At 40.1% G+C, this 72,089-nt stretch overlaps 1 protein-coding gene across 1 annotated transcript; it reads left to right on the forward strand.

Moving 5' to 3' along the window:
* The first annotated feature begins 40,677 nt into the window (after positions 1–40,677).
* On the forward strand, positions 40,678–42,570 carry PSRP4 (plastid-specific ribosomal protein 4). The gene is made up of 3 exons (XM_086494280.1): positions 40,678–40,915; positions 41,006–41,070; positions 42,049–42,570. The coding sequence occupies exons 1-3, from the start codon at positions 40,762–40,764 to the stop codon at positions 42,187–42,189; spliced, it is 360 nt and encodes a 119-aa protein (XP_086350406.1). The 5' UTR covers positions 40,678–40,761; the 3' UTR covers positions 42,190–42,570.
* Positions 42,571–72,089: the final 29,519 nt, after the last annotated feature.

Consider the following 72,089-nt stretch of genomic DNA (forward strand, 5'->3'; position numbering starts at 1 on the left):
TGTCATAGAACCCTTGGATATCTTCCACATGTTCTGTCCAAAAATGGTGACGTAGCCAGCATCATCAAGTTGAAGGAGTACGAGCGGAAGTGCGACGCGAGAGAGAGTGCGAGAAGAAGAGCACGACGATATGGTGAACTCGCTCTACTGTAATGTGTAGAGCATAGTGAGTTCTTATTAGATTTTTACAAAAGAATATGTGTACATACCTGGCGGCCCGCCCACTTACCTGGGCGACCACATTGGGCTTTATACCCCAACAGTTTCATTATAAGTATATGGGTTTTTTCTACTTAGTTTTGCATCATCTCTCATGGGTATGGTATGTTGACAAATTTATGGATCAACACCCTTGAGATCTTTATAAGACCAAGCAAAGATATCTCGATATTCTTTTAGTGAGCTTAGCAAAAGCTCTTCTTCTTCTTCAGTCAAGTCATTAACAATGTCATCAAACTCGTAATAAGACTCCTTGAAAAAATGCAATTTTCTTATGGAATCCTAATGCAGGTCGGCCTTTTAGAATTCGAATGTGCCTAATAGATTCTCCTAAGTGCCGAGAATCATGTGCAATTGATAGAATCTCAAAACGACACTCGGATAGAGAGAAATGTCACCTGGAAGGTCATAGATGTAGTTGCTCGATTTTCATGCGACGCTTGCAATGTAGATATGTGCACAGAGAGCTTGACAAGACAAACACAGTGGTTCCCTCGATGCGACAACCTTGGGGTGTGGTGTAAGAAATTCAAAAAAATAGTAGAAGAGAAGACACATGATGTATAGTGCTCCGGGTTGCCTTTTATACCCTAGCTCCGGGTTTCATGGTACAAAAGCAAGATTTGTCATAATCTCATCAATAATTACATTCTCGGCTTCCCATTACATTCGGGTTCATATACAGATTGTGGGAGAAGTAAACATCATTTGAGATTACAATTACATTTACATGAGAGGTAGAATAAACGGGAATCTGTGTTGGAATCTTCCAACATCAATTTTTAAAAAAACAAAGAGGAGCTAATCTTGTAGAACATTGGTTATATAATATGATTTTCCCATTTGGCATCCACATACCTCTCAAACGACCTTCGAGACAACCACTCTCAATCCTCACCAATGCTTTTTTAAAATTGGAAGTGTTACAACACCAAGTCCATAATATCAACATTTTTTTGCCACAGATGTCTAGCCTAGGCAAGTAGATTGTAAGAAAAGTACTTATTTTTAAACTTGAAATACCTTAGGTCTTCCATTTTCTCAATGCCAGAGGTATAAAAGTGAGTTTTAGCTTATTCTTAAGGGTTGGAAGCTTAAGCTATGAAACACTTTGTCCATGACGAAGTCTAATCAAGATGGCTTGCGTCTATTGTGTCCTTTGCAATTTTGACTCCACGATGGTAATTGCTACAACTAGAAGCATGGCTGCCCTGCACACTTTGGAAAATAGCACATAACAAGACATAAATGACTAAATCTACGTACCTGCCGACTCGCATAGCACATAACCATGACGTATGCAAATAGAGAGAGATAGAGAGCGAGAGAGAACGTGCAAGCGCACCTCCTAGAGCGGAGTGCTACGTCTGGCATGATGAGAAAGGAAAGAAGAGAGGAGAGAAGGATGAGACAGACACTGGGTGCAATCTCCCCCCCGTGCAAGAGTGACCATGTCCCTCTTGGACGTATTTAATTTATAGAAACGTTCATTCTCAAAATTGAGTTACATCCATTTCACACTTGGGCATAAAATAGTTATGGCTCATAAAGAGCTCAATGTAACAATTAATAGCTGTCTACATCTCAACTTATAACTAAACCATAAATACTAAGGCTTGCCACAGAGAATACAATGGTGGCAGTTTTATTCCGAATAAATGCTATCGCCTTATTGTCCAGCACGTGCCAATCACTGATCTGCTCACACAACACCCAACAAGTGATCATATTCCACAATTCAAATCAACATTGCAATACTTCATCAAAATATCAAATATTTCACAAATATCATCAAAGTATCAATTCCATTACATACCCCGGGGTTGAAAAGACAATTGTCCTCAATTGTTACCAAAACCAAACTATCGACAGTGGTGGCCAGCCACTGGTAGAGTGGTCTAGTAATTTGGTGTTGCCTAGATAGGTGGATCTACACCAATGGTCATGCTGCCTAAATCGACGGATCTGCACTAATGCTACCTAAATCGGCGGATCTGCATTTTGAATTCGTGTTGCCTAAATCGGCGAATCTACACTAGTGCTGCCTAAATCGGCGGATCTGCACTTTTAAAATTCGTGTTTCTTAAATCGGCAAATCTACACTAGAAGAGAGGCACTGCCGAAATCAACGAATTGTGTCTCTAGGTGTGTGGTATGCAAGTATCAAGTGATGGTAGTGCGGACTTCGCGATTGTTCAGAAATCCATTGACACTCTTCCAAAGAATGGTTTTTGTATTTTACCAAATATCTTCTGTACTGGTTTCCTCTGCGGGTAGTGGTCATGTCATGATCTAAAATTATTTCGGGAGTCAGAATTTCTTCATCGTCCTCAATGAAGGGGGGGTCAGCTGTGGTAGGGGTCTCGGGAATAGGTCCCTTGTGTGGTCTCAACAAACTGACATGCAAGGAGTTGTGTATTTTCCAATGTGAGGGAATGCCCAAGCGGACGCATTGTCATTTATCTTATGAAGAATTTTGAATGGGCCGTAAAATCTAGGGGCCAATTTCACTTTAGGATGTTTTTCTACACTTTTTAAGCGTCGTTTTTCTATTCTAAGCCAAACAAGGTCGTTTTCTTTAAAAGGTGCAGGTCTTCGTTTCTTATTGGCTTGTGCAGTGTATCGTTGTTGTGCTCGTTTAATGCAAGTTGTGGCTTCTTGTAAAATGTGTGTGTGATCTCTTGCTAAAGTGTCAGCCGGTAGGGATATCAGTGCTAATAGTGGATACAGGGACAGGGAGTTTCTTGCCATAGACAATTTCAAAGGGTGCACGGTTTGTGGAGGAGTGAGGGGTGTTATTGTAAGCAAATTGAAGCATAGGGAGGTGTTGGTCCTAGTTTGCAGTATTTTCAGTGGTATAAGATCGAAGAAGGTCCATAATAGTATTGTTTGTGGCTTCTGTTTGACCATTACTTTCAGGGTGAAATGCAGATGTGAAATCCATTTTAGAGCCTAAGTTTTTGGCTAGGGTGACCCAAAAATGATTGCAAAAGCGTCCATCACGGTCGGAGAGAATGACCTTGGGAAAGCCGTGATAAGGAAAGATGGTTTGGAGGAAAAGCTTTACAGCCTATGGTGTAGACAATGTCTTTTTGCAGGGTACAAAGTATGCTTGTTTGCTAAAACGGTCAACTATGGTCCATATCATGTCATTGTGTGAGGATGTTGTAGGAAGTCCCGTGATGAAATCCATGGAGATTTGTTCCCAAGGGCCAGTAGGGATGGGGAGAGGCATTAAAAGACCATAAGACTTACCATGATGATGTTTAACTCTTTGACATATCAAACATTCTGAAACAAATTTTGTGATATCGTGCTTCATTCTAGGCCAAAAAAAATGATCTTGAAATGTAGTGAGTGTGGATTGAATTCCTCGATGACCCATATATGGTGGTGCATGCATTTCAGTCATTGCTAGTTCCTTGAAGGGTGTTGTGATGCATAGCTTTTGCTGAAAATAAAGATAACCATTTGCCAATGTGTAGTGTTCATAGGGAAGACCATTATTGTGAGTTATTTCAAACCAAGCACGTGAAAAATGTGGATCGTGAGCATATGTATTAGGCATGGAATGAACAGATTGCACATCACTCACAGAAATGTGATTCAAATAAGCATGCTTGATTTTATCGAAGACACATGAACGAGTAACAGAGAGTACATTCACTTCAGGTTTTCTACTTAATGCGTCTGCTACTACATTCGCTTTACCTGGTTGGTATTGTATCATAGGATGAAAATTTTGAATAAAACCGGCCCATTGGATATGACGGTCAGAAATGGTAGATTGAGTCAGAAGATGTTTAATGGCCTGTTGGTCAGTCTTGATTAGAACTTCGGAGCCCATAAGATAGTGTTTCCACATGTCCAGAGCATGGACCACGGCTAGCAATTCTTTATCGTATGTGCTGTATTTGGTTTTAGATGGTTTGAGTTTTTGGCTTTCGTAGGCAAGTGGGTGATCATTTTGCATTAAGACTGCGCCTATGCCTGAGCCACTCGCGTCTGTAACAACTACAAAGAAGGGTTGTGTGAAGTCGGGTAATTGTAGGATGGGGGTATGTGTAAGGAGATACTTGAGAGTGTCAAATGATTTTTGTTGTGTGGGGCCCCAATGGAATGGTACTTTTTGACGAAGTAGAGTGGTCATTGGTGATGCAATGTGTGAGAAGTTTTTGACAAATTTTCGATAAAAGCCTGCTAAAGGATTTTATGTCATGCACGGATTTGGGGGTAGGCCATGTTTTAATAGTGTCAATCTTTTGATGGTCAATAGATATACCTTTTTTTGAGACTATGTGGCCTAAATAGTAACTGTGTTTGAAAAAATGTACTTTTGTCTGGGTTTGCAAACAACTGGTGGTCACGCAATAACTCAAAGACAATATGCAGGTGATTTTTGTGTTCGTGCTCATCACGACTAAAAATCAAAATGTCATCAAAGAACACAATAACAAAGTCCTGATAATCAAGAAATATTTTGTTCATCATCCTAGCAAAAGTGGCAGGTGCATTTGTGAGACCAAACGGTAAGACAATAAACTCATAATGACCAGACTGGGTACGAAATGCAGTTTTAAAAATATCGTTAGGGTGCATACGGATTTGATGGTATCCTGATTTCAAGTCAATTTTGCTAAACAGTTTCGCTCCGCATAAGCGATCTAGGAAGTCGTCTATACGTGGGATGGGATAGCGGTTTTTCACAGTGACCTTGTTTAATGCATAGTAGTCTATGCACATGCGAAAAGTGTTGTTTTTCTTTTGGACTAGGAGAACCGGGGCACCAAAAGGGGATGCACGAGGACGGATGAGGCCCTTATCTAGGAGTTCAATGATTTGTTTTTGGATTTCTTGTTGGTGCAAGGGACTATGTCTATATGGTGCTCTGTGTGGAGGTTGTGAGCCTGGAAAAATTTCAATTTTATGATCTAATTCACCACGAGAGGGTGGGAGGTGAGGGGTGTAATCATCCACAAAGCAATAATTATACTGTGAGAGGAAATCATTATTTGTGTGAGAGAGAGATGATTGTGTGTGCTCCACTTCAGTAACAAATATCATGTATGCTTTGTCATCCTTTCGTAGTGCACGCTTTGCTTGTGTGTGTGATATCAAGGGAAACATAGCAAGTGATGCATCAACAGAAAGTGAAATAGATTTGCCATTGAAAGTGAAATTCATTGTGTGTGTGCGATAGTCAATTTGTGGATTATGTTGGTGTCAAAAAGGCATGCCCAAAATGATATCGGTGGATTGCAATGGTGCAATTAAAAAATCATGTTGTTCTGTGTGATCACCAATGGTAATTGTGAGAGATTTTATTTCACATGTGCCATTGTACCTAGTACCTTGAAAAGCACATTTAACTTTGTATGCAGATGGTGTGGTGGTTAAATTCAATTTTCGTACCAATTTTTCAGAAATAAAATCGTGTGAACTATTATCATCATGTAAAATAGACACACTTGAATTTTGAATTTTGCCTTTCTGACGGAGCAAAGCATGAATTGAAATTGGCGTGCCTAGTACGTGATGAGGGGTTGCGGCTGTCCAATTAGCCATGGCGTCTAGGGATTCTGATTCATCTTCGATGTTGTGTAGGCGAGCTGTGTGTTGGCAAGGACCGGGTGGACGGTTGTTGGTGCAGTTGGCCTCAACATGACCGTATTGGCGGCACTTGAAGCACCAAACACCATTACGACGTGCAAGGGGTTGGGGATGATAATGTGTGTTTGAATTTTGAGGTGCAGTGTGTGTCGGTGGAATGGTTGGATTGTGTTGTGGGCGATGATTATTTTGGTGACGACGAGGAAATGGGGGTGGACGGTTTTGTGTGTAATTATTTGTACGAGGGTTTGAAGTATACCTGTTGAAATTATTACCGTTGCGATTGTGGTTGCGGTTGTTGTTACTCCATTGATTGCGAGGTTGAAAATTGGGACGGTTGGGGTTGCACGTGTTGCGCACTTCATGGACAATAGAGTTGATTTCTTTCTCAGCATCGTAGGCCAAGGATATAGCTTCATAAAGAGATGTCAGTTTAAGAGAATTGAGTTTTGACTGTATACCATTGGGAAGACCGTCTTCATATTTGCGTTGGAGAGACTCTGTAGGCACTTCTTCTACCATACGGAGGAGTAGAAGACGTTCCCAGAAGCGGTCAGTGTAATGAGAGATGGTGTCTTCTTGCATCCAGGAGAATTTGGCCCAAGCACGACGAGCGTCAAGGCCAAATTGAGGGGGTAGGAAGGAATCTTTGACCCGTTGTTGAAAGCTGTCCCAAGTTGATGGTCGTTCTGCTATTTTACTAAGCACGCTCCACCAGAGTGAAGCTTGACCAGAAAGGTGATTAGTAGCAGATTTAATTTTATCTTTTTCAGTGAAAGATTCGCCAGCAAAATAATCGTCAAATTGAGTTAACCAAGATAGCACCGTTTTACCAATTTTGCGACCATTAAACTTGAAAAACGTGAAAGATTTTTTACTTATCTTTGCCTCTTTGCTGGATTGTTGTGCCTCGAATGTAGCCTTCAAAATTTTGATCATACGTTCATCTTCGTTGTCGTCTTCGCGTGCTCGTTTTTTATCATTTGCGGCGAGGCGTTGATTCGCAATGTCTAATTCCTGTTGCAGCAAGAATACTTGTTGCTCCAAGGTCGGTGCCGGGAGAGGTGAATCACTGGTCCAATCGGAGGGGGAACTGGCGCCATTTGTCTCCATGATGATTGGGGAAATTGGTAATTACGTTGATTTGCTGCAAATCCCTATTTGGGGTAGAAGGTTTGCGGCGAATAAATTCGACTAACCTGATTCCATGCTACTGAATAGAGTAAAAGAGTTCATAAGCCCAATGCCAGGTAGTGCGAAGCTCACGATGGTGCAGAGCGGTTGCAAGGTTTTTGATGTAGAAGAGAAGCAAACGAGTGGGTTGCTGATGATGTAGCGGTGCGCAATCAACGTGTCGCTGGTTGTGAATGTGGCATAGCAGAGGAGGCATATGATTTGAGAAGAATGACGAGGATTACCAACCTGTTGGATAGGTATGACAAGCACGGTCTAGGAGAAAACGGCGATGGTTATCGCTGCGGCTCACTTTGCAAGAAAGATTGGCACGCCCCAAATGTATCTACTTGGGTATGATAGTGCGGTATGCTCCATCGCGATGTCGACAATGATGTGTGTGTGTGTGTGTGTGTTAATAGCGTGCTTTGTAATTCTCCATGAATGAATAGGGTCCAAGTTTTCTTTGTGTGTTAACCAAAGAAAAAAGTGTGTGTGTGGGGCTGAGCGACGCCATGCACATCACAAAAAAAAAAAAGTGGCCTGTGGTTGGCGAGAGAGAGAGAGAGAGAGAGAGAGAGAGAGAGAGAGAGAGAGAGAGAGAGAGAGAGAGAGAGAGAGAGAGAGAGAGATTCAACTGCGTCTGAGTGTTAGAGCCGCCACAGCTAAAGGTGAGGGTGAGGGCGAAGTGAACTAGGAGGGAGATTCAGAGCCACAGCATGTAGGGGAGAGCGTGGTTGGTAGAAAGCATTGTTGAAAGGCTGAGAGAGAGAGATGTAGTTGGACAGCTGAGGGAAAAACCGTGTGCCGCTTGTGTGTGTGGCATAAAAGAAAACGGCACCAACTGCAAGTCGGCAAGAGCTCCATGAGTCGTGATTAGGGTTGGCGAACTGCATGCACCAAGACTCCAAGAGTCTGAGAGCGGCTGCAGTTGAGAGATAGAGAGAGACGTGTAGTTGGTAGCTTGGGTGGCCACCGTTTGGGGTCATAATGTGCGGAAGTGGTTGGCAGCTCGAGTTGATGGCGACGCCATTGGTTGGCAGGGGGAGATAGAAACTCTGCATGGAGAGTGGGTGGTGTGGGTGCCACGAGGTGAGAGAGCGCGAGAGAGATATTGTGGGCGCCCGTTATGAGCCTCGGGATGGCAGTGGCGGCTACCTTTGAGCACATGCGTCCAAAAAGGTGTGGATAGGAACGATTTATAGCATATTGGCTCCGCCATGAAAAAGAGAGAGAGAGTTTGCGTTGTTGCAGGTGCGTCGCTAGTTAGTGGTAGAGAGAGAGACAATCTCAGAAAGTCCCCTGCACACAAGCTGCACCCGTCCCTCCGACATGCTGGCAAAAAATAAAAAATTATACCATTCCTCCATCCAAAAGACTTGCTCTGCACAGTGCCTTCAGCCAATCTCGCTCCAACTGATGCGTGAGGATGACCATAGACTGTCAAGTCTCTCGTTTGTACATGCTTCAGCGACAAGCCACAGGGAGCGCGCTTGGGATTGGTTCCCACAAAGAGAATAAGAAGGTGTTTTGAACTCAAAATTAGACAGATAGTTCTTGTTCTTCGGGGATTTTTCTACACGAGAACCCACTCCGGTTTCTCCAATTGGTTCTTCGCTCTTTGGGTTGTCAGTCTATAACATTATATATATACATATATATAATACGCTTTTCAATATTCTCTTTCTTCTACAATCTCTATATGTGCTTCATTCTAATTTACCTTAATTGAGATCTTAATTGAACTAAACATGTTCTAATTTTACATTACATCACAATCTAAGTACTTGTAATATCCTATCTAATGCTATGCACTATTCCTGTTTTTAGTAATTGAGTATCCCCATATGATTTAATTCAATTAATTTTATTATTATTATGTTTAATTAACATAATATTTACACTAACAATCATTGTACTATGACAATAAAGAAGAGACTCTCTTTTAATTTCAAAAATTCACTAATTAGATCATACAATCAACATTAATCAGTACAAAGTGAAGCAATTCATGGAATCTACAAACACAAGAAAGAAAAATACTTAGCTGTTGCTTATCGATCATAATCATTAATCTTGGAGCCTAGCCTACGCTCTGATACCACTGCTACAACCAGAAGCATAGCTGCCCTGCAACACACTAGAAAACAGCACATAACAAGACATAAACAACTAAATCTACGTACCTGTCGACTCGCATAGCACATAACAACGACGGATGCAAACAGAGAGAGATAGAGAGCGAGATAGAGCGAGAGAGAACGTGCAAGCGCACCTCCTAGAGCAGAGTGCTATGCCTGGCACGGCGAGAAAGGAAAGAAGAGAGGAGAGAAGGATGAGACAGACACTGGGTGCAATCTCCCCCCCGTGCAAGAGTGACCATGTCCCTCTTGCACGTATTTAATTTATAGAAACGTTCATGCTCAAAATTGAGTTACATCCATTTCACACTTGGGTATAAAATAGTTATGGCTCATAAAGAGCTCAATGTAACAATTAATAGTTGTCTACATCTCAACTTATAACTAAACCATAAATACTAAGGCTTGCCACAGAGAATACAATGGTGGCAGTTTTATTCCGAATAAATGCTATCGCCTTATTGTCCAGCACGCGCCAATCACTGATCTGCTCAAGGTGGTGGTAAACTTTATAATGCATGCATGTATGGTGGATGTGTGTGTGTGTGTGTGTGTGTCATGTGTTTGTTTGTTTGTTTGTTTATGTTTGTCTTTGTATGTATATGCCAATTGAGAAGTTTCAATATTTTGTGGGATTTTCTCACCTTTAACTTGAATGATTGCCTATGTGGGTTGCAACCATTCCTTTGCTCTTTACCTATGGAGACCTCTTGATACACCCTTGAGTGACGGGCCATTATGTGTTGACATTTTCATCTTATATGATTCCAAATGGGGAAGCCAAAAACTTGTCTAGGCTCCAAACACACATATCAAGTCAATGGAAAAATTATGAGCAACAAGTACAATGTTAGTCAAATAGAACACAGGTATACAAAGTGAATAACCATACACAATTTCAAATGGACACATACCAATAGTAGAATTAGTGGTGCTATCACATGAAGATGGCAAAATATGAAAGTAGTCATCCGATTTCTCTGGTTGATAATGCACATATGCTTAAAGTCATTAGTAGCATAAGTACCAAGATTTTTAGATAAGGTGGTCCAAAAAGCACTACAAACTGTGAAATCTTTATCTAAAATCATTATCTGCTATAGGCCATGATATCAAAATAAAAACTATAGAAACAAAAGTTCAGCTTGATTTGCTGTGAGAGTTTTCATGCAAGGATCAAATGGCATGTTGTGCTAAGTTTGATGCATTTGTAGGATCAAAATAATGTGTATATTCCTCGCATACCTTGGAAAAATGTGAGTGGAGAACATGATATTTATGAGGTGTGTTTTGTACATGGTAGTTGTACTCTATGTTTTAATTGTGTACTATGATTAATACTTTTGATTCTAGAATAAGACACTTATGTTACTATTAGTAGGAGTTTGAGTGTTCTATTCATGACCATCTACAAAGTCATCAAATGTTGCTACAAGTGACCATCCTACAACAAATTGAGGTATTTATTATAAAATGATAAATATGCTTTCTCTTATTTACTGCATTTTAAAAGCCTATAAAACTTGTGTGGACTTCTTCTCTATTCTTAAGGAGGCGAGCATGCACACATTACCATTTGAAGAGGATGATAAAAAAAAAAGTGCACACAAGAGAAAGTTAATAATTTTAAATTTTCCAATACTTTCTAAAAACATAATCTAACCAAAGATATAATGGATTCATTTGAAGAGTTTATTTTGTGCTCCTAGCCTATCACAAAATTATTGCAATTATTAGAAGATAAGATTGAGATTTCAAAGAAACAAAAATCCAAGAAGAGCCCCTTTGTTTTATTACCTTCATTTACGAGTTCTTATTTTGATTTTAATTTCTATTTTAGGATGTGAGTGTTGTTGATGCAAACATCTTCTCTATCAAAAGAGAAGGTCTCGAGAGCACATTTATGCTATGTACTTTATAAATGTTTTCTACATCCTTAAAATAATGTTAAGATATATATATATATATATATATATATATATATATATATATATAATTTTTTAATAATTAATACCTTTCTTTTTCTCAGGCACAATCATTGTCTAAAATTGATCAAGAGGCGATCATAATGAAGTGGTTGGGAGCAAAGTCGGTGGAAGAGACTTACCGTCTCTTGGAAACCACTTACATGACCATACACAAGATGCCTGGTTTTTTGTTTAGGAGATCAAGTGAACTTAACACCACAATTATGTGTAATGATATGGTCACTTGGTTATTTAAAGAAGGCATATTTTCTATAAATGACAATAATATTAGACATTTATCTTTAACTGATGTCAATGTTAGACTTGATTAGTGACACTATGCATGGACTTTGCGTAGACAATACACACTTGATTCACTGCATTTGTATTGATTTGACAATGCTTGAGTCTCAGTTTTGACCTCTCTCTCTCTCTCTCTCTTTGTAAATTTGATTGTAAATTCTAAACATGATAGACCAAATCAACTGTTTTCAATTTATTACTAGATTGTACGTTTTTACATTTTGCTATGCAGCAATCAAGACGTCCAATAAGCTAGATTATTGGTAGAATAAAATAGGAATGCATAATAGTAATTGAGAGATTTTGCTAGTTGGGATCTAACTAGCAATTTCTCATGATGTGGTCATTGACTTACCATAAACATGCCATGTGGAAAATCTGGACTTGATACATGATAAGTCACTTACCATATAGTGATTGATTTGCTACTTGAATATTTAGCAAATTCTCACACTTGATATTTTACACTCTTGCTAGTTAGGCTAGCAAACATCTAGCTATATCAGAGTGAGTCCAAAGCTCCTTATGCAGCATGAAAATCTTGCTTCACCTAATTTATAGATTCTTGTAACGCTATAGTGAAGCCTTCATAGCAGAGTTGATGTACCCCCGACCCTATCTATTGCTCGTGTCAAACATGTTGTAGCTTCTATAATAGCTACCTAGCTCGACCACCTCTAGTTATAGCTAAGAACTGCAAGGCAGTTGCCTCTACTAGTGCACCAGTGGCAACTCAAGAGGTAACAAACAACATGGGGGTAGTGTAGCACTTGCTGTCTCACATCGTACTTTGCCATACCTATAGTTGGTGTCACACTTATTGTAGCTATAGTTGCACCAGCTAGTGCTACAATGGGGAAGTACCCTTCAAGAGATAACATTGTATCCATCTCGTTTAGCTACAAACAACCCCATTCATGAGGTAGTAATGGCTTTAAACTCCCTACAGATTGTGCACATGTAGCCTTTTTCCTCTACATTTACAAATTTTTGGCAGAAGGTGAGACCGAAGTTTTGCTACCCCTACAATCTACCCACATTGTTACCATATACATGTGGTAGTGATGTGTGTGAACACACTAGGACCGCCGGGGCATTTTTTCCCTCTTTAGGAGGTTTTTCCCCCCGAGCATTGTATATACGCCCATCACTCTAGGGCTATCTATCTTTCCATTGCATACTAAGTAACACACTCTCTATTGTGTGCCTTGAGCTTCCTTCATCTTCTCCAAGCTGTGTGAGTTTCTCTGCAACCCTAATTCCAACAATTGGTATCAGAGCAGGTTGTGTCCTCCCGAGCTTAGTCGCCAGCTGCTCCAGCACACGCCTGCTCACTTTCTCCGATTTCAGTGAGCTTTGGCGAGCATTCACAGGTCGACAAATATTTCGGGCTAGCTCGTAGAGCTTGGTCTGCTCAGATTTCTGATTCGGGCTCATTTCGGCCTCCGTTTCCACTACAAGCAGTGCTGCACAGGCTATTTCGTCATTTTGTGCAGAGTTTCTATCAGTGTCGTTTTCTGCATAACAGGTGTCTTACATTCTTCTACGTTTGTGCTATATAGCACGTGTTGTTCCCACTCCGTTTCTCCTATTTTTGAGCAGTTTTCACATCAAGTGCAACATTTACCATGGCTGACAACAACAACACAGATGTGTTCAAGATGTTTGCTGCTGAGGACAGGTTGGATGGGGACAATTACCCTATGTGGGCTTATATGATGCAACATGTTTTGTGTCAAAGGGCGTCTGGAATATTGTGCAGGGCGTTGATGTACGTCCTAGTTCTGAGGATGTAGGTGATGTTGAGGATGTTGCAGGTCTTGCTGAAGGATTGCAGCTATTAGAGTTGTTTTGCCTACCGCAGAACAAGCTCGTTGGGATGTAAAGGATGCGCAGGCTCATGCATTGATTGCGGTGTCTGTGAAGCGCACCATTGTTCCTCACATCCGTTCAGCAAAATCTGCAAAACAGGCTTGGGATATTTTGGATGGTCTTTATGCAAGTGTTAATGAGGTTAAAATTGCTTTGCTGCGTAAAGAGCTGGAGTCGAAGATTATGCATGAGGAAGATGATATGGACACTTTCCTTGCTAGTGTCAAGGATATCAATGAGAAACTTATTTCTGCAGGTGAAATCATTTCAGACAGTTCCCTTGTGCAGACTGTTCTTGATGCCTTACCAGATTCTTACCAGACTTTTGCTAGTACTTGGAGACTTATGACCCAAGGTAATCCAGAAGTTGTCAAGTTTGATGCATTATGCACATTGTTGTTGCAAGAGTCACTTTCAAGAAAAAACAAGATTAGACAGTGTGCAGTTGAACAGGCTTTTATTGCTTCTCAAAGAAGTTGTCAAGTTTGATGCATTATGCACATTGTTGTTGCAAGAGTCACTTTCCAGAAAAAAACAGGACTAGACAGTGTGCAGTTGAACAGGCTTTTATTGCTTCTCAAATAAAGGGTGGTAACAGCAATGCAGCCACTTCTTATGGTCCTGCTGTGAGTGGCAAAACTTCTGTTCCTAATGGTTCTGCTGGTAGCACTTCGTCTGGCAATTCTGGTGATAAGGGCAAAAAGAAGATGCGTTGCCATTATTGTAAAGCTAATGATCACTTGATCAAGCAGTGTCCTAAGTTGAAGGCCAAAGAGGCTAAGAAGAAAGGGGGTGGTTCCCCTGCAAATGCTGGTTCCACTACAAATGCAGCCATTGTCGAGTCTTCTGTGAAAGGAGACTGTGATGATGATGTCGATGCAGAATGGGCTTTTAGCGCAGAGTGCACTTACAATCCTGATGTCCATGATGCATGCTTGTCAGTTGTTGCTGCAGATTTAAATGTGTGGTATTTCGATAGTGGTGCTACAAAGCACATTACCTCACATCGTGAATTGTTCACCTCTCTCGAGTCTGTCCCTCATGGGAATTCTGTCACTTGTGCCAACAATGCCTCTTATCTAGTTCAGGGAGTTGGAAAGATTGTGCTTACTGCTGCTAATGGCAGTTCCTTCACACTTGTTGATTCACTTTATGTACCTGGGATCAAGAAGAATCTCTTATCTGTATCCGCACTTGCTAGACTTGGACTTGTAGTCAAATTTGTGGATGACAGATGTACAGTTCATGATCTCAGTTTTGGTGATGAAATTGTTGCATCTGGGCTTTTGTGCCGTGGGCTGTATAAGCTCACTTTGTATGACAAGTGTGGACAAAACTTTGCAACTGCTGTTGCAGATTCAAGGGCTATTTCAGGTGCAAAACTTTGGCATGCACGTTTTGGTCATCTGAATTTTGCCAGTTTGCTGCGTTTGTAGAAATATGATATGGTTGCTTCTTTGCCACGTCTTGAAGCACCTATCAAACATGTTTGTGAAGGCTGTATTTTGGGTAAGATGCAGCGTTCTAAATTTCCAAAGGATGGTTCAGTTCGGGCCACATGCAGGTTGCAGCTTGTGCATAGTGATGTTTGTGGGCCCATGCAAACTCCGTCCTTGGGCAATTACCTGTACTTCGTGACTTTCATTGATGATTACTCTAGGCATGCATGGGTATTTCCGCTTAAAGCGAAGTCCGAAGTTTTTATGTGCTTCAAACAATTTTTGGCTATGGCTGAAAATGTCTCGAAATGTACTATGGGCACCCTCTGTTCCGATCGAGGGGGGGAGTATATGTCTCATGAATTTAATGCATTTCTTGCTAGTCGTGGGATAAAACACCAATGTACAGTGCCTTATACACCTCAGCAAAATGGTGTTGCTGAGAGGAAAAACAGGTCACTGACGGAAATGGCACGATGTATGGTCAAAAGTCAAGCTTTACCGCATTCTTTTTGGCTTGAGGCCATTATGTGTGCCACTTATGTACTTAACAGGTGTCCTACGAAAGCTTTGCAGTCTATTACTCCATATGAAGCATGGCATGATAGAAAGCCTTCTATTAAGCACATGCGTGTTTTTGGCTGTTCGGCATATGCTTTGGTGCCACAAGTGCAGCGCAGAAAATTGGATGATAAGGCTGTCAAATGTATTTTTGTTGGTTATAGTGCTGAAAGCAAAGGTTACAGGTTGTATCATCCGCAAACAAAACGTATTCTGGTTTCTCGGGATGTAGTGTTTGTGGAAGATTCTGTTCAGCCCTTGCTGTCATGTACTAGAGACAGTAATGTAAGCTCACAGGACATTTATGACACTTTGTTGCCTCTTTTCAGTGGTGGAAATACGAATGTAAGTTCCAATGAGGCAAATGTACAGCCTATGGGGGTTTCTGAAAATGTTTTAGATCAGCCTATTACTGATGCAGATGTACATGATGTACTTGATGAGGAAAGGGCTGAAAATGAGCAGGCTAGAGGTATGCCAAAATGGCTGGTGCACACTTTGCGTGACAGTAAATTGGATGCACCTTTGTCTAGTCGTACTCATTCAGGCTCTCGCCATGCATCTTATGCATCAGATTGTTATGCTTTGGTTGTGTCTAGCTTACATGATGTTGAGGAGCCTCTGTCTTTTGATGAAGAACATAATTCAAAAAATTGGATGGCTGCCATGCAATCATAATATGATGCACTTATAGAAAATGACACATGGACTTTATGTGATTTGCCTCCTGGCAAAAAGACCGTTGGTACGAAGTGGGTTTACAAGTTGAAACGCAAGCCGAATGGTGAGATCAATCGCCATAAGGCTCAACTTGTTGCAAAGGGTTATGCACAACAAAAAGTCATAGATTATGAAGAGAATTTTTCTCCCACTTGTTGTATGACTACTGTGCATTTTCTATGTGCATTGGCAGCTCATTTTGGTTGGGATGTACATCAATCAGACATTGTTACTGCTTTCTTGAATGGTGACATATTTGAAGAAGTTTATGTAACGCAGCCTCGCGGTTTTGTCATAAAAGGACAAGAGGACAAAGTGTGCAAATGTAACAAGGCTTTGTATGGGTTGAAGCAATCTCCTCGTGCTTGGTATGAGAAAGCTGACACTCATTTGGTTAAACGAGGCTTTCGTAACAGTCCAACAGAAAGCACATTGTATGTAAAGCGTGAAGGTGATGTACTTCTCATTGTGGTTCTTTATGTCGATGATTTGCTGATCACATTGGACCAAATGAGAGACATATTTCTGAATTTAAGGCTGATTTGAATGCTACTTTCAAGATGAAAGATTTGGGGCTGTTGCATCATTACTTGGGTCTATAGTTTAAGCAGTGTGATGGTGGTATTGCCTTGTGTCAAAAAAGTTACATAGAGACATTGCTATGTAAGTTTCGACTTGAGGATTGCAAACCTCTTGCCACTCCCATGGAAATAGGTTTGAAGTTGAGTCCACATGATGTTGGCGATCCTGTTGATGTCACTCTTTACCAACTGTTGTTGGCTGCCTCATTTACGTATGCAACACGAGGCCGGATATTCAGTTTGTAGTCTCACAGGTCAGCAGATTTATGCATTGCCCAAGGTCTAAGCATTGGCAGGCTGTAAAGAGGATTTTCCGCTACCTTAGTGGCACTTTACATCTTGGCTTGTTTTGTCCCAAGGGGGGATCATTGCCGCCAGACTTACATGCTTTTTCAGACTCAGATTGGGCTGGTTGTTTTGACACGCGAGTGTCCACAAGTGGTTTTTTTTTCATGCTTGGCAGTTCATGTATATCATGGTTGAGCAAGAAGCAACCTATTGTGGTCACTCGAGTTGTGAGGCTGAGTACAGGGCAGTCTTCACAGCTACGGTTGAGTGTGTATGGTTCAGATGCCTTATGGCTGATTTGGGTGTTGGATAGGACACTGCCAACACTATCTACACTGACAGTTAGAGCGCATTGGCAGTTGCGAGGAACCCAGTTTTTCATGCTCGCACAAATCACATTGAGGTGCATTACCACTATGTCAGGGAAAGGCTCTCAGTAGGAGAGATCAGCTTGGCTTATGTGCCAACACAGGACAACCTTGCATATCTTTTCACAAAGGCATTGTCTTGTGAGAAGCTTGAAGCTTTCCACAAAGCTTTGGGCTTACTCCCCTTTGTGGACTGATCATGTCCTCAGGGCATGGCACTTCCCTTTACTCATGTTCCATCTCTCGTTCACCGCATCACTCCAGGGGGGATTTGTTGCCATATACATGTGGTAGTGATGTATGTGAACACACTAGGACCGTCGGGGCATTTTTTCCCTCTTTAGGAGGTTTTTCCCCCCGAGCATTGTATATACGCCCATCACTCTAGGGCTATCTATCTTTCCATTGCATACTAAGTAACACGCTCTCTATTGTGTGCCTTTAGCTTCTCCAAGCTGTGTACGTTTCTCTGCAACCCTAATTCCAACACGCATGTTTTCAAGTTACCTATCGGTGGGAATGTTGGAATGATTGGATGACTCATGAATTTAGACTTGAATTTGCCCACGTCTTCTATCGTTTTTCTTGATTGGCTAGCTATGACACCCCTTTGGCTACCTAAGAATATATTTTTGAGCGCTTCTCCTAGCTAGCAGTAAAAAGGGTTGCCACATTGGTATTCTTCCAATCACATTGTGTGCTAGACCCAATCAAGCATCACTCAACGTCGGCATGCAAGTTTTAAAAAGCAAGCCAAAGTCAAAAAGATTGCTAGAAAATACTCATGGACTATGGTAGTTGTCATAGAACTGTGAGCGCTCAGAGCCCTTCCCTATGCCCAATAGGGTCCTCCATCCATACACATCCAGTTCCCAAATTCGCAATCCCATTCACTAATTGTTTACTTTTTTTATCTCAAAGAGGTTTGCAGGAATTTTTTTCCTAACTCAGAAAAATAAAGCACACTTAAAGCTCTTTTGACCTTTAGGTCAGAATTTGAAGCATTTGCTGGTATTGACACTGAAACTTGTAAAATTTTATTGAATTCTTCAAGCAAATCTTGGAGTATTTCTTAAATTTAACAGGTTAAAAATACACTAAAGCCCAAGTTTTTGCATAAACCTACTCTCGAGAACCTGCTCTTTTGATAGAGAAGATATTTGCATCAACAACACTCACATCCTAAAATAGAAACCAAAATCAAAATAAGAACTCGTAAATGAAGGTAATAAAACAAAGAAGCTCTTCATAGGTTATTGTTTCTTTGAAATCTGAATCTTATCTTCTAATACTTGCGATAATTTTGTGATAGGCTACAAGCACAAAATAAACTCTTCAAATGAACTCATTATACTTTGGTTAAGCTTATGTTTTTAGAAAGTATTTGAAAATTTTAAATTATTAACTTTCTCTTGTGTGCACTTTTTCTTTGATCCTCTTCTAATTGTAATGTGTGCAAGCTCGCCTCCTTAAGAATAGAGAATAAGTCCACACAAGTTTTATAGGCTTTTAAAATGCAATAAATAAGAGAAAGCATATTTATCATATTATAGTAAATACCTCAATTTGCTGGAGGATGGTCACTTGTAGCAACATTTGATGACTTTGTAGATGGTCATAAATAAGACACTCAACTCCTACTAGTAGTAACATAAGTGTCTTATTCTATAATCACAAGTATTAATCATAGTACATGATTAAAACATAGAGTACAACTACCATGTACAAAACATGCCTCATGAATATCATTTTCTCCACTCACATTTTTCCAAGGTAAGCCAAGAAAATACACATTTTTTGATCCTACAAATGCATCAAACTTAGCACAACATGCCATTTGATCCTTGCATGAAAACTATCACAGCAAATCAAGCTGCACTTTTGTTTCCATAGTTTGTATTTTCATATCATGGTCTATCACAGATAATGATTTTAGACAAATATTTCAAAGTTCTGTAGTGCTTTTTGGACCACATTATATAAAAATCTTGGACTCATGCTATTAATGACTTACTTAAAGCATATGTGCATTATCAACCAGAGAAATCGGATGACTAATTTTATATTTTGCCATCTTCATGTGATAGCACTACTAATTTTTCTATTGGTATGTGTCCATTTGAAATTGTGTATGGTTATTCACTTTGTATACCTGTGTTTCATTTGACTAACATTGTACTTGTTGCTCATAATTTTTCCATTGACTTGATATGTGTGTTTGGAGCCTAGAAGAGTTTTTTGGCTTCCCCTTTTGAATGGCCCGTCACTCAAGGATGTATCAAGAGGTCGTGTACACACACACACACACACACACACACACACACACACACACACACGAATCCACCATGCAGTTAATTGAGATACTATATTGTTATGCAGTTACCATCGTAGCTCACAATATTAGCGAGTCGTCACGGGCAATGAATAATGGAGCATAGCTAATTGTGTACTAACATACCAAGGTCATTACAGATGGAGTAAATCTAGATGGCGCATGAAGCCTATGTCATTTTGTTAAGCTTGATAGAGTGGCCTATCAACACTAAGTAATGATCTAACAAAATAGATCAAGATCAATAGGTAGACAATCTTGATCACAATGCCTACTACTGACTAGATTTGACATTTACTGAGCAAAGGAGCTCGAAATGCTACAAAAAAGGGAGGGGTGATATAATTAATATGTTATGTTGGACATAGAAAATCATGTTTGAGTGCGCAAAAAAATAACAATCCTTTGTTTCACAAGTCCTCAAAACTAACACTACAGGCATGTATTAGCCTAGGGATACCTATCTAACCCTTCTCTTATTAGCATTTAGTGAAAGAATGAAGTTTAGACCAGATAGATTTCAGTCCTAGACGTCCCATTTCAATGAACACAAATTAAGCGATAAAAGGAGTAAAACTAAAGGCCAAGGTAGGAAATTACCATCGTGAAGTCAAAATTGCAAAGGACACAATAGACGCAAGACATCTTGATTAGACTTTCTCATGGACAAAGTGTGTCATAGCTTAAGCTTCCAACCCTTAAGAATAAGTTAAAACTCATTTTTATACCTTGGGCATTGAGAAAATGGAAGATCTAAGGTATTTCAAGTTTAAAAATAAGTACTTTTTTTTACAATCTACTTGCCTAGGCTCATCATATGTGGCAAAAAAATGTTGATATGATGGAGTTGGTGTTGTAACACTTCCAATTTTAACAAGCATTGGTGAGGATTGGGAGTGGTTGTCTTGAAGGTCGTTTGAGAGGCATGTGGATGCCAAATGGAAAAATCATATTATATAAGCAATGTTCTACAAGATTAGCTCCTCTTTTTTTTTTAAAGTGATGTTGGAAGATTCCAATAAATATTTTCATTTATTCTATCTCTCATGTAACTGTAGTTGTAATCTCAAATGATGTTGACTTCTCCCACAATCTATATATGAACCCGAATGTAATGGGAATCCAAGAATGTAATTATTGATGAGATTATGGCAAATCTTGCTTTTATACCATGAAATCCGAAGCTAGGGTATAAAAGGCAACCCGGAGCTCTGTACATCGTGTGTCGTCTCTTCTACTATGTTTTTGAATTTCTCACACCACACCGAAGGGTTGTCACATTAGAATTTTGAGGGCACCATTGTGTTGTCTTGTCAAGCTCTCTATGCAGATATCTACATTGCAAGTGTTGCACAAAAATCAAGCAACTACGTCTATGACCTTCCAGGTGACATTTCTCTCTATCCAAGTGTCGTTTTGAGATTCTGTCAATTGCACACGATTCTTGGCAGTTAGGAGAATCTATTAGGCACATCCGAGTTCTAAAAAGCTGACCTGCATTAGAATGCCATAAGAAAATTGCATTTTTTCAAGGAGTCTTATTGTGAGCTTGATGACCAAGTATGTTCTATATAGTCCCAGTTTGTTGTCTATGAAGTTTGGAGTTAGTTAGGGTTGATTTGCTTATGGAATTTCATGTGTATAGGTGAGAGGTCCAAAAAAGAGGATCAGAGGTTTCAATAGATAGAGTGCACATGGAGTGTCATAGTGGAGTGTGTTGTGTTCAAACAAGAGCTTGACAACCTCTTAGCGTGCCTCCATGCCCTACTCAAGTCCTTGAGGGGTGCACTATGTAATCATGTTAATGTATAACGTGAGTTTGAAAGGAGGGGTTTTAAAATGCAATAAATTTAGGCAATTTAACATAGATACATTATAATAAGGGGTTTTTATATTCAATTTTGAAAAAAAATCCTAAAATAAGGGGTCATTTTATAATCAAACATGTTAAAAGAGGGGTTTTTTTAATACCCCACGAATGCACGTTATATAAGGGGATATTGAACGGTGAACCCCCCGAGCTCGAGTCACTTGTTTCCCATGATTGACATTTCATCTTGGTTTTGTCTCTTTCGAAGATGTGATAGGTGTACCTATGTGGACCCGGAGACATTGGCGCCATTGTCGAGGAACGAGTACCTAAACTAGAGTGAACACAATCAAGTCCAACAGAGTGGCCTTAGGTAGACTCTTAGGTCACATAGGTTAGAAAAGGACCATGATTTCTGTGGTCATTGTTTTGTGAGTGATTGTGATGAGTTTCTCACTACAAAAGTGTTAGAGACAAGTTAGGATCGGTGCTTTAGATATGGTTGGAGCTTAATGCAAGACTTCATCGGCTGGTAGAGTGGTAAAGCTTGCACTAGGCAAGAAAAACGCAAGAAGAAATAAATCCATTTTTGATTTATTTCTTTTGTTTTAGGAGTAGAGTAAGTAAGCAAGACTGGCAACTAATCCCTGCATCTCATTGGATTTGCATGTCACTGAAGGGATCTTGTTGCCAAAGGTCGGGAAAGCTTGAAGAATGATAGTGCATCCAAGGAAGGTGTGCATGACACTCATGAGGTTAAAATTGAAATTTGCATTTTCTCACTTGGGGAGGGAAAAAATCACGATTTTCTCCCTTGACCCTAGCCACACTAAGTTTGAGGTGCCTATATTTGCACCAAGGGAAGTCCCTAGGGTAAGTAGCACACTTGCAAAGCCAAAACTAGAATTGCTCTCTTGTGTAATGGGAATTAGCCAATTTCCACACAAAGAGCAGTCCAAAGGGGGGTCAAAGGACTCCTAAGACCATCAAAAGGGCCAAAACTTTGAATTTCTTTCAAATATAAGTTGTTTGGGGTGGATAATAAGTCTTTAAAAGAATTGGAATGAAAAATTACCTCAGAAGACCACAGGCAAGAGAAAATCGTGATTTTCTCCCACAAAGTGATAAGATCAACATTTTTTCACAAAATTTGGATCCACCTTCTGAAGCAAGATCTGTATGGCATTCCTAGGTTTGAAGATCATTGACATTGTGTATGAAGCCCTGTAATTGACCAATTTTGGGTGTACATCAAGTTCTAGTTTGTCTTAACTCCATCTGTATTCAAGTTTTACGGAGCCTTGTATAGGAAGGGAGATAGTTGCAAAGAAGAGTTGGAGTACAGAAGACATCACAAAGGACCTAAACACTTCTAAATATTGTTCATGTTCTTGAGATTAGGAGCTTGGTACGATGAGGTGTCAGATTACCTAAAGACCCCGAGTGAGTAAGGGATCCACAGAGGAGAGTGTCAACCAAGTAAGTTTAGAACCCTTAGCAATTGTGCATGACTATATTTATCTTGACCGATAAGGATAGAGGCCTAGCCTTAGGTCTGTCCGCCAATCTATCAATGTGGTTGAGTCTCCACATGTTGATGTTGTTCATGACGTGCCACAGCCCATAGATGTACTAGTCTTCTTCTGATTTGAGTCTCGAGACATTGTTAGCTCTTGATGAATGCTATGTACAAAATTGGATTATTGACCACAAGGAGTGGTTCTCCAGTTATGCTTCTATACATGGTTCAATTAAGCTGGGTGATTCTTATATCAGCTTGAGATATGTGGCATTGGAGATGTGAAGTTGTGCATGCATAATGATACTGATTTCATGCTTGGAGGTGTCAAACATGTGCCAAAGTTAACTTAAAGCTTGGTTTCAGCAAGATAGCTTGATGATCTTGGATACACTATAGTGTTTGGCAATGGTTCCTGGATTATAAAAAAAGGTAACTTGGTCATGCTCAAGGGCTAAAATTCTGGCACATTATATTCCTTATATGTCTCTTCTGTGAAAGGGAATTCTATATATGTAATCAAGATGCCTTCTACTAAGTTATGGCATATCTGGCTTGGTCATATGAGTCAGAAATGAATGGAAATTACAGCATTTTGGCTATATCCCTATGTTAAACTATTCAGATTTTAGTTTGTGTGAGCATTGCATATATGAGAAATAGACTAGACCTACCAATTTGCCATTAGATAAAAAATTAGAGAATCCTCTAGAGTTGGTTCATAGTGATCTATGTAGACCTATGACGCATAAGTCTCTAGGGGGGCAATTACATTTCTTGACATTCATAGATGACTCTACTCAAAAGGTGTGGGTCTACCCCTTAAAGAGGAGAGAAAAAATCTTTAATGTCTTCCAAAAGTTCCTAGCTATGGTAGAAAACTAGCTAGGCAAGAGGTAGAAGGCTTTGCGCACTGGCAATGGGGGAGAGTATGTCTCCAAGAGTTTAAGGACTTCTGTAGCAAAGAAGAATTTGACAACAGTTTACTACGTCATACACACCTGCTCAGAATGGAGTTGCTAAGAAAATGAATAGAACTATTTAAGAGAGGGTCACTTCCATGCTATCTATGGCAAGTTTACCTCAAGAGATTTTTGGAGAAGTTGTTATGATAGCAGTGCATATAATCAATAAATTGCCTAGTACACTGTTGAACTATAAGATTCTGTAGGAGATGTGAACGTGCAAGAAGCCTAATTATGACAGATTATGTGTGTTTGGGTGTGAGGCATTCTCACATGGACTAAAGAGCTTAGAAAGAAGCTAGACCCCAAGTCACACTAATGCATCTTCATTGGCTATAGTGCAGATGGAGAGATGGGTTATCATCTTTGGCACCCGGAATCTCCAAGAGTTATTTGCAGCTCACAAGTGATCTTTAATGAATCAAATATGCATAGATAGCCTATGAAAGAGGTTGAGTATTGCAAAGTAAGTGTTAGAGTTTTTTTTGGCCGAGAGCATGGGGGTTTTGACCAAGAGATGAGAGCATCTGTACGAGCATTCCGCATTAAGATAAGCTATTTTGTTTTCATATGCAACGATGACGATCTCACTTGATCTACCTTGAGGAACTATTTTTGACAGGTAATGAAGAATTCGAAGCTATCATGATTATATTTAAAGAGAAGACAATTTGAAGTTTCCCAACTTGATGATGCTTGCATGATTGGATATGTTCCATGTCTATCAAGCTTGCAAAGAGGAAATGAAGGGATTGGAGTCTCTATTAAGACATGTTAAACTTGACCATGCTCGGGAGCAAAGATAATGAAGACGACAAAGATGCTTGCACAGAAGTTCGTGTTGAGATTGGACGTGCTTGGAAATATTTTTATGAGGCCCTCAAGTACAACGACTAGGGATTGAGATCGACCACTGTTAGTGGTGTACCATGGCGGCCGGATGAGAGTTTGAAGAGGATGGCTAACATTGACCGTTTATGGCTGCACATTTCATCTATGACCTCATCAATACATACGCATATTGTGTGTGTCTACGCACGTACTAAGGGTGTGAACAGGGACTTGAAGGAAGTTTTGTTAAATGGAAAAAAGAATGTTTTAGTTTTTTTTTTAACCAAGCTTACGAGAAGGTGGCGAGCAGTAAGGGTGTTGTTTGGAGGGAGGCACAACAATATGCAGGCCATCCAAGAGGAGTGGAAAAAAGGAGGGTGAGAGAGATGCCGAGAGGGAGGGGGAGGAGACCATGAGGGTATGAAGGCAACGCCAAGAGGGGTGAGACTTTGCAGGCCAGGCGGAGCGTGAGGATGAGGAGAAGAGAGGCCTCCATGAGTTGGTCAACTTCATTCAAGAGAAGAGAGAAAAGCTGTGAGCGTTATTGAGCAGGATGATATGACGCAGGCCATGACGAGGAGCCACTTGGGGAAATGCGAGGTGACGATGTGCTACCAATTTTGCAGGCCATGCGAGTGAAGGGTGCACTAGTTGTGAAGGCCGTGCAAGATAGGTAAAGCCTGCCGAGTATGGCTGAGAGCAGAGATGAGGCCATAGCCGTGAGTATGAGAGGAGTCGTGGTGGAGAGTGGCCATCGGAGAGCAGCGTCAAGGAGAAGCGAGGTCGCGATGAGTGTGAGGAGAATGAGAATTCTTCATAAAGAGGGGTTGGGGGGGGGGGGGGGGGGGGGAGAGAGAGAGAGAGAGAGAGATTCTCTCTCATCGTTTGGATGTGCATAGCCAAGGAAGGCAAAAAGAGAGAGAATGACGGGGGATGTTGAAACTCTGGGGGAGATAGAGAGAGGGTGAGAGTAGGCGGTGCACTTTATGGGCCACCCATCACAATCAAGAAGGGGAGAGAAAGAGAGAATCTATGAATAGAATTTGAGCGAAGGAGAGTATTCCTCCAAGACTGTGATGATAAGTGACATCGTTTTGATGCATGCATGAAGAAAAGTCTTGGCAAGATTCAGAGTTGAAGTCTGAGTTGTAGATAAGTCTCTCTGCCATATTTTTGTAAACATGAATGAAAATTTGATGTAGTAAAAAACATAAATCACACATTTGCAGTGTCTCTCTCTCTACATGTTGATAATAAACACATAAGCATCTTCATGATTATGTTTTTGAGTCTCTATGAATATATCCAACCCAAGCACTTTGTGTGGGTTTTAGGGGGAGTGTCTGACACCAGCTTTGGCAAATGATCTAGCTGCACCTACATCTTTTGGGCTCTTTGTTTTTGTGGTGAGCATAGCAGATAGCTAGCTCAAGCTCTTTGATGGTTGTTTGGTTTTTCTTGTTTGGGTCTGCTACATGGCCTAGGCCTAGAAAAATATCCATCAATAAGATTCGAAGATGTAGCCTCAAGTCCAATTATGCAAACAACTCAGTCTACTAGCGATGTACCTACCACTAGTAGTGCTCTAGAGAGAGCAAGTGATGCTCTTGAGAGACCAGAGTCTAGCATTTAGGCAGTGAGGATATCTACATGTGTCTCTCGTGCCCCTAAGCGCTTTCAATGAGGATTAGACTACTTGTTGGTCACTGAATATTGTTGAGATCCCACCTACTACCAAGAGGCTATTCACATGGACGATAGCATGAAGTGAGAGGAGGCAATGCAATCTGAGTAAAACTCAATTATGAAAAATGAAACTTGGGAAATTGAAAAAATTGTCAAAAGGCAAAAGCCTTGCCTTGCAAATGGGTGTATAACAGAAGTACACGGCTAAAGATCTCGAGCCTAAGTATAAGGCTAGATTAGTTGCTAAGGGTTTCAAGAAAAAGAAAGGCGTGGATTTTGATGAGGTTTTCTCTCCAGTAGTCAAGATGACTACATTGCATCTTGTGCTTGAGCTAGTAGCCACTGAGGACATGGAACTTGTCCAAATGGATTTGAAGTAGGGTTTCTTCACAGGAATCTTGATGAGGACGTCTACATGAAACAACCATAGGGTTTTGTGGTCAAACTTGAAAAGCCTACAAGGACAAAACTGGTGTGTAGATTGTATAAAGCATTGTATGGTCTAGAAATAGGCTCAAGGTAGTGGTACATGAAGTTTGACAAGTACATGTAGTCCCAAGGGTATGAAAGGAGACAAGAAAGGAGATAAGAATATCACTACTTGTATATCTGTAACTTGAACCATGGTTCACTTATCATCTTTGTACTTTATATTCATGATATGCTCATTGAGAAAAAGTCTAAAGACAAGATTTCCATCTTGAAGAAGTCATTTAGCACGTAGGTTTCTATGAAGGATTTGGGAGATGCAAGTCATTTTCTTGGTATGCGTATCAAGAGGGATGGAAAACGTGGGTCGATTCTATGGCCTTCATATACCTTATAGCTTGCATACAAACCCTAGAGTTGTCTCAAGAAACGTATATGTACAAGGTTTTGCACTATTTTAATATGCAAGGGGGAAGGCTACATTAAATATCCCAATGTAGGAATATGAAAAACTTAGCAATAATGATGCTCCCAAGTCTGATGCTGAGAAAGCAAAAATGGCCAGGTGCCATATTCTTTACCAGTTGGTAGTCTTATTTACGTCATTGTAGCCACGAGACCGGACGTTGCTTTTGCAGTGGGAGCGGTTAGTAGATTTATGTATCTAGGCAAAAAGTACTGGGAAGCTGTGAAGCACATCTTGAGATATCTAAAAGGTATGGCAAACAAGTGCTTATGCTTTGGGAATATTGATGCATCAATTGTGGGCTACACGGATATGAATTATGCGGGTTGTGTGGATAGTCAAAGATCCACATATGGCTATGTTTTCAATTGTGCCGAAGGAGCTATGTCTTGGAGATCATGTCTCCAAATTTGTATGTCATATTCAACCACAGAGGTAGAGTATATGGTAGTTTTTTATGCTAACATAATTCATCTCAACATTGAAGAGGTGGTTTAGAGTGAAGTCCAAGGATGGGATAGCATCAGAGCCTGCAACTCCATTAGAAGTCAGGGTTGTCAACATAAAAGTGAGGCAAGGGGAGAAATCCCTATCAAAAATCAAAGCTAGGGAGTGTTTAAGAAGGAAAAAAACTACTATCAAGCAAAAGCTACCTGAATAAAGTGTTCATCAACTGAAATGTATTTTAAGCTAGCATAGATTCTCAAAAGGCCATAGGAACCCATAGTCAATAATAGCTTTAGAAGGAGGAGTATCCCAAATAGTATAAACATGGAAAGAAACGATCAATAGCACACTAATATGGTGGTTTGTAACCCATGGATAAAAACCAAACTAGAACCATTGGTGGGTTTGAATTTTGAAAAGTGCTTGAGAAGTCTAATTAATGGTAGAACTCAAAAGGTCAAGAGTTTAGATACTTCATTTGAACCAAGAAAAGCTGCATTTTGAGGAAAAGCTATATTCCAAGGGATTACATGAGTTAATCAAAATTTTAATTCTGGGGACTCACCAAGTTCAAAAAGTAGCCAAGCTATTGACATGAGAAAGATCAAGGTATGTAAAACAGACCTATGTTCTACTAGTATGTGTTTGTGTCTATGTATATGCGCGCGTGCATGCACACACACACACACACACACACATACACATTAAAAGTGTATGCAAGAATTTGTGTGCATACATATTCATACTTGAATCTACCCTATGACCTCCTTTAACAATCACGCAAGCATGGTGGAATGGTTATCACATTTCTTGCTTAAGCACCAAGGCATGAACGCAAAATAAACTAATATTCCATCATGGATTCCCAAAGGGAGGATACAAAATTGGCAATTAGTGGGGTTCCTCTCAAACTCAATTGAATTTCACCCACTGATTTTCCTCATGTCATAGGATGATTTCTAGTTGGAATATCTCATCTACTTGAATGTTTTTGAGTTGGCTTGATAAGAAGAGAGCTCTTAACTTTGACTATTAAAAACACAAAAGGTGTAGCCTTATATCTGTTGAGTAATCAAGAATCGTGCACTTAGTATGGAGCAGAGCCTTTAGGGCATATAGTTTCTAAGCCTCAAGTTTAGTTAAAGTTCACTTTACATGGACATTAGGATTCTTTATATATTTAAGAGTTTGATTAATACAAGGCATATTTTTATCTATTATCCTCAACCACGATGCCGAGGCTATGCTCTCCTAACATTTTTTGCTTTCCAAGAATAAACCTTGGCTGATTTGAATGTGATAGCAAGAAATTCAAACAAGTAGATAGTTGCACGAGTGGTAGGATGATTTTGACTTCCTTCTTCTTACCAAGTTCTTACCTACCTAAATTTTAATGCATAAACAAACACAATTAGTTATTTGTCACATGTATGATGTACTGTATTTAAATTCAAAAATTTTACATTTCTAACTTTCAAATGCAAGTGGATGGTTAACTTGCAAAACAAATGGATTAAAACCTTTGCCAGATGCACTAATGAAAACCATAAATAATGGTTGATTTATAGTCATGATTTTTAAAAATTAATGTATAAGTCAAAGCATTTTGAGTGCAGTGAATGCGTCTTTATGCAACTCGGTCCAGATACATGTAGTGCCTTAAAGAGGGCTTTGTATGAAAAATTGGAAAAAAAATCTTGTACTAATTGCAAAGATGTAGAAAATAACGTAATTTATGCAAATTTGTAAGTCTTGCACATGAACTAATTTCTTCTATTTTTTTGGGTCAACATGAATTCCTTGTTAAGAAATGTGAGGTATGCCTAATGGCTTCAAAAAAGATTACTACTACTGGCTCTACTTTTACTTTCCATTACATAGAATCTTCCCAAGATGCTTTAGCATCTCCATTCAACTCACAATTTAAAATCAATGCTAATGGGTAGGATTTGACCTCAGCACGTAGGAGAACAAAGGCTCAACCTTAACCACTAGGCTACAAGCCTACGGTACCCTTGGAGGTGCCCTTAAGCACTAAAAAAAACAATAACCCCCCTCCCCCCCCCCCCCCCCCCCCCCCCAACCCTACCCCCACCCTTACCTTTTCCTTTCTTTTCCCCCACCCTTCCCTTTTCCTTTCTTTTCCCCCACTAAACTAATTAATGGTTTCTCAAAAAGTCGTTTTGGGGACCTACTTCATTGTTCAAAAACAATGTGTCCTAAGTACTCAATTTTAGACGGAAAGAAAGAAAGTATTCTTCTCTAGGTTCAAGTCCAATTGGTTCTCTTTAAGTAAGCCAAACACATTCTTCAAACACTCTGATATGCTCTTGTTTAGAATTACTAAACACCAATATATCATCAAAGAAGACAATCACAATGACAACCAAAACCTTGGTGATCTATAAAAATTATGTTCGTCATGCATGTGAAAGTGGCAGGTACTCTATATCTATCCTAAATGTAGTTTTGTAGACATCCTCTAGTATCATTTTGACTTGATTGTATATTGATCATAGCCTCGTTCAATTGTTGGTGGAGTAGGTCATTTGCCCTAAGAATATGGAATCTATTCTTGAGTTATAATGATCTTGCTCAAAGCCTAATAGGCAATGCACACATGAAATGTCCCATTCTTCTTTTTGACAAGAAAAATTGGAGCCCTATATGGTGATCTACTAGGTCTTATGACTCCACTATCTAATAAATCTTGAACTTGAATTTGTATGTCATTTGTGTAAGAGGATCTACTCTATAAGGTACTTGACAAGGTGGTTCACTACTAGGAATGATATTTATACTATGGTCTTGATGTGATGAAGGTGGTTTAGTATAGGGTGGTTTATTACTAGGAATGATATCTATACTATGGTCTTTATTTCATGAAGGTGGAAGTCTAAGAGAAAAATCATGCATAAAAGAATCCTTGAATTAAAAAAGAAATAGCTTCTTTGAATTATCATGTGGCTGTTGTGGTTTGGAAGACACTTCATTCATAAGTTCTACTTTCGGATAGCTTTCTGGGCTTGTGTGAGGGAGATGAATTTTTTTGGATCTCAAGTATGGCTTGAACGCAATTTTTCTCATTCCAATAATCAAAACTATGGCATGCAAAAATGATCAAAGCCAACATATTTTCAACACTAAATAGACATTATGTCAACCAAAAGAAACTGTGATAAAGAGATGCAAAAACCACATAGAATACTACAACAAAGTATTTGACAAGATTTTGGTAGTATTTTGACATAAATTTGAAATAATAAAATCCATAAATAGTAAGTATATAATATCAAAATTTGGGTGTAAATAGAACCAGAACTACTCAAAGTAGTATCAAGCCAACTCAACTAGCGAGCATTGATACCTATCTCTACATGTCCTATGGTGAGACTACAATATGGGGAGCTCCAATGACCTAATCCACCTCGCACTAGGTAGCATGATCCCGAATGCTCATCTACAAAAGACTGAGCTCACCATGACCCTCACAAAATGGCTATGTAGACATGACTCAAGAACAATGGCCATAAAACTGGCACCACATGTCCATACAATGTAGTATCCCCAAACTCTATATATCGTGAGATAAACTATTATCCAATATCAGCTACATGCAAACAATTGCCAGATAGTGCAAGCATCATCAAAATCTATCAAGATCTCACCTATGCAAAATCAGCCTCAATCATTGCCTAAGAGGCATCGGCTAACAACAAGGAAAAAACACATGCCAAAGGTGAATTCCAATGCACCAAAAACTGACTCAAGTCATCAAAAGCATCAAAGCTTGTATCACATACTTGAGAATCTCAAGCTGACATCAATCTCATAGCCGTAAATCATTAAGTGGGAACCAAAGTGCATCATTGGGGAATAGAAATTGAAATTAATTGAGCAACTACAAAGCATTTGTGTTGCTTGTGAGCGATATCTATTGTGTATGGGCATTGAAGCGACCCCTTTTAAGAATGGTGTAAGTGCATATCTTCCTCAACTCATAAATGTCATCTAGGAAAGGGCACGGGGCACAAGTGTGATTGATAAGCTTGTTTGGAAAGGGGAAATTGTACCCAAGACGTATGCACATAAAGACTAGGACAAGTTCATTTTATGGAGTTTTTTTTATAGTTGACTCCATATGTGATGCTCGTAAAGGACATGTATGTCGAGAGTTAGTAAAGATGTGGACTGTGCTTTGAGCATTCTGTTTTGATGCAACATTTTCTATCGACATCTTGTTTTGATACGAAATTTGGGCATGAGATGCACCTTGATTGCTCTTTTTATGTGCTAGAGTTTGATATTGGACTATGTTATACACACAATTCAGCTTTGAGAAATGAGCATTGGATGTAGGTTGGTTTGCTCTCTTGGTTATGCATGATGAAGTTTTTGCTTATGGAAACCTAAGACTTGAGAATCGAGATTGATGCGAGTAGCTACTCACTTTCTTGTATTTGAATGCTCAAATTTTATTGCAGTTGCCACCAAAGCTTACGTATGTGTATTGAGAGAGAGAGAGAGAGAGAGAGAGAGAGAGAGAGAGAGAGAGCACAAAAATGGGGGTGGAGCATCTTGGAGCAACAACAATGTAGTATAGTTAAGTTAGTAAGTGGGTAGCCTAAGACAAGATGTAGACCTAGGCACAATGGTTCTTTAACCCCAACATATAGCAAGTTATGTTATCACTGCATCATGGCACTCTATGTAGAGTCTTCAGTTTGAGGTAGCTTTGATTTCATACACAATGTCACATTATTCGTCAAAGTGAATGGCTATGAGGCCATCTTGGCACGATTGTCTCTTAAGCTTCACACGTCCAAGTGGATGTAGAGATTGTTATTGAGGTTTCTTTTCTTCCATTTTATTTTTTTGAAAATCATGGACTGGCTATCTTTTTGCATTCCCTTAGAGCAATTGAGAAAATTCTTTACTTGAGAGAAGAATGCTCGTGTCATAAAATCTAATATCTAACCGACCCAAATGATTTTTTCATATCAAACTAATCATTTAATATGGGAGAATAAACAGGAACAAGGGTTAGAATATAGACATGTGCTTACAAATCTATCTCAACATGGGGCCAATGGATGGTTTGTCAAAGAACAAGGCTAACCAATGGAGCTTGAAAGACGTTAGGGTTAGCTTCATTAAAGACCTCCAAAGGGTAGTGTTAAAAGTCCTTTGACCGTGGGAACCCTGGCCCAAGCTTGAGGTGCTTGTCGTGCTTGATGACTAAGATGCTTTAAGTGCTTGTCATGCTTGATGACTAAGGTGCTTGAGGTGCTTGTTGTGCTTGCTAACTAAGATGCTTGAGGTGCTTGTCGTGCTTGCCGACTAGGGAGCTTGAGGTGCTTGTGGGAACACTACCCAAGCTTGAGGTGCTTTGTCATGCTTGCTAACTAAGGTGCTTGAGGGTAAGGTGTTCTAAAAGTCATATCCAATCCCTACTCAAGAGGGGGGTGAGCCCCAAATCTAGGGGATGAGAGAGAACACACACACACACACACACACAAAGCCCAAGCCTCAAGAGGCAGCAAGGACACATGTCAAGCCCCTACCCATGTTGCCCTCATGGTGTGCCTAAAGCCTATTGGTTGGCCTCCCAAGGGGTCCAATGATAAATTAGTTAATTTAATTAATTGTTTTAGCACTTATCAAGTCCTCTCTCTTAAAGGGGAAAGGGGGACACTTGTCCCAAGCCTACCCTTGTTGCTTGATATGCTTCTTGCATGTGATTGGCTAGGCCTGGGGAGGTCCAATTGAAAGGACAGGGGAACTGAAATGCTCATCATCACCCAACCATGCCCTATATAGGCCCTTGGCCTTCTAAATATAGGGACCCCCTTGACTGCATGTTCGTCCTGGCCCTTGGCCCTAGCCCTTGGCCTGGACTGGTCCTACCATTGTCCTGACATTACTTCCCCCTTGGAGAAGCGTTTTCGTCCGCGAAAACACAAGTGATGGTATCTTCGTAAGAACACTAATGTTTTCTACCGTAACATCCCACATGGATTCAACGGTTCATTTGAGCGGAACCGGTTCAGTAGGAGGTTCAATGAAACCAAGAGTAACATCTTGATTTTCTACATTGTTGTCCATTTGTAACCATCTGATGGTACCGGTTCCTATCCAAACATAGTGTGTAGACTCCATTTAGAACGCTCATGAGCATGGTAAACGATTTTTTCACAACACAGGTGTACCAAAAAGAGTACCTCTTGTCACTTTCCATGAAAGTCCATGAAAGTGACTTGCTGACATAACTCATCAGCCAATTTTAAGTCCTTGACTTGGTCCCAATTTGCATCATCAGTAAATAACCCCACCCTAACGAGTGTTCAAGGTTGAGAACATGAGTTATACATGAAGAGACTACCTAGTCGCAACATGCGTAAACTCAAAAAAGGGCAATAAATGCTTATGAATTTGATTGCTTGGTGCTAATGTACGCACTTTGCATATCCTGTAGCCCAAGATTACACTTTGTAATCTGTCAATCCCCTTGGATACTAACAGTACTGAGGTGTGTTTCCCCTACGGTTTACAGACAGTCTTCCCAGACGACTGGTAAACGGGGAATCACAATAGCGTATAACATTGTTGAGGAATCAACAATGTTTGGAATAACCATCGTGGTTAACTTGAAAAATCCACAAACATCCAAACCGAGCCATAACCGAGCCATGACCTCTATTGGTGATTAGTAGACTCAAAAGTAATCTCATAGAGATAGTGCACATAGAGTGCAAAATGCTTCATAAGCAACAACCTGAGGAATATGCATGCCGTTCCAAATTAGCTTTTGCTAAACACTAGGGCCCATAACACCTAGTGTGCATGCATTTAGCAAAAAACAGATCCGAACCTGTATATCCATGGTGATCCTTGCCAATACTTATGGCAAATGTGATGCGCCTAGCACACATTTAAAGAGGAATGTAAATAGTTCTGAAAAGAAACTAAATACTTTCAGTTGCAATCTTTTGCAAGCCTTGCTGAAACGTCTGAACCATAATAGAAGGTGAAATAGTGATCACTTCTAGGTACAAACAATGAAACTTTTTCATTAACAACTTAGAGCCGTGCTATATCTATAAACAACCATCTGTAATGTTGTTTAGCAGTACTTGTACTTGAACAAGTCATTCTAAGTATCCGACAATTTTTGGCCACCGAAATTGCTCCTGATATGTCGTGCTGAAAATGGTCTAGAAAACAGATTTGACCAGCACCTAGTTGGACTTTTTCGTGACACATAATTGAAATAATGGCGCCAGTGTCAGTCCAGAGACTCATATTCTCCACATGTGGAATATGTCTCATGTAAGGATGTGGAAAAAAGAACATCCTTCAAGTACAAGATGTACTTGTGTGTAGAGGGAACTATAAATACTCTACGACAAGAGTGAGAGGGACCCTCATTCATTGCTCCACACTGGCTAAACCGAACTCCTTGAGTTCCTAGACCATGTTGTATCCCCTGTGACAACATGTGCCAAATCAAATCCTACAAGTGGATTTATAACAGCATAAGGCAGAAAGATAGATTGGACACTTGGCCCAAAATACTTTGTGCCGACATGCCCTTGGCATGGCTCTGTAACATTCAAGCGTACTTATACGTCTTGAAAAACCAAGTAAAGCATACTAAAAATGGAATAACACCAAATCAATAGACGCGTACCTGGAGATTTGAACGTAATGTTCACTTACCCGTATTCAAATGGAGAGGAGCACGTCCCCTACCTGAAAAAACAAACACCAGTGCACTGGGAACCTTGGGTGTTGCCTTTGCAATCGAAGTCCTTGGATTAGAATCTACGTAGTCAAACGCCTTGGTAAGACCCGTTGTAGAACTGCGCAACTAGCAGGTGACGATAACCAACCGTATACAGAATGATGAGAATCAACTTAAAAAGTTGAATTTGTCCGCTACCCCATGGTAGATTACTGGCTTCTTTCCTTGAAAATAGAACTAGGATAGATCAAACTATGATCCTCAATGCCTATGGGGAGATGTAGCAGTCACCCGCCGGGTCTTACCCCAAAACAGTGATGCCATAGACACTCGTAGTGGTATAGAGAGAGCAAGAAATCCACACAATTAAGATGACGAGCTCGTGTCAATAGCCATTTTGTCTCAACTGTTTGCTGCCTCTAGACTCCATGGTATAGATTAGTTGATGTAAGAGTAAGAGTATCAAAAACTCAACTTGAGCATCGCACTAGAAGCATATAGTGCAAAAATAACATCCTAATCCTCCGAAATAACAAGACTCTTGCTCGTCCATTAACGTCGATAGGTTATGATGTGTACTCCACTGGGCAAATATGTTCGATCCTAAGAGCAATCACCCAATGAATGCCAATAGTTGGGCCTTACCCAAGATCTGACAATGGCTTTTAGCTAGCATGTGTGTGGCTCCTAGCTCTTACGGCCATTAGTGTTCAATCGATAAACCGATGAAAACTAATGTGAATGGCATCTTGGACCATTTCCAGCTGAGTGTTAGAGAACATTGGCTCATGCTGACTCCCAAACAAAACATGTATGAAAAAATTCTTAGAAAGTTTTCAGTATTCTTGAGAGAAATAAGAAAAAGAGAGAGAAGAAGAGCATGCTGGGCTGAGGAACTTTCCTTAAATTTGTAGAGTGTGTGCCCAGAATGTGTGCTCTCAGACATCATATGCCCGAATTGCAGCTTATCCCATAAGCATTCCACAATCTGTCTGTATGACGCTATCGTCGAGAGACGCAACAGAAAACACAAGTTAAATCTTGACCATCTACCGTGGAGGGTCATTACTGTATGAGGATGACTTGAAAGGGGCACCTTGCCGGTGAATCTAGTCGAAATTTTAGGTTCTTTTTAGTATTGTTGAGTGTCGACAAATGTGAGGGCCAAAACCAAAAGTGCCTTGCACAATTGCCTATACTGTTAGAGAGACATCCTAACTTGATGGTGCCACACATAAAATTAGAGCATATATCCATATTTTACCAGTTCCCTAATGCACTTGATTTGAAGTCAATGGGCAGTACCTTGGCAGAAGGGAGAAGCCTTGCTTCGTGTAAAAAACTGTCGAAGTCCTTTGCTTTGCACAAAAACCGTAGTTTCCAAGCAAAGGTGTAAGCATGAAAAAATAAGAAAAACTTAAAATTGGCTAACCTGGTCGTTGTTGTAACTAGATATCCCAAAATTCTGTGGAAGAAAACCTGCTCAAAGATGGCCCATAACCATATCTGCTGCACGAGTGGTAGCTGTCGCGGATGTACATATACGTCCCGTGTATCATATACGCCCGTCTGGCACGTTATGGAACAATCTGCAAACATATTGCCAAATCCTTCCCACGTTTGTATGCTCATAGCATATGCTACTTTGCTTAAAGATTTGTAACTTGCTCCCGTGATGTCTTAGAAATTGTCGGATCACAGTTGCCGACAATGGGTGGATCATGTTGTTATCCGATTGCATTAATGATAGAGAACATGCCTTGGAGTCATGCTCTAGCAACTCAAAGCCTGCTTCCCTCCTCTGCTTGGTAGTAGGAAGCGGATAAAACAAATAGATACTTATTAATCAAAATCGATGACCAAGTAAGTGTATGGAGCCTTGCTCCCCTTGGGAATTGTGAATGAGAGAAAAAGAAGCATCGCTTCATAGGACCATCCGCATGCCATGCATAACGAAAAGCGTATCAAAAATCAACAGAGAGTCTACCTGCGATGTATCAACATTCATTGCCACCCCGACCTTGCACAAGGAGTAAGTTGTGCAAAGCTCGTAAAGAACTCCTATAATGTAAAATCATCATAGAGATAGAAAACCCTAAAAAGAAAATGAAACACATCTCAAACCTGTGTTGTTGCTCAGTCTCAATTATCATGTACTGTTGCTCAGCCTCAATTATGGTTCTCTTCCTGAAACCTTGCTCCCGCGGAGCATCCTGATAACAAGGTAATAGTCGATTTTCCTTTGGAAATTATTCGAATACTTTGTGGTGCCATGCCATGTATGTGACTAAGCTGGGTATGGCTGTGGCGCCTGAATTCTTTTCTGCATCCGTAATTGTGCACATGCCAGGCGATGCGAACGCTGCGACTGCGGGGTGTGTGCGATGCGAATGCTGCGGCTGCAGGGTGTGTGCTTGGGGTGGGCATGCACCCTTGGAACTTTAACAAAGTGGCCACCTTGTGACCATGGGTGGCCCCCAAGTGGAAAAAGAAAAAAAAACACAAACGTTTGTAGCGATGGCGGCCTCAACTGAAAACTGTGCAGCCTGCAGCGACTTGCTCAACCATCGTGTGGTGCTCGCCAGGCTATGAGCCTGTGACGGGAATTCTTTGGCATGGTGGCGCGAACCTGCCAAGCCCGCTTTCGTGGCAGTTTATGCAGGGATGAATTCCTTCCCCCCCTCGCTGCAAGCGGCCTTGCACACGGCCAAAAACTTCGAGCTCCACGTCGTCTGCTAAGTGTCCATGCCCGCGCAGTTCTGCTGTGGCTTCTTACTCTCCCCATGCAAGACATGCAAAATCTCCCCAATCTTGAGGACCACGCCTTGAGAGCACCCTTGAGAGGCCATGCCTCGGTTGAAGTCGATCGAGAGAGAGAGAGAGAGAGAGAGAGAGAGAGAGAGAGAGAGAGAGAGAGAGAGAGAGAGAGAGAGAGAGAGAGAACCATGCCTTGAGAAATCCATCTTCCCCGCCATGGCTCCACACTCCTTCCTCCTCTCCACCTTGCTCTGATACCAGTGAAAGGACAGGGGAACTGAACATGCTCATCACCACCCAGCCATGCCCTATATAGGCCCTTGGCCTTCTAAATATAGGGACCCCCTTGACTGCATGTTCGTCCTGGCCCTTAGCCCGAACTGGTCCTACCATTGTCTTGACACCAATGAGCTTCAAGCATGAGCTACAAGGGAGGGTTGACCAAAGCAAGAAGGGGGGCTGCTTGGGGGGATGCTCTCCCACACACGCTCACACACACTCTCATTGTGTGAAGTGCAAAGTGCAAGAGCTCGATCTCCTTCTCCAAGCTAGTAGAAAAGCTGAGAGAGCCTACATCAACACTCTTGGCTATGGAATGCAAATCCAACCAAGAGCCATGCTTCAATGCTTAAGCTTGCCATCTTCTCCATCTTTATTACTATGCTAGCAAGAAGAGTGATGATAAGTGAGGAACTATTTCTTTCTCCTATGGAATGTTTTTTCTTCCTCTTCCCTATCCGCATTCCCCGCTAGCTCTCTCCACCTTTGAAGGTGTTTGAGGCCTTGGGACTGAGGCTTGGGATAGTTAATGCTTTTTACAAAGTTTATGTTATGCTCGTGATGTGTGAAGCTTTCCATCTTCATTGCATCAGCTAGGTCACAAGGAACACAAAGATTGTATTGTACCAAGTCTCTCTATTGATGGGAGAATCTATAATACAAATGGCTATTGGAGCGGGGAGCTCTACATAAATTCGGTCCTCAACTGTTGTCACGTTCTTTAAACTCTCTCTCTTGGAAAAGCATTGTTCATGCCAAGTTAACTAAGTACTATGTTTATGTTGCTACCATCGATTAAGTTCACCCTTTATGCTCTCAAAATAATTTCACAAAAGTGTTTTCTCTAATTTTCCTAATTTCGCTACTCTCAAAGTTCCTAGGCATTTCCATTACACTTGTACCTCGAAAGTTGGTTGTTTTATCTCGATTTATAGCTAGTTGTAAGTGAGAAGTTGGCTTAAATTCATTGACTTTGCTTTTGGTGTATTAATGATGAAATGTGTGACTTCCATGGCCAAGAAAACAGTTTGTATCATCATCTTTAGCATAATCCATCACGTTCTTGAGTTGAGAAACAAATCGCATCAACACTCACCCTAGTTTTGGACTTAGGAAAAAAAATCTACCCGTTCCACATAGTCTTTCCTTTGGTAGGCCAAAGACCATTCAATCTTGTAAATAAGGGAGAAGGACGGAACCAATTGAGTGATGATGGGATTAATTAAATAGAGTATGTAAGCAAGTGGTTAATCATCAAGTAGTAAATTTTTCACTTGCATTAAAAAAAGTTATGTTCTTAAATTTTGCTCTCAAAAAAGAATAGGGTAGGTGTATCTACTAACATAATAAGGCGGAAGGAAGAGTCCTTTACACGTGTCACAATCTGCGATCTGAAGGTTAAAGTTCAAAACTAAAAAAAACCCCTTTGCATGCGATAAAGAGGGAGAGAGGGGGAGAAAGAGAAGCCGTCGAAGGCGACCGATCGTACTAGTAAGCAAGGAGGCATGCATGAATGGCCAAGTGTGTGAAGCCCATTAGTAAGCACTCTTTGTTCCAATAAAAGTGCAAAATTCTAAAAAGTGATTGGTTCAGGGCCTATCTTTTGTGACCTTCTTTTGGAACAAAAGTGATGCTTGAGAGTTAGTTTTCAAAATTTGAAAATATCAACTTGCACAAATTTCTAAAAAATATTAATGTTGGTCACAAACCAAATATATCTTCAGATGTCAAATTTGCATTGAATAGAACATCTCCCCCTCCCCCCCCCCCCCCAAAAAAAAATTAATTAATAAATAAATATCACCTCTTTTTTGTTAGGGTGAGTTCAGATGGTGGCGTCGGCCGCCATCTCTCTTTGAATTGCCTCCACCCAACAGTAGAGCTAGGCGGAGAAAAGCTCTCAAGACCTGCAATCAACGTCGAAAATCAGACAGACGCTAAGGATCCCATTTCCCACTGAAAGGGTTGGTGGAAGTTTTTGTCTTGGGGGGGGGGGGTATTGCCCAATTCGGGAGCTCAAATTTGAGGGCACACCAATCATACAACGCCACCTTCTCTGCATGTCCCTTCCCCTGCCTTTGCCACCGGCCCATGCACTTATACTCATACATTTACCCTATACATCACTAAAGCCTTTGCCCTTAGGATGCTCAAGCGTCAAACACTAGCCATGGAGTCAAGAGTTCGACCCTTGAATTGCCATGGTAAGTTCCTTTCGATGTGAAACGAGTATTTCTCAGCTCATCCACAAGCAATGGCAGCAGCGTCGTCGGCATCAGTTATGGCCTCCTCTGTCGCGCCGCCAGCGATGATGGGTTTCACTAAGACGATCTGTGCATCCTCATCCCTGATGCCTCCATTCTCATGCAACTTGCTCCCTCTTCAAGCATCTTCGGCCTACCCCTTAGGTAATTCACTCTTTTCTGTCTAGGGTCTCTGTCTGTATTGTGCGCGTTCTGTTTGTGCTTCTCCATAGGTTTTTCTTCTCATTTCTGCAGTCACGTGCGGACGGGGGGACAAGCGCACTGCCAAGGGGAAGCGTTTCTTGGGCTCTTACGGCAATGTAAGTCTATTTTCCTTCCTGTTTCATCTTTCGAGCCAGTTGTTACTTTTGTGTGTGTGTGTGTGTGTGTGCGAGAGAGAGAGAGAGAGAGAGAGAGAGAGAGAGAGAGAGAATGTCAAACGGCATGTCAACACAGAATATTATGTATAACTCATGGAAAATGGTGCCTGCCCCACTACCATAGCTGTACGGAGTCTGTTATGGGGACAAACAAGTTCTTTTTTGTATCCGATGAAGGAAAAAGTTTGTGTAAGGAACAAAAATGGGAAATTTATTGCCCAAGTGCAGTACATTGGTACTTAGATTGCTACTCTTAACAGCTGTGTTCAAGTCTCAATGTTTTAGGACAGATTAGATGTGGTCTCTTTGCATTGTTGTTTGATGGCATCTCTGATAGTCTACACAGATACATGCAGACAGGTTGTACGATGATGCTTTGTGCAGATCAGAATCATATGCATATATACCAGAGAGAGGACAGGTTGTACAGATTAGATGTGGTCTCTTTGCATTGTTGTTTGATGGCATCTCTGATAGTCTACACAGATACATGCAGACAGGTTGTACGATGATGCTTTGTGCAGATCAGAATCATATGCATACATACCAGAGAGAGGACTGGCTTTTACTTGGCTTTAGCACGTTGTGCAGACTTTAGTGTTTGGCACCACCGTTGTTTCAACTCCAAACTTGCTTCTTTTTCTGACTAGTATCAATGTTTGGACCAATATCAATTTTAATTGCTTCGTTGTACATAAGCTTTGCTGAAAAGTAAGGATATATTGTCCTTTTTGTTTAATCTGGATTTATTAAGTTCAAGGTATACTTAGTAGTGGAATCGGAGAAGATATATAATCAATATGATATCATTGTCATTCTGAGTTTCTTGGTTGCCGAAGCTTGCCATGTTAGGGTATCTATGGCTGATACTTTCGTTGCACCCCCAAACTAAACCTTTGTGTCTGGTCTTTCTGACAGTCAAGACCAAGAAAGCCCAACAAGGGTAGAGGCTTGCCAGAGGTGCCCTTACCACCTCGACCACCAAGGAAGGATCCATTGGATGATGGTGAGTTTGTGGAGATCATTATAGATGACAATCTTTTCAAGAAGAAAGTTTAAGCGGGGCACCTCTTAAGATCGTTACATGGTTCGCTTCCTCATCAAGGAATTCTTGTGCGAGTTAAGTCTGCTGAAAAACACGTATTGACGAAGGGGCATTTTGAAAAAAGGTATTATTACTTCTCTTTGGCCAGCTAACATCAGCTGAAGATAGCCTTAAACTGATCGCTCATTTGCAAGATCACATGTAATGTGGTATTTCTTTTCTTTGATGTACCCCTGATTACATCAACATCTTGTGTATTTCTTAGTTGAGCGTTTCTTGCAACCTTTGTTCCATATTACCAAGTGTCATTCAAGCTTTATGTAAGCAAAACTGTCAATGCTATGAATGATGTGTCCAACAAAAATGCCAATCGCAATGTGTGTTTTAAGACTTCAGATTGTTTGCTACAGACACCTACTTTTTTTCCTGATTGAAAATTCCACATAGCTGAATACCAGAGTTATCTTGATGACTAGTGTTTGAACAGTGTTCTGTGACCAATTTGCTCAAACTTGCCAGGGCGCTTTGTGTGCACTTACATGATAACTGTGTGATTGAACTTTAATGTACTCTCTCTCTCTTCTTGGAATCCTCATAGTAGAGAGATGGATCAGACAGCAGTGCTTGGCAAAGGCACAGTCGTAAACTGATTGAGAAGAGGTTTTAGGTAGCTGTGCCCGACTTTGCACTAAACGATCTTGACAATTTTTCAGGGTTTCTCCCTCATCAGCCCAAGGTATTAGCCCTTTTGAGGTACATTAGGCCAGGTTTTTATGAGGAATGATGACAAGTGATTATTTACAAACGTGTGACATTCATTTCTGTGTGTGTTTTTCCTGTCTATGAGCCAGTGTTCGGGAATAACCATTTTCCCGAACATACAAAATTCCTTTTCTTGAATTTGCCAGGAGGAAAATTTTAAAAATAAGGTTATTTTTTAAATATTTTATTCTATTTTATGGCGGAAATCCTCCTTTTGCGCTTGCCCTCAACCGGCACTTTTGAAATCCAAAACGGCACGATATTAAGTGGGGACACATTTTTCCCAAACACTGCTATGAGCTGATAACTTGTATGCCCATCGACAGGTAGCATTGATGATGCTCATAGGAGTACTGTAGTATGTTTTCAATAATGTAGATGGCAATTGGCAACGAAATTTCGCAGGGGTAGGAAGTTGTGGGTGGCTCACATAGATTTATACGAAAAGTCTGTATTGAAGTTGCCATGTTATTATTTTCGGCCTTTTGTTACTTCTGCGAATCCTTCAATTCTACTTATTTTTGTCTCCTTTGAAACTTTTTCTTGGTGCTCGGCTTTTTGTGTTTGAGGCTTTCGTGCATATTCGAAGGTACAACGGATCCTGAGTAGGCAATCGTGATTTCAGAGAGAGAGAGAGAGAGAGAGAGAGAGATTTTTCATTGTCGTCTTCTAAAGACAAATATGATCTGTGGGACAAGAAGGAATATATTGCATGGGGTGTGAGGAGTTGAGAAGCTGCTCAAGAACTGTAGAAATGAGCATTGCAATTGTGGGTTCAGATTGTGGCTAGTAGAAGAATGTGTGTAGGGAGAGCCCATGGTTGAAAATGTGGGGCAAGCAAGCTCTAAATCACCCAGGACTTCTTTCCAACTAAATTGGAAACCAGGATGGTCATTAATTGAAAGGGAGCACCATGTGCTTTGCTGGCAAGCTGAGGCTCTACATGCTGAAAATTACCATAATACCCCTCTAATTTGTGGAAATACTTAAAATACCCCTCAAATTTCAAAACTTCCCAAATTACCCTCGATATTAGTCACAAATTCCCAAAATGACCTTCAAATACTCCAAAGTTCTCAAACTACCCTTGGTTGAGATTAAGTTTCTCCGAAGATAATTTTTTTTGTAGCTTTTCGTAAGAAGATTGATTGTCTATCAATACAAGATGCTAAAACTAGAACTTGAGTTGGTTATGTAGGCTTTGAGGGTGAATTGCTTCATTATTGTTAGATATAATTGCCCTTTTTGTGAGATGTAATTTTCTTTGTGCTCAAAAATGGATCTCAATTGTCAAAAAGAGATGAACATTAGAAAATCATGAACAATCCAAAATAGATACAAGGATATTTCGGGAATTTCACAAATTAGAGGGGTATTTTGGTAATCACACACACACACACACACACACATACACACATATGAGTGGCTTCGCTTTTAAGCATAAGGTCAATAAAATATGCTCATGAAGCAGTTATGGTTAATAGGTAGGTCTCACTTAGTAGTGGACTTTGAATGACTAAGAGATAGTACCCATTCAACTATGGAGACAAGAGACTAGTATTTCTAATACCTATAGTCTCCTTATGCATAAATATAGTTTTCCCTGCAAATTAATTTTGTGTGCACATAGTGTGTGTCTCTCTTTATGAGAGACAAAAAGGAGGGAAAGAGATGGAATGCTTGGAGTAAGACTATTTGAGAGGCAGGGTCATGCCCATAGAAGAAACATGGGAGGCTCTGTTGAGATGAAGATTTCCTTATCGTCTTAAAGTTGCATCATCTACAGAAGTGGCATTATCTACGAGATAATGGTTCTGGGGCTATTGGAGAGGTGGGGCCATGCCCATGGTAGAGAGATATGAGGCTTTGTTGAGATGAAGATTTTCTAATCGCCTACGGAAGTGGCATTATCTGCGAGATAATGGCTTTGGGGCCTAGGATTATTTATTGTTATCTAGCATAGAGCCAATGTGGGGTACATAGGCTTTCAATGTACCCTTTTGAAATACAATATGTATTTTTGGATGGGTAAAACATTAGGTACTATAGGATTCCTTGTTGGTCTTTGTGATTGGTAAGTGAGGGAGCGCTTTTTCATTCGTAAAGAGACTTCAAGTTTTTGCCTACATTATCTTCTTCACTGAACTGAATTCACTCAGAGAAAAAGCTTACAGGTCAGCCACTCCACCACGGAATTGATGCAAAAGAGTTGTATTGTATATGAGGGCCAGTAGTAGAGTAGGGTGGAACCATTCACAAGATCACTAAATGGTCGACACGATAGCCAGCCCGTCGCTTTGACCCATGCCGAGATAATTGTTGGGCGCTACATTCTTGGGGTATTAGATAGATTCACTAAAATTGGGGGCCACCATTCTACTAAAATTCTTGTAAATTTTCCCCACGATGTAGGGTTTCATATGGACATAACACTCCAAAACACTAAGTCACATTCCGGTAGGACTATAATTAGTATCTGTGTAATGAAGTTTGAGTAATCGACTTACTATGAGTTTAAAATAATCAAAGTAAGAGATTGATAACATAATCACATAACCATAGGTAGAAACTTAGAGAGAGAGAGAGAGAGAGAGAGAGAGAGAGAGAGAGAGAGAGAGAGAGAGAGAGAGAGAAACCACATGGTGTTGAGGCCGACCACTCCCATAAGGCTTTTTATATTACAAAAGCTTACAGTGAAGCTAAATACAATCATGTTACATCAACTTACCCATAACGTGTCCTTTTCATTGTGCTAACAAAATGACTTTCTCTACCCCAGCCAACAATTTTGTCTTTCTCTAATAAAAAACAAATTCTCAAAGTCTTTTCTTTGAAGAAGTGTCATCTTCTTCCTTCTTCGTCATCTCTTCTTTGTCTTGTAGAAGCATCACAAAAACACACAAAACTCTTACAAACATGTGCATGCTTTCTTTTAGAAGAGTGTTACTTACAGAGGTCCATGCATGCATGTGTTTTCTTCGCCATCTTCTCCAGGACTGGTGAGAATAATCAATGAGCAAGGATGTTGTCACAAAAAATAGTAGACATTATTGAAACATGAATCTAATACCATAGATGCATAGGGGTTGAAGAGAGCTTTCTTTTGACCCCTAGGTTGCATTATTTTGACAATCGGAGCTCAAGTTATGATCGTTTTTGTGAAGGATTATTCTTTATGTGTGGCAATCTACTTCTTTAATCCACAGAATCCTCTACATGCAAAACGCCCTGCCTCCCCTTTTTAGACCTTTTGGCTTTTTTTTTTTCAACTAGCCTCCTCTTATATTTTTAAACCAAACTTAACCTACATGCTATCATTAGACTTAAAAAACCGTGCATAGTATTTAACTTTTGAAAGTAAGCACTTAATCTTCAAAATTTTCACATGCAAAAATCGATTCTCAATTGTCAAACCCTCGTCTTCAAGAAAATGACAAAAATCACACTTGCTTTTTTGAAAGCACTTTTGTGTTTCTAAGAAAAATGACTTCTAGAGTATATTCTAAAGATAATTTTCATAAAAAGCATTCCTAAATTATAAAAAGCATACTCATAAAAAGCATAATTTGTGACATTACCTCTCCCTTGAAATCACAGACGTCCTTGACTATGTTTTGCTTACTTCTTGGAGATATTGAAGTCCCTCATGAATGTTCCCAAGTTTCATAGCTTCTCCACGCTTTGGCACGATCCTTCTCATTCACTGACTTTACAACTTGGAATAAAATTTTGATGGAGTTTGTGTCTCTAAATTGAAGAGAGAGAATCATCTCAAATTAGCCTTAGATGACATAGATATATTCTTAATGGCTCGTTCGTTTATTTATTCATTTACTTTGGAAGATTCCTCCCACCTGAACCATTCGTTTCATCTTTGTATTCTTACCCTTCAAAAAGAGGATGCAAGATTCGAACTCAACCCCACAGAGGTCATGGCTCACATGGAGCCGTGCTAACCAGTCGAGCAGTGTTGCGATGTTGTATGGTGTTGCCCATTTTTTTAACTATAAAAAAACATTCCCTATTTGGCCCTCGCCTCTCACTACTGTTCTGCCACAGCCCCCACCTCAATAGTGCTATGTCATTGCGTCTGCCTTCACCTCACTTTCATCGTCGCTCGGTGCCTCCCACATCGATCGCCACCTACCTATGGGCCCACGACACCCCTTCCCTTTTGTGCCATAGGGGATCTTCCCCGATTCTCCCTAATAACATATTAAAAAAGATCGGGTCTCCCCTGCTGTCTTTTGAATGCTACAAAAATATATAGCTCATCTAGAGTGGCATGACTATTTTCATTACGTTTGTATTTTCGATTTAGGCATTACAAAGTATTTTCTCCCTTTAGCCCAAAAAGAAAAAATCATGTTTCAAACCTAAAACTTTATTTTCAACTCCTTAAACATGGTCCACGGTTAGAAAATAATATTTATCACTCTGCTTTTTCTCTATTTTACATAACCTCATGTTTTTTTCTTTTGGGAGCCATTATGCTTATTGGCACATGGATCTCTAGCATTTGATGAGAGGCTTTACCTCCATGCATATGGTTGCACCAAGTTAATGGTGTAATGCAATTGTGGCCATATTAAGTAATAAACAAAGACATTACCAAGGTATTGATAGGTAGTTACATCAGGAAGAAGTAGCAACAAGCTTGTTACTCAATGAGGGGGCATTAGAGGTGAAAACATTATTATTTTTCTTTGGAGTAGCCACAAATGCTTATACAACATCATATTATTTATCCCTTTTTTCTAAATTGAGCCTCTTGCAGCAATATGGAGATAAGACCACCAAACTCTATAGCATCAAACTTGTTCTCAGTCACAAGTCTCCCAAGTGGAGGCAAAAGCAGAGTGTGAATCTAGCGATGCATCAAGAAAATTTTTCACGAGGAAAAGGCGAAGAACGGCCTCACCAGGAGTAGTTAATTTCTCCTTGATATTAAATTTCCACAAAGAATACATCCATATCATCCTTCTTGTGCATACTCTTTGATTCTAACTCTTTACACAATAAGCGATTTTTTTCTCATAACATCCTACACACAAAGAAGTCGGTCTATCCCATGCCTTTTTCGTTGCTTTTGTTGAGTTAATGTGTGAAGTAACGAAACACTTAATAGAGAGCACACTCAAAGCACGATCTTGCACATATCTAGTATCCCAGTAGGTATGTCCATCAATTGGTAAAACAACTCTACCAATAAAACTTCTAGTACCTACACCATTATCCATACACCCTATATTCACATAACATGGTAGTACATCATTGTTGGAGTTAGAATTGCGGGAATGTACACAACTTGGAGATGGAAAAGAAGCTCAAGGAACACAAGAGAGAATGTATTACTTGGTCTAATACAAAAGAAGATAGCACTAGAGTGATGGGTGTATATACAAATCACGACGAGAAAAACCCTTGCGTGAGGAAAAAAAGAGTCTCGACGGTATTAAGTGTGTTCACACATATCACTACCAAATGCATGGTTCTAAATCCCCCTTGGGAGTGATGCAATGAACAAGAGTTAGCACATAGAGTATAGGGAAGTGTCATGTCCACAAAGGGAAGCAAGCCCAAAGCTTTTCGAAAAGCTTCTAAGTTCTCACGAGGCAATGTATTTGTGAACAAATCTTCAAGGTTGTCTCGTGTCGGCACTTAAGCCAAGTTGATCCCTCTAGCTAAGAGTCTCTCCCTGAATGCACTTGAATGTGCTTTATGCATGCATGAAAGACAGGGTTCCTTGCAAGTGCTAGTGCATCAGTGTAGATGGGAGTGCCAACTCTCAAACTAATCATGAGGCTTTTGAGCCACACACACACTTGTAGCTATGAAAGATACTTTGTAATGTGCCTGACAACTAGAGGTGGGCATAGTAGGTTGCTTCTTGCTGGACCAAGGTATGCATGAGCTGCCAAGCATAAAACAAAAATCACTCGTGGACACTCATGTGTGATAGCAACTAACCCAATCCGAGTCAAAAAAAGCATGTAAATTTGGCAGCAACAATTCCCCTTAAGATTAAAAAAACCCAAGATGTATAGTGCCACTCAAGTAGTGAAAGATCCTATTAACTGCCTACCAATACTTAGACCCTTGGTTATGCATAGATTTGCTCACTTGTGAGACTACAAATTGAATATATGACCTTCTAAAGCATACATATATGAGGCAACCAGTAGGTTTCCCCAATCTCAAAAAAATAAAAATTCTTTCAAAACATATTAAGTGCATAAGTGAAGGGTGAGTTTAGGAAATGAAAAGATAGATGAAGGTGGAAAGTCAAAAGATAAATGAAGATGGAAAGTCAAAAGACCATATAAATAGGTGTTTCTATGCTCTTTCATTTTTCCTTTAGCGTTTTCTTCTAAGTTCTCTTTAGCGTTTTCCTCTCTCTCTCTCTCTCTCTCTCTCTCAATGTTGTATTCATCTTTCTTAGGTAATATTGTTGCAAATCTATTTGCTTTGTCATTGCATGTCGTTATGTGCTATAGATTAACGCATTATTTTTTTGTTTTTGAAAGTAATCTTTGAATTAGGAGCACCTTTTAATTTTTTGAAGCCATTAGGAATGCCTTTTAGGCAACCAATAGGAGTCCGGTAGAGGGTAACATCTATAGGATCTCCAACATCATGTAGACTTAAACTTCAAACTTGTCTTCACAAGAGTGGAAATTGGCTTACAATTATCGAGTCTAAATCAACCAAGTGATGTTTGCACATACTTTATCTGACATAATGCAATACCTTTATCACATAGCTTAAATTGAATGCCCAAATAATGATACAAAGTTTCCAAATTGATGTCTCAAATGCTGTATTCAAATTAGCTTTAAATTTAGCATTATGTGTCTCATTTGGACCAGTGAGCAGTAAATCATCCAACATACACAACAACGATAAGATATATATATTTCACACATTTTACATACAAAATGCTCTAAGTTGCGCTATTTTAAAAGCCATGTGATGTCAATGATTATCTATCTTCTCAAACCAAGTATGAGAAGAATGCTTTAAACCATACAATGCTTTGTTACATCTGCGCACTTTCTTTTATTGTCCTTACTTACCAAAACCTTGAGGTTGTATTAATACACTTCATTATACAAGTCACCATTCAAGAAAGCAGGTTTAATTTTTGAATGATGTAAATCTCATCCAAAATAAGCTACCAATGCGCAAATGAAATGAACACCATGCATATGACAAGTGGAAGCAAAAATTTCTTCATGATCAATGTCCTTTTGTTGAGCACGACCTTTTGCAAAAAGCCTTTCCTTCTAGAGATCAATACTTCCATTTAGCTTATGTTTTAGCTTATAAAACCACTTTGTACTGAGGTGGTCCTGGACAAGCGACAAGAGAAGTGGCCTCCGATACCTCTCAAGGCTCCCATGTTGCTCATATGGCTTGGGGCCTAACACAAACACAACACACAAGCCCCAAACAACAACAACACACTCAAGCACCATGCACACAATTTGGAGAATGTAGGGGCACCACCTAGTTCTTTGTATCACGAACTAGGACGAGAGAGAGAGAGAGAGAGAGAGAGAGAGAGAGAGAGAGAGAGATAGAGAGAGAGTATATCACTTTGGAAGTTGGAGATCATATGAACCAATTGCATCTTCTACTTCACAATGAGAGAGTGATACCACACTTCTCATCCACCACCTTGAAGAATCTCAAGCATGCATACTCAAAGCTTCAAACATATTGATAAAGTGATACTGGCTCCTCAACTGAAACAAACCTCAACACAGCAAGAATAAACAAACTTGGCCCTACAAGAGTTATAATTTCAAGTCCCATTTGAATTTTTAAAATAAAAGACACACACTCAAATTAGCCACCCCATGCATTGTCTTAGGGCCAAGGGAGTCCTCTCAACCTTGCCACCCTCTTACAATGGTTTTTTTGAGGCTAGGGCTACAGACACAAAACACCAACCAAACCACCAACAAGTAAAAGGGCACTTGAAAGCCTTTATAAAGGCATGGATTCCTTGATTTTTAGTGAACACAAAACAAAAGAACATCATCAACATGTGGAGCCCAACCACCTCTTTTTTTTATGACTACCAAAACCAGCACACAAATTTGTAGAAGAAACACCCAACTTCTTTCCTTCTATGGAAGCACAAATATCATTGACATGCATTACACTAAGGTAATAAGTAATAGCAATTGAGAAAAAAATGGTAAGCACTTTATATTTTTGACTTAGAAAAGAATCAGGAAAGGTATAACAATTGGCACTCACTAAGCTAGTATGGGCATAATGCAAGGCTTCTTCGGTACAAAGTTTTTAGCTTCTCACTTGTTGCACAACTTTATCTCTTGTTATAAAGGGAGGCCCTTTTCTTATAGGTTTACCAATGCGTTTATTTCTACCAATGTACGAGGACAAAAACTCCACAAATGACATGTCATAATTGTAATTTTGTACTGACAATGACAAATGGTTTGTCTTGCAAGTGGATGTCACGCTCAAACAAAAGTTTGTGATTTATGCAACCATATCAAATTTTTGCAAATGTATCAAAATGGAAAAATTTAGATTTCCAAAATTTGCATGCCATAGTTTAGCAAATGAAACTAATTTAGAATTTGTAATTGCATTTGGAAAGTTTTTCACACACTTGTTATAAGAATTGACCTATTGTCACAACAGTATCACTTGAATCAAGATCGTGAAGAGTGCATTTGTCATCCACAAAATTTACAACAAGATTAATTCTTGCTAATAAAGAGACATACATCATTTTTTTATTGATCCCATGCAAAAAAATAACATAAAAAAGTATGAAGCAACTTCCATTAATTGCAACAGTGATGAGTATAATCTCTCCATCTCCTTGAACTCGATAAGAGGCATTGTTGGCACAACTGACAATATTTTTATTGGGGACAACATCAAGAGAAGTGAACAAGCCACAATGAGATGTAATGAGCTTTGTAGCACTAGTGCCAAAATATGACATATGTGAACCTGCAACCTCAATCATGCATGCATCATGGACACAAGGGTCATATGAACACTGTGCACTAAAATCCCATTATGCATCAATAACAAAAAAAAAAAGATTTTGCAATGGTTGCATTTGAAGAAGATTCACTTTCTTTCTTACGTACATCTTTAGCCTTTAGCTTAAACCATTGCTTTATTAAATGATCAACAACTTTGCAATAGCTACAACACAAATTTTTCTCTCCTCTTTCAACAAATCTACCAAGTGTATTGTTGTTATGTGAGGCATTTGTCATAGATGGTTTGCTACTTGAAGAAAGCACATTGGAAGTAGCCGCATTGTTATTGCTACCTCTTCTTTGTGCTGCAACAAAATCTTGATAAATAGCACATTGCTTAGAGAATAGGCTCATTGGGATAGTAGAGATGTGCATGCGGATGCATTGATTGTTATTTCTCTCAAGTACACCATTACTCTTCACATTCCTTCAATCAAAACAACAAAATAGGCTTGGGACATTCTAGCTGTCTATTATGCAAGTCACAATGAGACAAAAATATCATTTTTTGCACTAATAGCTAGAATCAAAGGTCATGCATGAGGAAGATGAAATGGACATTTTTCTTTCTAAAATCAAAGATATCAATGAGCAAGCCATTTTTGTAGGTGAAGTCATTAGGTAAAAACAACACTAGCAATATGAGTAGAACTGCTAAAATCTACAATATCCCTCCACAGAATTAGAATCCATAGAACCTGAGTGTACATCATATCTTTAACAATGGCATACACCCTTGGGAACAAATACATGGTGCATCATGTAAACCCACAAAGGATAGTTATCTCCATCCAATTTGCCATCACATCAGACAACATATTGAAAAGATCATTGCTCTCAGTCATAGTAAATGATTGAACCTCATGTAGAAACTGAAGGATAATTTTGCTGCTATGTAGCACAAACCACAATAGACTTTTAAAAATTTGCTATGCAAAAATTTTCAGTGGAAGAAATTCTACATAAAAGAACAAAATTGCCTGCGTAGTACTGTTGTAGTAGAAGAAACGGAGGTGAAAATGATCCCCTCTCAAAAAAATTGAGCACACCAATGCTCTACAAGCTCACCCAAATCATTTATCAACTTGGTGGACACTCACCAAATTTCACCAAAATTAGAGAAATTTAGTAGGAGGGTGTTGGCGATGCTAACGGCTATGCTCAAGAGGACACAACCTGCTCTGGTACCAATAATTGGACTTAGGTTTACAAGAATGCACACATAGCTTGGAGATGGAGAAGGTGATCAAGGAACATGACATATAATATATTACTTGGTGTGCCAATACAAGATTATGGAAAACATTTGAGTATTTGGGCTTTGGGCCACTTTGCTTGTTGTGATGATTGAGAAGTAGAAACAGAAGAAGATGAGAGAAGAGAAGCATGTAGTATTGAGGAATTCTAACACATAACAAAATCATTATCAACAACTCTCACACATAACAAAATCATTATCAACATTTGATAACAAATGACACAAAGAATAATACAAAAGAGTTTTTCTATTTCATCATTGGAAGAGAGCTTCATAAGCTCAACTGTACAAATGAGTGGTGAGGGAAGTACATCTTTTTTTGTCAACAATAGCACATGCATACTAGTTGATTCAAACATAATACTATTATGCTCATAACTATGATGTAATGATGAACCTAACCCATGCAACAACTCTCGAGTAAGCACCACATCTATCCATTATCATCCCCTAAGGTAGTCTCATACCCTTGGATCTCAAGAGATACACTTTTCACCTGAGTATCCCACACGTTAACATCATGGCCATTGTTCATAGCTACCTTCTAACATTGGGAACTAGGTTTTTGAGGCAGATTGAGATATTTCACTAACTTATAGATAAAGAAATTGTTAGATTCTCACCTTGTGACCTTGAATATAGCCATGTAGCGGTAGTGATACAACACTCATGAACCACTTCAATCTGTGTTATCTCCACATGGGAGTATTAAGAAGAGGATTAAAGTGGAAGAAATTTCACCATGTGCACTAATTTTATCTTACTCTACATAGTAAACTTCCCCTTGGGACAATCCTTTTGCCAACCACTTCCCACATAGTTAAAACATGATTTCCCTTGCTTTCCCTGTTCAAATTCCTCAATTGAGAAATTGCCTTTAAGCCCTTCGGGTTTCTTGGACGCATCAGATGAGGTAAGAGAAAATTTTGTTTTATTAAGTGCTTGATTATTACTACGAGATGCACACACATGCAAACTATCATGCCCATGCATTTTATGCAATTATTTATCTTCAGGATCATCATACGTGCTTACATTACTGCTTTCTCAAGTGTTTTGGGGTTTTGGATTTTAACATGCTACTTAAGATCAGGAGTTAACCCAAGGCTAAAGCCCCATACCTATTGGAGGTCATCTAAACCCTACAATTTGAGGATAACATCTATATAGTGCAAAATATATTCAAGAAGTGTCTTATATTTCCTCATAGAACACTTATCCCATGTTGTTCATTTCCTATCCTTCTTATTAGTAAAAAGAAACTCCTTTTTTAACATGTTCTTGAAAGTAGCCCATATACGTGGTACAATGCCCTTCTCCTTGAGAAATATCCACCATTTATAGGCTTTTTATTCTAGTTTCAAGCTAGTCTGCAGTGCCTTGACCACATCCATAGTATGACAAAAATTTGGTGAATATCTTTGCGTTTACTAATGAAAATATTGATAATGTACTTGTTATGTTCTTCTCTCCAAAATATTGGTGGTTTTGTCCTTTTCAATAGATCATCCACCCCTATTTGAGTAAGAGACTAAAACAGATCTAGACTGGAGCCTTGCACCAACGTGCTACGTAAAAAATTTCAGGCCCTAAACATGAGAAATTCTTGGGTGCCTCACTTGCAGTGCCCTTGGCTTGCTAATTCATGAATTGCACTACTAGATCAAATAATTTGGTGACATTCATATTTTAATCCAAAAAAATTTCTTTTGAAATAAATATGCATAATTGTAGTGTCCTAGAAACTTGAAGATCAAGAAGTTCAATCTAGTCATCCGTGCTAGTTGCCATGCTAGTATTCTTCATGAGAGTATTTTGCTACTGAGCAATTGTAGGCATAATGGGCGATGTATGCCCAAAATAAAAAATACGATACATATTAATGTCTAAATCCATGGTGCAGTGTGGTTAAAAACAAAAAAAAAAATGCCTCACCGATCAAGATAGCCATGTGCTGAATATCCTTGCAAAGAGTACACCTTGCAAAATCGTAAGCTTGTTGTCGATGGCTTGGAAATCCCGTAATGCTTCATCTTGAGTGCTTTGAATGTCCAAACTTGTGAGTTTTCTAGCTTCAAATGAATCTCTTGATAGCTTGATGCTTCAACTTATAATTGCATGAGAGTTTGAAGCGCCAATCAAGGATCACTGCACTTGCATGCACTCCATTCAGTAAGAAGAAAGAGGCTTAGGACCACTTGCTTTCAATTGCCAAATTTTAGAACTCCTTAAAATCTTAAGGGTTCAAATTTTCAGTTTGGTAACCTCTTGAGTGCTTCCTCTTGCCGAGCAAGAGTTGCAACCCCAAAGTTGTTAAGCCGAGCTACAATTCTAAACTTATGAATCCTTGAGAGCTACAAGGTGAGGATTTCTTATGGGGCCAAAACTCCGAGCTCATAGCTATTTTTAAGGTGAGAACCCTTCCTTGTTCACTTAAGAGCCAAGTCAAAGTGACCTTGGGTGGCCTTGGTATGAACCGCGCCAATCTTAGTGGGTTGCCACGACGAATGTCTACAGCATAGCTTTTTGGTACTAACATAATGTCAATACTTAGGGAAGTGACTCGGATGGGGCACGGAGACTCTTTGAGATCATCAATCTCAAGAAGTGAACCTTAACAAGCAAACACAACAACTCTACAAGAAAACCAACACTCAATGATCAGGGAAATTTGCTTATGTCCTTTCTCACAGCTCTAGGTCATCACGCCATTTCGGCACTCGAATGGACTCAAAATGCAACGAAACTTTAGGAGGAGGTCTAGGACATCTTGGGGCACTAACCTCTGGTTGCAATCCAACAAGGTACCAAAATCAAGATCCATCATGAAAAAGGTCTTGAAAATTGCAACAAAACTATCCAGAAAGGTCACCCTATGGTCTAGGAACACTCTCCTATGGTCAAAATGACTATAAACAGTGATTTAAGCACTCAAATCTGCGATTAAGGCTTACTAACGCGTAGTCGTGAACCACAGCAAAACTGACAATGCGTACAATAGAATAAAAGAGCAAAGAAACAGGAACACAATGCAAGTTTCTGAATCGAAAACGGATTACCCAATCATTAGTCAAGTCGATTACAAGTTGGAGTAGCTCATAGCTTGAGCATACATTTTCAGAACTCCCTTCTTCTGCTAAAAATAAGCCTCTTTTCACATTAAAGTTATTGACCTTTATACCTAGGGCTTTCTAAATTGCCAGTGGCCGACTGTCATGGACCTTTACAAATATCATGACAACATTACAACTCAAGGAATTGACCTACTACTCTGGAATCAGGATTTACACAAAGTATCACTACACTAGCTCAGCAAAATAATAAACTACAAATGTGGTGTCCGGCTACGTGTATGGCTAGGTGGGCGCTCGTTCGATCTGCCTCTTAACATTCCCCCCTTTCTAATTTGTGTCGTCCCTTAACACGACCTTGTGCAGGCTTGTCATAGGATTGTCTTCAGCTTTGTCTTCAAGGTTGGACGTCAGCTTGGAAAGTGCTTTTTTGTTGATGATGCTCCCCCCTTCCTTGAGTGCTTCATATCTGCCATGTTGTTGATACATGATTTGATATTTGATTTTCAAGTCAACTTTTCTTCTTGTTGTGTATTTGCCTCTTTGTTGCCAATCTTAGCCGCCATAAAGATGGATGTTGATGTGTCTGAGCTTGTAGAACTCATCCTTTTTGTGGCGTGGACTTTATGATGGAGTTCCTTTCAAGGTCCACTGCAATTTGAATTTTCCACAATAGGTAGCCAATGTTGAAGCACTGCGTGAGCTACTTTTGATTGTTGTTGATAACTCTCTTGCTGAATTTGTCATTACTTGTCATTAGGCCATTCTTTGACTTGCTATTTTTTTATGAAGCTTTGTTGTCACCCTTGAAGATAAAAGATTCTTTTGATAAGCATATGGAGACATGCAATTTTTGCTCCAAGTCAATGCCAATTGATTTGGGTAGCCATTTTCTTATTGCTGATGTAGAAGTAATATATACAAGAAGATGATGTGATTCTAGATTAGGGTCTAAAATCTGGATGACCAAAGGGAAAAAATACGGTGGAAAAAAGTACCTTTGGTATACGCTCTTATTGAAGTTGAGCATTTGGACTTGAAGTACCTGTCATGCAAGGTGAGTGCTTGGGAGAAACAAAGGAAGAGTTCCTAATGCAAGTGTCAATTATGGGACACTCTATATGCACATGAGAGATTTTTCAAACAAAAGCATGTAGTGTAAGAGAAAGAGTTGATGGGTGCTTCAAGGAACAAATGTAGGACATGTGACATCAAAGGACGTCTCAATAGCTTTCACGTTTCCGAGAGGGTTTTTTGATGTAGAAGCTCCTTCACTCATACCACACTGTGTTGAGTGCGTGAGTATCTTTTAAACTTCCTCCTTCACTTACCACTATACTACAATGATTCGACTCTTATGCTCACCTATACCAGCATGAGCGACACAACGTAATTATGCTTAGCTCTTCTAGCTTGAATAGTACCTAGAATAACGAAGATGCTTAGACCATAGAGACTATTACATGAAGTTTTGGGACTAATGCCTCGCTCATTTAGTGGCTTAGCTGCCTGACTTTGGCTTTTATGCCATGTATGTTTAATGGTGACTTGGAATTACATGCAAGGCAAGAAACCCAATTCCATAAGTTCTAGAAATTTAGGTCTCTTCCATTGTATTGGTCTTTGGATGCCACCATTTTGTTACGTTGGCAAATTTGGGCTCCTGTGGACTTTGTTGTTGTATGTTGTCACTACTTTGTACAACAAGTCCTTCAGCTCTTGTAGGGATTGATGTAGCCTTTGCTTTATATTGCATGAGAAGCGGTTATTGATGTGTTTGGGTTCTTTGTGATTGATTTTCCACTATCGATTTTGGAACCCATCTTGTTTTTAGCCTTGTGTGATGTCTTTTGCATTTGTTACTTTTTCTCGATGACTTGATGGACACTAGGCTTTGGTAGCCAAATTTGATGATTTTTATTGTATAAGCCTTAATTTTGTAGTTGAAGACGAGGTATCCATCTAGAGATTGTAGCAGCCTTGGTTGCAATTGGCTTTTGTTGGCTTTTGGTTGTCATTGCTTGCCTTTGGATAGAAACTTGTGTTGCATGATTTGTCTTGGATGTTCCAGATTGAGCTACAACTTTTGGTAACCATATGTGAGTGTTGCCTTCATAGAATCTTTGTGCTTCAAGTAGCTTGATTGGAATTAGCCGATGCTTCACCTGTGTTTGTTGAGTAGCTTGGCTAAGGTATGACTTCGGCACCCATACTTTTTGTGTTGCCCGCTTGGAAGGTTTTTTCGTCTGTCTTTTGTTGTTGTTTTTTTGCTTGTCTGAGTTGTTTGTATTCCGTTGATAGCTTGGCTCGCTCATTGTAGAACTTCTTTCTTGAGGTGAGTACATCCAGGCTGTTACTTTAGGCTTTTTGGCCCAAACATTAATGTTTCCTTCGAAGTAGCTTTGAGGAGTGATCGACTCGTTTGATGCTACCCACCCAATGACCTTTGGTTGTTGAAGTCAAACTTGCGTTTCATGTATCCAAATTGGGTCTTTGACTTTGATGTGCTCTTTGGATACTAACACTTGGTTGATTCCCTTCGGCTTCTTCTTGATTCTTTTTTGTGATGGAAACTTTGGTTGATAGACTTTTTGTTTCGATTTTCATTGCATTGTCGATGGTTTGGCTCTTGATGTAGAGGCTTCACGGGAAGTTTGATGGAGGCTTGTTGAAGGTAAAGTCGTCTTGCGAGGTTGATATACTTCAGTGTTTACCTTTGCTTTAACTTTTTCCATGATGGTTGGCGATTTCTTCTCCGCATGGATTTGAGAAGCTTCATGGAGTCTTATCGTTGTCATTGTTGAAGCTTTTGATTGTTGTCGAAAGAAGATGTTCCTCCAGCTTTCTGTTAGGACTAAACCCTCCTTGTTGTGATGGGATTCAATTATGTGGAGATTATCCTTATATTCTCCGGTACTCAATTTGAGTACGGCTTCTATCATGCCAAAGCTAGGAATTGACATTTTTGAACTTTTGTATAAGATCTCCTCTAGCTCGGTGATTGGAAGCTTTCCCATCATTATCCATGTATCATAAGACATTAGATTATTTTGTTGCTTTTGGATCTATCATAGATGAACATGTGATTTTGAGTCCTATTTCTCCACATATGCTGAATTTGATTGTCGTAGGAGACAGTCAATCTTCTTCCTTATCCCTGTTCTTGTCTTGATTTTGCGTTTGTTGAACATTTGACACTGAACTTGGAAACTTCTTTCCTTCATCTGCTTTCAGTTGCACTTTTTTTGGAGTCTGTTTCTTTGAAATAGCTTTTGTTGGTTCTTCAAGTTTGTCAATGGTGACATATTCTTGTTGTTGCTCTGCTTCCTTTGTTTGCACTTTGGCATCATGCTCCATGAGTAGCTATCTGTTTCACCATTTCTGCTTTCGCACTCACAAACTTCATTAGCTTCCTTCAACATCTTTATCGTAAATAAGGGAGTTATGTCATAGCCATCTTCGTTGCAAAATTTGGTAATGGTTACCTCGTTTACGCAGACATCAAGAGTTGCCAGTATTTGATCCCATCCAAAGGGTTCAAATAACTCCTTTAAAATTGGTTCTGGTACATATGCTTTGTCTTGTATTGACCTATCATGAATGCAGTCTTCTTTTACTACCACTCTCAGAAGCTCCACATGTCCAATTGTGAGCTTTGTTTTGCAGCCAAGCAGGTATTTCTCCTTCTTGGTCAGTTGTGGAGTTTAATTCCTCTCCAGGGGTTCATTCCACATCTCTATAACTATGGTCCGTGACACGGATCTTCGTAGTGACATCCTGTGTCTTAGGTATATGTAGTAATACCCCCAATCTTGTACCATTTTGAGCTGACGCATAAATGGTCTGCCCAATATGATATCGAACTTGCTGCTCTTGTCAAAATTCATTATGACAAAGGTGTGTTCATACTCTATGCCACACGAGGATACAATGATTTGTTCTAATATTCCTATCGGTTTCTCTACGTATCCATCTGCTAATTGCAATTTCACTCGAGTTTTTGTAAGAGCAGCCTTTTCCCATTTTTTCCATATTTCTTTGGTTGCAATGGCAATTCTTGCCCCACTATCTAATATAGAAACCATCTTTACTCCTTTGTACTCAAGTGGTTAGGTGGTGTTTCCTTCTTCTCCTTCACAGTAGTCACCCACCTTATTTACTGGTACTGGCTTTGTCTGTGGCTTCTTAGGCAAGGTGTCATCCATGTTTTTGTCCGCAAGTTGGTCATATGAAGGGATTTTCAACCCCATATTTTCCAGGTTTTGCCCCATTTGGCCCCATAGATGCGGTCAAATTTTTAGTAGCTCTGAAAGATAAAGTGTGCATTGCATATGAGAAGACATCAATTCATTCAAGCTCTTGGTATCCATCATTTTTGGTGTGGCTTTCCACTGAGAAGGTACCATTTTAACCTTCGATTTTGTTTTGAGTTCTCCTATGAAAGATGGCAAAGTCTTTAGAGAGCGTGGTTTACTTTCTTCAGATGCAACAGACCCGACATCCCCATATAAAGATCTTATATCCCCTTGGAAAAATTTATGATCCATGTTTATTTCAGAAATAGGTGCTGACTGTAGGATAACACTACCATCTTTTGGGTTTTTGATCGATTCCCATAAGGATTGTGGCCACGGTTCTTCTACCTCCGGAATTGGAATTACTGCTTGTGAGCCCACCCCATTTGTGGTATTGGTTACTTCCCTTGTATCTAAAGGTGCCTCAACTCCTGGCTCTTCCTCTCTGTTTACAATACCATGACTCTCCAATTCCTAGATTTTTTTGTGGATTAGCACCTCCGTTTTTGGAGCATCTAGAATATGTGGTTCCATAAGAGCTTGGGCCTTCTGGATGAGCTCCTTGCACATTTGCAACCTCTATTTTTCATACCCTAGATGAGGATATATTAGCCATCTATCCTCTTGGGTTTGATTGGGTTTTAGCTTAGCTTCATAGGCCTTCAAAATTGCATCTAAAGGTTCAAAGACTTTGTCGACCAAGACTGAACCTCTCGAGTAATTCTTTGACTCTTTAGGCCCCTTTGCATTTTTCTTGTTTTCTTGCTCGTGTTTAAGCTATTCTTTGGTTTGGTGTAGTTCAATTTCCAAAGCAGCTTTCTCCTGTAGCCTTTTTGCTTTCATTTTGTCTCGTTTGGTTTTCCATGATTTTCTTCTTGTTCTCACCCTGATAAGTTTTCGGTTTCTGTTTGAACAGGCAATGTGGCTTCCTCCCCAACGATTGCACTTTTAGCAGCTTCTTGAGCTTGAGCTCAAGTCATCACGTTTAAAGGAATGGAGGGTTCTACCTTGGATCCCCTTGAAGAAGGCATCACGCCTGTAACATTCATTGTTGCTTTCCCGTTGTAGTCTAGATTTTTAGCACAGTGTTGGCGTAGATGACCTCTTCCACAACGTTCACAAAATACAAATGTTTCTATTTGTGGACCCTTATTTGGACAACTTCGTGCCCAATGATCACCTCCACACTCATAGCATGGACCTGCTTGTTTCATAGCTGGTGATACAACCAATGGTTGTTCTTGCCTGGTAAGAATGTTCTTCAAACCATACTCTTGATTGGCTATGAACATGAGCGTATTTGCATCCATGGAGTACTGGTTTTTCATGGGGTTGTGGCACATGTGCTGGTTGAGCGTAGTTGACTACTGCTCTACCATCATTCAGACGATGTAGTTGTTGCCCTAGCATTTGTTGCGCCTTTGGTTGAGTGCTACACCATGGAGTGGGATGATCCCCTCCACAAGTATTACATATTTTCAATTGAGGATGTCGTACAATCGGGTTTTGTATGTAGCCTTGGTTTATTCTTCTAATTACCCCCTCAACTGCTTAATCAATGATTGGTTCCCAAGGAGTTTGAACATCTCTCTTTGTTGTTGATTTGCTCTTCAGAGATGAGGCACTACTAGTCAAGTTGTCTTTATCTTCAGTTACCTCTCCATAGGCCTTACAATTATCAACTAGATATAGAGCTTCTCTAGTGACTTGGTCAAATGTCATGCATCCTTTCAAATAAAGGTCATTTTTTAAAATCTCATTTTTTAAGCTCTCAATGAAGATAACAGATAATCTCTCATCTTGTGGTAACTCTCTCATAGGACATCTCTCTATATATTGTTTGAAGCGAAGCAAAACTTCCTTTGCTTTTTGTTTGAATGCATAGATTTGGGACACTGTGCTATAGGTACATGGATCAGGATCCATGTTCAACCACATCTGGACTTGATCTCTTGGCAACTTGTTGCATTCTATATCCACAAGCTAAATCTCAAATCTTTTTGGATTTGGACTTGGTTTGATAGGTCAAATGGCCAACACTAGGTCTGCACTGCAGTTTTTTGTCTGTCGCCTGTTTTGCTCCCTTTTGACCCAAATTTGTTGGTTTTTTTTCAAAATTTGACTTGGGCATATGTTTTCTTATGTGTGCACTAATGATCTGGAAAGTTTTAGGTCAAGCTGTCACTATGGGTACATGGATCACGATCCATGTTGGGAGCCCAAATCGACTTCTCTTGGTACCATCAGATTTAACATGATTAGGAGGTCCTATGGTATCAGTTTTTTTGAAAATGGACCTCCGGATTGAAAAGTAGGTCAATTGTGGCACTTTGGTAGAGTACTTGGCAGTTCAGAGCTTTTGGTTTGGTTTATGATATCCAAATTCAGTTTTGAAAAGACCACTAGACTCCTTGTGATTTCCTCTAGCTATGATGCAAGTTTGGTATCAGTGACAAAGGAACATGGACCGCGATCCATGTACCTATGTGTTAGATTGCATTGAAACTTGGCACACAGCTTGTTCTTGGTCTCTTGATCCCTGCTATATGGTTTTTATGTGATTTGGATCACTTTATGTCAAACAAAAGTCAATCCACAGGTCTGTTTTAGGGTTTTCACCTTGACACTTTTGATGAGTTTTTTGGACTTTTTTGACAAAACTCTTTTGGAGACTTTTGTTCACAGTGGTCTTTGCTATAGGCTGGAAAAAAAATTTCCCTAAAATTTCTTAGAGGTACATGGATCGCGATCCATGTTCCACCACTTTTGGATCTGAATTTTTGGTGTGCTTATAACTTGTAATGTTTGTAGCTTGCTCCACAAATCTTTTTGAATTTGAATCATTTTTGTCCAACTAAAACTGACTTCTACAATCTATTGTGACAGTTTTGCTCTTTTGACCACTTTTTACAACTTTTTTGCAAATGGTTCTTTAGGGAAAGTTGTTCCAAATGGTACCCCGTATCTACTAGTTTAGTTCTTGTGCAAAATTTCAAAAAAGGTACATGGATCGTGATCCATGTTTTGAAGCCAAATTGGTTTTTCTTGGTACCATTAGGATCAGCATGTTTACTAGATGCTATGGTATCAAAAGTTTTGGATTTGGATTAGTTTTTGTCATTCAAAAGCAAGTTCTTCTGTTTGTCCTACGGTTTTTGGCTATCTGGCAAAATTTTGGTGTTTCGATCAACTTTTTTCAATTTTTGGCTATGGTCCCTTTTGGCAAAGTTGTTCCACTAGTTATCAGGGATGTACTTGTCAAATATCAATCCAAAATGTCAAAAGGTACATGGATCGGGATCCATGATTGGCAGCATTTTTTCATGAATTTTGTTATGTTGGTTCTCTATGCCCTGTAAAATCCAAATCTCACCTCTTTTTGAATTTGGATTCCAAAATCTCAAGATTTGCCCAATTTTGTGTCTGAATCCCTGTTTTGGTTGTTTTTCCCTAACAGTCAATTCTGATATGGTATTTGAGTTTTTCTTTTAAGAAAACTTGATTAGAGCAGTTTCTCAATGATGTACACTATAACTGGTCACTTTTCACCAAAAATAGTCTCTAGGGTACATGGATCGCGATCCATGTTCCTCCATAGATGCTGGCCAGAATTTCTAGATTACTTCTAGAGAGTATGTTGATGCCTTTGATCCACAAATTTTTGAATTTAGATCACTTTTGAGGTCTCTACCATCTGTGACCACTACACAAACAATGGATAAAGCACTACAACAATGGTTTCAAGGTATCCTCAGTTGTAACCAAAGTGTACCCCCTAATCGAGACATGGACGATCCAAATTGTGATCCTATTTTACCAATTTCTCTGATAAATGTGCACGTGTGCAATCTTCATGCCCGTCTACAAATTCTTGACAAGTTGCTTATGCTCCATACTAACTATGCTTGGAATATGGAGCCTGCAAAAAGAAGGGAAGATTGTATCAGAGAACTCGAATCTATTCTATCAAGCGTTGGACTGCATGGGGGTGCAATAGAGTTACCAAAGGACAAGAAGGCATCTAGAAGTACACAGGATCATCCTAATAAAATATGTACGGGTGAGAGTAAAGCTATGCATATGCTTTCAGACTATTCTGACTCCCAAAGTCCCAATGAGTTTCAATTGTGGAAAAAGGTGCGTGGCATTACCACCTACAGTGGTGACGAAGCAGGCCTAGGAATTAAGTGTGCTCGTTTGTGGTAGTCTGTAGATGTTATTTTTTGTTTGCTTGAAAAGTCAAATCGAACTTTTGCTGAGATATCCACATTAAAGTTTGTAATCAATAGTTTCACATAGCAAATGGTGGATGCCTGGGGGGAGACGCACATAACACATTACATGGTGGGTTGAACACTTTGTCTGTGCAGTAAAAAAACATCAGTGTTTAAACTAAAGTTTTATATTTTTGCAACACATTCTTTTTGCTCATACCTCATTTTTTCTCTACATATTCAGTTCATTGGGCATCTGGAGTAGCCAAGGAATGGAATGCTCACACTATCAAGCAAACGCAGTGTATTTTAAAAATACAAGGCATGGAGGTGGGAGGAAAAAGAGCAGTGCCCTACACGAAATGTTCAATTAATTTTGCAGAGTTTTAACGGGGAGAGAAAGGAAGAAGACTAGAGTGCAAAGAAGCTTGAAATGCAGAATAGAGAAAGTGGTTAGCGTGAGGCGATCACAATCCTATCATGCTTCTAGTGCAAAAGATCGATTCCGACGGCGATTGGTGACAAGGCGACAAAATGGCAGGCGTTGGGTGGAAAACCAATAAATTTCTGACACTAGCCATTTCTATATTAAGCATACATTGTAATGCCACATGATTTGTTGACACCCCAATCAATGGTTCCATGTAACAAATTCTGACAATGTTGGAGTTATTTTTTATTTTTAATGGTAATATTGAGTTTTTAAGTTTTTTTCTAAAAATTAGTACTTTATAAGTCAAAACTCACAACTTGAAGTTCATTTCTTGTTTGCACATTTTAGAAGATCCACTCGAGCATAAACGCACACGCACTCACATCTTGCACTACATGGACGATTCACACGAGCAGACTGGCACTACGCACAACAATACCACCACAGCCACTCACACCGCAAAAAATCGGCAGCCCAAACCCCATGCAAAATCTACGACTTCAAATCCACATCCCCAACCACAAGTGGATAACCCAGCATCCAAGCCCGCTCCAAAAACCCAAGATCCTCCCCAACCATCGAATCCAAATGATCTAAGCAACATGTGACATATTTTTGGAGATCTCGGCGATATAACCCATGGCAATCACACACCTCTGCCAGATCCCCCACATATTTCAACTCTTCACAGAGCAACGCAAGAAACTAGAGAAACAGAAGAAGAATACCGAGGTCCCGCTTGGAAATCCATCGCCCTCGCCTACTGTCACAACCACTGGTCCTCAGGCAACCCCAAATACTACGCGGCGAAAGTTTTTACTGCGAATCAAAGAAAGAGTAATCAAGGTTATACCATGCGACCCGGTTTCTAAAGCACGAGAGGCCGAGAGGAGGAAAAGGCAAAGGGAGAAGGAAAAGAAAGAGGCAGCTGAGAAGGAAGCAATGAGAGTACAAGAAGAGCAGAGAAGACAAGGAAAGGCGGAGAGCTAAGGCCAAGAGAGCTCATTTGGAAAACTTACAAGCACGAGCAGAGGTAGAGAGAAAGGCGGCACAAGATAGAGCTCAAGCCACGCAACAAGCAAAGGTTGGGAGCTCAAGGCCTTCAAATACCTCAGAGAGCCAAGCAATGTGCAAAGAGAAAAAGGGACAAGGTGACACCTGAAGAGCAACAAACCCAAGAGAGAGGAGGAAAAAATATAAAGATGATCCTCCTCAATGGGCCAGGCAGGTGGCTCCTCCACCACCACCAACGACACAAAAAAAGCGGAGATGGAGGCCAGGTACAGTGGCTCTGCGTGAGATCAGAATATATCAAAAGCTTGCACTGAGCCAATCATACCCAAATCGGCCTTCTCTCGAGTGGTGAGAGTGATGATAGATGAATATAGCGACTCCGTCACAAGAGTACAACACGCAGCTCTACTGGCCCTACATGATGCCGTCGAAGATATTTTGGTGCAGCTTTTTCAGGATGGCGTCTCCTGTATGGCACATGCAAAGCGTGTAACATTAAAAAATATGGATTTAGCCTTAGCAATCAATTTAGGATATGAAGGATGCCTTTATACGATGTAGTTTATCCCATGTACTCTCTCTTCATGAGATTTGTAATCTTTCTCTATGATATCAAATGGCGGATTTCTACCATTCCGTGCAAATGTTCAATTTTAATTTGTACATTGTTTTTGTAAGTATTCGAATTGTTGGATATGTCAAATTTTAAGTTGACTACCATGGCTCTCGGCTCGTCTGACAATGCACACACATGCACAGAACCTCGAACATGCAGCCACTAGGCGGCCAGGGGATACGTCACGGTGATTCTTTTGCGACACAGGACAAACGAAGAGGCATACGGGGTCAACAATTGCTCCCTGTGTGTCATGGCGCACATGGGCTTTTTTTGTCCCGTTCGACTCCGCCGGGTGCCGTCGATGCATTACCGGTCCTTCTTAACCCCGTACGCCCCCTCGTTCGCCCCGTTTCGCAAAAGACTCATCGAGACGCGCCCCCTGGCCGCCCGGTGGCTGCATGTTCGAGGTTCTATGCATGTGTGTGCATCGGGTGTAGAAATGAAAATTATTGAACAATATGAATAAAAAAACAAGTGCTGAATGGTGACAAAAATCATTGACAAAAACAATTATTCTTTATTGATTTGGATATTACATCATGGTCAATTAATTTTTCTATGAGTTACATTTGTGGGTATTGGGTGAATGGTTGACTTGACGCGAGGGATTTTACAATTTTCTCTGGGTTTGTCAACCCTTGACCTAGGCTCAAGGCAAAGTGGGAGAGGACCGAGCCTGGGTGCTTGCCTGTAAAGGCATACAACACTGCCTCTCGGTCCACCAATATACATTTGTGAGCATTTAGGGTGAGAGAATCTTCAGCAAGTATGCCACTTAATGCTTTACACTGTAGCAGCTCTGTAGAACCATTCTTGGAGAACTCTGTGTGAGAAACTCTAAGAATCGATGGGCCAGGTGGCTTAGGTAGTGCCAAAGCGAGCTATTCCTACCCATGGAGACGTTGCGTGAACCTCCAGTACGCATTGTGAACTTTTTAATATGATGTGCCGTCTGCAAAGCATTTTAATTGATTTTAACACTTGTAGTAAGGAATAATAGAAATTCTATGAGGTTAAGATTCGTTTACCTCAATTTTTTCTTCCTTATCTTCAAGAATTTTCTTTGTAAGATCAATGTTAGATTGATCATCTCTATTAACCTAATCAGTGGTTTGTGAGGATGAAATGCACTCTCCCGTACGCTTTCGTAGAAAGAGGCACATGATTTTATTTCCACTAGTATACTTGCTATTGTTTGCACCAACTGTTGTTCATTTTCATTGGGAAGGAAAGAGAGGCTTGCTGGGAGATATTGGTCTTCGAAGTCAATTTGAAAATTGACTTTCTCTTTCTTTTGGGATCCTTCATGCCTGCATAGATAACAAGCACTACGAGCGGCTCATCCTCTCTGAGTCCTAATGTTTTGGCAATGTTGTCAAGGAACAGAAACTGACGATCATCCACCACCACTGGATGCAAAGTGAGAATTTGGAGATCCGAGACCTCTTCTAGCACCTCATCTCCCTCTATCATCCGATCTTCCTCCTCAGTGGAGCTGGGATCTTGCAAGAGTACGACTCCCATAGATGCTTCGGTCTACTCATCAATCTCTTCAATAACTTCATTTGATTCCTCCACAATGATCACAGGAGGTCTGTGGTTGACCTTTTCCTTTGATTTTCCCTTAGCCATGACCTAAAGCACAAGTAATGCCAGAACCATGTCCCATGAAATAAATTGGGTGCCTATGCACCCCATGCCCAAATCCATGAGATCATCCTCATCCTCTATCATGTAGTCCCGTTCAGTGAGGCCTTTAATAAACCTCAATAAGCGAAACCGGAAGTTTTTGTCAGCCGCATAGAGATGCTTCAGGAAATCCACTGGCAACCACGCCGTCTTGGATCCCTCAAAGATTATGGCATATTCTTCCATGTGTTATGCCATGTAGTCAAGAAAGCTTCTGAATGCTTCTGCATGAAGGTTGGTAGTGGCCTACATGTCAATTGTCCCCTCAAACACACTAAGTAGTTCATGTGCTCGATTTGCAAGTCCTACCTTTTCTAATTGTGTGAAGTACATCAGTAGACGTTGCCATGGGTATTTTCGCAAAGAAGATGCGAAGAGAGCTTAGAGCTAGAGTTTTGTGAATAGAAAGTCACTTATATACCCAAAGTCACTTTTTAAAAAGCACTTAAATTAATGTCAAAATAACTTATAACTTTAATTTTAAACAAAATCACGCGACAAAGCATTGAAAGACACCAATATTGAAAACATTTGTGCTTCACATTAAATAAATTGCATGTTTCAATCAAAAACTTGAACAAGTTGAGAATAAATAAGTATACGTAGAAACGAGATTCAAAACACCGTATGTATTAATGTGCAAAATCCCTGTCATTTACAAGATTTTACAAAAATACATCTTGCGAAAATGGAACATTCTCACACAGAAAGCTCTTCTATTTTCTGGAGCGAACAATCTTTTCATTGATTACAAAGAGATATTGCTTGGGCAAGGTATATATGAGATTAAGATACTCGTGAAGGTGATTGAGATGTGCCATTCATTGTTCACTGTAATGTGGTGCACTGCATCGTCGTGGAGATGTATTTGCAGGTCAGCTGATTCTCTAGCAGCAACCTCAGAGTCTAGTGCCTCCCATTCCCATCGTCAGCTTCCATCTTCTATAGGGAAAGACCATCGACAAGATTTGCTTTGCAATATTGTATCTGAACACATTGTCAGGAACTACAAAGCACTTGATTATGTCTCCCTGGTGGTTGACCACCTTAGTTTCCCATCCAGCTCTGCAAGAAACCCGTTGATCGCACTTGCCCCTTTGTAAGTCTACATTGTTGGTGTCCTGTGAACACTTTGAAGTCAAAATATAAACACAAACACATGAAGAGATATAAACCATGTTACCGTGGCTTTATGGGAACCATAGGTGCACTTCATTGCTGCTTTCACATCCACCTTGATTCTCCTTTTGGTTGCTGCGATCAAGGCACTGTCTGGCTTAGGCCATTCCAAACTCTCCAAGGTTGGCGAGTAAACCAGAGACAGATTACCATATCCATTTCGCCAGGTGTGACATAAGTATGATTATAAAAAAAATGTCACATGAGGCAAGCTCAGAGGACTGAAAACTAGCATAGAGAAACTTGCCAAGCTCAGTGTCGATGGCCTCAAAAGTTCCTGTGAAGGACTCTATTGGCTCCACTCTACAAAATCGGATAGAAAAACATATGTAAAAATGAACAAACAGCAATGGAAATCTTACAGTCATAGAAAACAACACACAAGGCAAAAATACTAAATAGATAACCGAAAAACTTGAAAGAGGAGTAAAAATTATAATTTGCAGGAAACCTCGATGGAGCCACTACTGTCTCTAGCTTCAGTTGTGAAGAAACATACACACGTTGCACCTTCGCAAGCCTCTTTCCATCTTGTGTTTGCTTGAACTCCATGATTCTTCCCTTCCAATGGTGTGCTCGAGAAGCCATGTGTCTCCTTGAGACCTTGTGTGCACCTCATGCATCATATTAGTGCCAATCATCTCTTGATTGACATCTACAATTGCAAATGCTCCCAATACAGTTGCTATCTCGGGTTTTGACACTAAAAGGGAATACATGAGACTCTCGAAAAACTGTGTGATATCTGCCAACCATTCCTTAGTATCCATATCAACACTCACTTGCAACTTCTGCCAATCTATCTATGGTGGACACATCAATGCTAACTACATATTCTGCATCATCAAAACTACTTGTCACATATCTTGACATCACCATATTAGCCTCTGGCTGCATTGTCACCCACATCATTCATTTTAACTCCATCGTCACCCAATATCCATTGTCATCTTGTACATTGTTGTATGAAATGGAGTCAATGGAACTCCTAGGTCGTTGAGTACCTACTATGATGCCATGGGGGATAGTGACACAACCTGCACACAAACACTTATGATTAGACATTGCACATCCATGTTCTCAGATGTATAAAGAGCAATATTCTTGATGGTACACAAAGGTGAAGGATGCCATTTACTACTATACTGCTTCACCTGCTTGTTGGTTTTGTTAGGAAATAAGACGTAGCTAAATAGATAATTGAGTAGATTACTTAATGGAGAGAGATAGATTTATATACACGAGATTATAGAGTAGAGAGAGAGAGAGAGAGTACACACGATATACGTGGTTCACCCAATGTGGGCTACGTCCACGGGAAAGCAGCCACTCAATGGCTTTAGTACTTCAAAACAAGAAGTAGTTTACAAAGGGATTATACCCTTAATGGAGCTCCCGCCTTGCTTCACTCTCACCACCTCACACTCACCTTGTTGCATCAACTTCACACTATGAAATGTGTGTAGAAATGGCCTCCTTTTATAGGCCAAAAGGGCTGCCCTTTCTTATGAGAGACAACCATGTGTAGCCGCCCTTGTGCGAATAAGTCCAAACCGGACCCTCCAATCCGCCCATGTGTGGCCGTCCTTGAGAAGACAAGTCCGCTTTTGAATTCGGCCACCGGCCACCGGCCATTGACTTTCGGCCACCGGCCATCGGCCATTGACTACCGACCACCGGCCAACCGAACGGTTGTTTTCCGACCACTTTCCGGCCGCCGTCCGGCCATAATATTCCGACGAAAAAGAATATTCCGACGGAAAAAAAGTCTCATGGGCCTCCGTCCCCGAGGCCTTTAAAGTTGCCCCTGATTCTTGTCCGTGAAAATTTTGGCTTCCGGTGAGTGATTTTCCTTCACGCACGATGGCTTCTCCTCATAATGGGGGCCTTACAAATGTGCGCTTTTACCACAGAAAATTACAAGGGCAAATCAAGCTCCATACTTAACAATCTCCCACTTGGAGACTGATCTCCAAACCAAACCTGTGACTGCTTTCCATTCAGGCTTCTTATCCTTGAATGCCGATTGAAGATGAGCAAAAGCTCAACTTCTCCTTGTTGACCACCTTTGTAAACATGTCTGCAGGATTTTCACTTGTATGCACCTTTCCTAGCTTTAGTTGTCCCTCTTCCAAAAGAGTGCGTATGAAGTGACATCTCACCTCAATGTGCTTTGTCCTTGAATCAAAGGCTGAGTTCTTCGCAAGATGGATAGCGCTTTGGCTATCACTGTACAAGACACAATTGTCTTGTTTGAATCCAAGCTCTTCTAAGAATCTGTGAAGCCACAGAATTTCTTTGCTTGCCTCCGTCATTGCTACATACTCTGCTTCCCTGGTAGAAAG

The sequence above is a fragment of the Adiantum capillus-veneris genome, chromosome 21, assembly GCF_014529385.1.
Source record: "Adiantum capillus-veneris isolate H3 chromosome 21, ASM1452938v2, whole genome shotgun sequence".
In the NCBI taxonomy this organism is placed as follows: Eukaryota; Viridiplantae; Streptophyta; class Polypodiopsida; order Polypodiales; family Pteridaceae; genus Adiantum; species Adiantum capillus-veneris.

Coding starts and splice junctions, on each gene's coding strand:
- PSRP4 (XM_086494280.1), top strand. CDS start 40,762: ATGGCAGCAGCGTCGTCGGCATCAGTTATGGCCTCCTCTGTCGCGCCG. Junction 40,916..41,005: donor ATCTTCGGCCTACCCCTTAG/GTAATTCACTCT, acceptor TCATTTCTGCAG/TCACGTGCGGACGGGGGGAC. Junction 41,071..42,048: donor TCTTGGGCTCTTACGGCAAT/GTAAGTCTATTT, acceptor TCTTTCTGACAG/TCAAGACCAAGAAAGCCCAA.